Source organism: Nicotiana tomentosiformis, chromosome 7, assembly GCF_000390325.3.
Source record: "Nicotiana tomentosiformis chromosome 7, ASM39032v3, whole genome shotgun sequence".
In the NCBI taxonomy this organism is placed as follows: domain Eukaryota; kingdom Viridiplantae; phylum Streptophyta; class Magnoliopsida; order Solanales; family Solanaceae; genus Nicotiana; species Nicotiana tomentosiformis.
In genome coordinates this window covers 71462260-71534348 of record NC_090818.1, presented here as the reverse complement: position 1 = coordinate 71534348, position 72089 = coordinate 71462260, and the positions used below count along the sequence as shown (strand labels likewise).

Genomic DNA, 72089 nt, shown 5'->3' with positions numbered 1-72089 from the left:
CAGAAGATGAAAAGCTTGGAACAGAGCTTGAAAAACATATATGGCTTGAGTTGCCAAAAAAGTGTCTCCTATTCGGACTTGTGCATGTTTCCCAATGTTCAATTACCTGCTGATTTCAAAGTGCCGAAGTTCGAAAAGTATGATGGGCACGGAGACCCAATCGCCCATTTAATGAGATAATGCAATCAGCTGAAAGGGGCTGATGGAAAAGAAAAGCTTCTAATGGTTTACTTCGGAGAAAGCTTAACAGGAATCGCCTCAGAGTGGTACATGGATCAAGAAATCACCCATTGGCACATATAGGACGATTTGGCCCGAGATTTTTTCTGACAATTCCAGTATAATGTGGACATCGCTCCCGACAGAAACTTCTTATCCAATTTAAAGAAGAAAATCGCAGAAAGTTTCTGCGAGTATGCTGTCAAATGGAACGAGCAAGCCACCAGAGTAGAACCTCTGATGGACGAAGCAGAAATGGTTATAGTCTTCCTACAAGCCCAAGAGGAGGATTATTTCCAGAATATGATGTCCTCTATGGGCAAGCTATTTGCTGAGGCTATCACGATTGGGGAGATAGTAGAGAACAGTCCAAAAATGGGACGGATTTTGAGTCAGGTCGCTTTGAAAGTTACATCACAAGCCATCCAGAATGGTTCAGGGGGTTTGGATAATCGCAAAAAGAGAGAGGAGGGAGCCATGATGGCTTTGAGTTCAAGGAGTCTCATCAATCACTTAACCATTCTTATATTCCACCAAGAACCCCAATAACACTATTATCCATATCAATATGCAGCTTATGCCGTGGCACCGCCTCACTATGCGTTGATGAATGCCCAGCCCTACACACTCCCCCAGCACCACTACAACCAAACCCGAACTCCACCCCCAAGAAATAACCATCCCTACCAAGATCTATATAATCCTCGCCCACTACAAAATATACACCAACATAATCCATGCCCTCGTGAGCCTCCCAGGAGATACAATTTCACCCCTATTGATAAATCTTACTCCCGTCAGCTTCAGAAGTTAATCCAACTGGGTCTATTGCAACTGGTGCCTCCCAATTAGCAAAATCTAGATCCCCCTTCATATAGGGCCAGTACCAGGTGTACATACCATTCAGGAGTAGAAGGCCATAATATAGAAGACTATTGGACCCTCAAGAGGGGTGTCGAAGGCCTGATCAAAGAGAAAAGAATTATGCTGAGGGGCGAGGAGATCCCTAATGTGACCGACAATCCATTACCGGATCATAATAATGGGCCTGCCATTGGTATGATTTGTGATGAAAAAGAGTTTGACCCGACATTGAAGGCCATTGTTGACATCGCCAATTCAGAGGAAAGACCTAAAATGGCGGTGAAACCGACAAAAACCGAAAAGAAAGTTGCTCTTGTTCCTCAAGCTGTTAAAACAAAAACTGGGCCAGCACCTCCCAAGAATGTGGTTCTTTATGTTCTTAAGGCCCCGAGAAAAGAACAGCTTATCCTCAGCGCTCCTAAGAAATTCGATGAAAGGAAATTTATGTTGAATGTGCCAAGATTATATATACCAAAGGGGACATATGTGGCGCGGGGGCTGGTAATTTCACCAAGGCTGACTGAGCCTATGGTTATCAGTCCCGCACCGCAGAGTCCTATAATAGTTCCTACTACAGTCCCATGGAACTACAACAGAACCATGGTTACAAATAAAGGGAAGGAAATTATGGGGGAACTGAATGAGATGAATCAGTCTGGGAGGTACCATACCCCAGAAGAGCTAAAGAATTCCAAATAAAATAGGGATAAACAGATGTTATCCAAGAAGCCTGTAAGAAACGAGGAAGCGGAAGAGTTCTATAGAAAGATGAAAACTTCAGAATACTCAATAGTTAACCAACTCCGGAAGACTCCTTCCCAGGTATCACTCTTATCTTTGCTGCTGAGTTCGGATGAACACCAAAAATTGCTTCGCAAAACATTGAATAAAGCATACGTCCCGATTGATAATTCTGTCAAACAATTGGAAAGAATGGCCGAAAGATTTTTTGAGGTCAACAAGATTTCTTTTAGCCGCGATGATTTGCCCCCAGAGGGAGGCTGCCCAAAACAAAGCCCTCCACCTAGCTGTCAAATATGAGGGCTATTATGTGAAAAGAGTGATGTTAGATGGTGGGTCCAGGATAGATATTTGCACTCTTCAACACTCCAGAGAATGAAGATTGGAACAGAAAGAATTCCGGCTAACAACGTCTGCATACGAGCTTTTGACGGGGTTAAGAGAGACACAATAGGAGAAATTGATCCGCTTCTAACTATTGGCCCCGTGGATTTTAAGGTGACATTCCAAGTTTTGGACATGGAAACCTCGTACAATTTCCTCCTGGGTAGACCATGGATTCATGCCGTCAGAGTTGTTCCCACCACTCTTCACCAAATGGTCAAGTTTGAATATGATAATCAAGAGATTTTTGTCCATGGAGAAGATTAGCAAACCATCTACCGGGACCCTTCAGTCCCGTGTCTTGAAGCTAGGGAAGGCAGTGGGCATATTGTGTACCAAGCTTTCGAAATCGTGGTCGCTGACCAATTTGAAGAAGGGGCTCAATTACCTCAACCTTGCCTGTCTAATGCTTCAGTCATGGTCGCCACCCAAATGATTCGAAATGGGTATAAGCCCGGAAAGGAGCTTGGAGTATCTCTGTAGGGCATTACTTAGCCCATCTCCCCAATTGTCAATGAGAAGTGTTTTGGTTTGGGCTTCCGAGCTACATAGGCCGACAGAACATGGGCTAATAAGCGCAAAGAAAATGGGTGGGTCTTATCCCAGCCCATTCCACATCTCACCCAATCATTTGTCAAATCAAAGTATGTGGAGGAAGAAGAAGATGCCTTCACGGCTAAAGAAATCGATGATATCTGCGAAGCCTTGAAACAAATGCTATATAAATCCCACATGGTCTAGACAAGGGAATGAACGAGCCATTGCGAGCTAAAATATATGGGACCGGATTTCGAGCTCCAAAACTAGGAGGCTACCACATTCCCTGTCAGGCGGTAGTCCCGGTAGTTCAGTCTTGCCATCTCTTCTGCATTACGAGTTATTTTAGGGTGTAACTCGAATGTTTTACTTTATTGTCTTTTAGTTCTAATGTAAACCCTCATATATTTCATTTTAATGAAATGAAATCAATATTTCATCGTCCATAGATGTCTCTTTTCTTTTGTTCTGATTTTGCTATTTTTCTTATCTTTTTCTTTTCAGTTCTAATAGTGCGGACTTAAATAATATGACATGCTTGCGAACTTCATGCTCAGATTCTAAAATGATGTCTAACCTTGAAATAATGAATTAAGAGCCAGAATATGATAAATATGAGTCTTTTAGGGAAATAAATCGAGAATTGGAACAATTTGAAAATAAGCCTAAGCCAAACTTAAACGAAACAGTGCCAGTTAATTTGGGCAGTTCAAAAGAGATCCGAGAAACCATGATAAGCATTCACGCTGATGAAAGAACTAGAGATGCATTGATCCAACTTTTGTTTGAATTCAAAGACGTGTTTGCATGGTCTTATGATGATATGGTAGGACTGAGCGTTGTGAACAACCACTTGATGATCGAGGTATGCGAACAATTTAAAATTATGCATCATAATTCTACCCCTTATCAGTCCAAAGGTAATGGCGTCGTTGAAGCTGCAAATAAGAACATAAAGAAAATCTTTAGGAAAATGGTTCAGGGTTCTGGACAATGGCATGAAAAGTTGCCTTTTGCACTATTGGGATATCGCACATAAGTTGGAGCCACTCCTTACTTATTGGTTTATGGAACTAAATTCGTAATACCTGCAGAAGTTGAGATTCCCTCTCTTCAGATCATTGTTGAAGCCGAGATAGAGGATGATGAATGGGTCAGGACTCGGTTGAAACAATTGACAATGATTGATGAAAAGTGGATGGCCGCAGTCTGCCACGAGCAATTGTATCAACAAAGAATGGCATGTGTCTACAACAAGAAAGTGCAGCCTAGAAAAATTCGAAGTGGGGCAACTCGTTCTGAGACGTATTCTCCCGCATCATGAAGAAGCCAAAGGAAAATTTGCTCCAAATTGGAAAGGTCTGTACATTATAAGAAAAGTGTTGTCGAAGGGAGCGTTGTATTTGGTAGACATCGAAGGAAATGACCCCGAGACAGATGTCAATGCAGATGCGGTCAAAAGGTATTACGTTTGACCCATTTTTCACAGCTTTAACATGCTCCGATTGGGATAACAAAGGCTTTTTTTTCTCGCTATCCAAACACTATCAACCCTTTGCAAACTCGTGAGCCGATTCCCTTTCTTTGAATACCCTCTTTGGAACGTGGAGAAACAAAAGAAAAGAAAGACAAAAGAAAATAAAAAACAAAGTTCATTGAACTACGTTTGACTTGATTCCGAAAGGATACGTAGGCAGCCTCTCCATGGGGTTCAGTCATACCAAAAAAAAAATTCACATTCTCCCAAAAGTTAAAACTGGGACAGATGTTACAATGGTTCGGCGATGGTTTCTTCTGAAAGGTTCCAAAGTTGTAATACAATCCAAATCCCTTTTACCCAAATCCTTTTCAAGTCCTTCCGATCAATCGACAAAGATGTTCAAAATTGGAGGATACAGTTACTTGCATCTGATGCAACGAAAACGAGAGAAATAAAATGAGAGAGTCCTATTGGTGAAAACTCTCACGGGCACCATAAGGCGATGGTAAGTAGAGAAATTAAAAATGAGTGTCTTGTTAGTGAAAACTCGCAAAGAGCACGATAAGGCGATGGTGAGAAGAGAAATGAGAGAGCTCAGCTGGTGAAAACCCGCAAAGAGTGTCATTGATCGAAAAGAGGATCCTCACAGCCATTGGCATCGACACAGTCCTGGACAAGGTTTCTCGATTTCAAAGCAAAGGTTGTGATGAATTTCTGAGAGTCAGATGATTTACACATATCAGACATCCAGTCCAAAAGGCATGTCATGTTCATTGAAGTTCGTATGTACTCCGAGATAAGTCCTTCTTTATGTTCCCGGAAAGGGAAACCTGTTGTTTAAATTCATTTTCCATTCCATTGTTTCTTTTTCTCTTTGAATCCCTTTCGGTCTAACTTTGTTTCAAAAACTAAGGCAAAGATGGAAAGTCTGATTTAAAGGACTCTCATTTGAAACAAGCTAATGTGAAAAAAAGGCACCAAGCCTCGGCAAGGGCATCAAGTGGACACCGACTGGCCATAGCGGCCAATGCTTCGAAATCAAAAACTCTTGTAAGGAGGAAATCAAATTAAAGTGCCTACAAGTAGAAAAATAAAATTGAAACGGTTTAGTCCCACGTGGCTAACTGTCTTGGCAAGGTTTGAAAAGCCAAGGGTTCCCCAATTCTCTGAAATTAAAATTGGGAGAAAGAAATCTGAAGTGAAAGGCGTACAAAGGCAAAATAAAGTTGAAAAGGGTTAAGTCCCATGCGACCAACCGGCATGGCAAAGTTTTGGAAAAGCCAAAGGTTCTTCGGGGCTAGAAGTGCAATCGATATTCAAGAAACAACCAGTTGCAAGTGAAATTATCATCAAAGAAGCCGGCCAAGATCAAGTGACTGAAACACTCAAGGCCGCAAAACCAACCACTATTTCAAACTAACAAATTATTCTTTGTTTGAAAAACAGGAAACAGGTGCAATCCAAAGCAACCTTGAAAGAAGCAGGTGCAACCAAAAGAAACTGCGCGGAAACTAAAATAGCTCTGCAGTAGCAACAACTCCAAAAAGGGAAGTCATCTCAAAATCCTTTCCATCATTTTACTCATTCTCTTAATAAAAAGAAGAAAGAAAATAAAGAAAGTTCAAAATAATGGTAGTATAGGGTCTCCAATCCCTAGTTGCATTTTCCAGCATAGGGTCTCCACTCCCTAGTTGATGTTATTTTAGACATAGGGTCTCCACTCCCTAGTCTCATTTTCTAACATAGGGTCTCCACTCCCTAGTATCCTTTTCCAACATAGGGTCTCCACTCCATAGTCTCTTTATCTAACATAGGGTCTCCACTCCCTAGTTGATTTTATTTTAGACATAGGGTTTCTACTCCCTAGTCTTCTTTTCCAACATAGGGTCTCCACTCCCTAGTTGATTTTATTTTAGACATAATGTCACCACTCCCTAGTCTCCTTACCAGTATAGTGTACACCATTCCCTCATCGCATTTTCCCAACATAAGGTACACCAATCCTTAGTTGAGGCATTATTTAGACAATCAGGTACACCATTCCCAAAGAATCATGTTTTCCCACTGTATACCTATCCCGGCCTTTTATTTCTTTCAATAAGGAAGTAGTATAGAGTTTTGTTACAAATAACTCGCGAAATTTTCCTAGTAAAAACTGGGGCAGAAAACTTTCGTTCGTCTATTTGTTTTGGTGTCTTAGCAGGTTTTACCTCGGGGCACAGAGGTCGAGATGACCAAAAGAAGAAGTCTCAATCCAAAATAAAGAAAAAAATGAGAAAGGAAATAAATCCAAAATGCAGAAGCGGGTGAAAAGATGTGGACTGCTCAAGACATGACTGAATTCACGAGCATTGCATGTCCCTTCTTGGTCAAAAGAAGTCGTAGAAGAATGAGCTAGCACCTGCAGCTAGCAAGCATCAAGGTTCGTAATAGAGTTTGCATGAAGGACCACTCAAGACTCAAGATCAAGCTTCAAAAGACTTATAGATAGGAATCTTATAACTAATAGCTGATAGGCTTGTTTAGTTCTTTTAATTTTTATTTGGGTATAATACGGAGTCCAGCAAGCAGTAACAACAGCAACAACAGTGAAATCATAGCTTTTCGGTAGTCCCAACTACCAAAACTTCTAGAACTACACTAACTTGATTCCTTTATAGCCAAGGATATGTAGGCAACCTTTGAAGCAAGGTTCGTTCAAACGTTTCCAAAATACTTCTCATGGAGTATCTAACGGGCAAAAATTGCTCATGCTTGCTCACTTTATCTTTGCCTAAATATTCTTCATGTTCTCGAGCAAAGATGGGCTGATGTGAGCACGTAATTTTTGCCCTAATGCAAATTACTCCTAAAATAATCCAAAATAGCTTTTATTATTTTTATAGAAATTTAGAAACTTTTATTTATTAGAAAATGCTTTAAATCATAAAACATCGCCAAAAATATTATTTATATTTCATTTAGTGTAGTTTAGGATTTTAATTACATGTTAGAATTTCATCATGTGTTAAAAAGTATTGTTAAAATATAAAAATCACAAAATACATGTAATCTTTCTTAGTTTTCTTTTACATCTTAGGTTCAACTAATTAGTTAAATTGGGAATCCACAAATTAACTAGTTTAAGTAGATAATTCGAGTAAATGGTTGATTTTGGAATTTAAGTTCTAAGTGTTATGTTAGTTAAATAGTGGCTAAACATAAAAGATTAAAAAGAAGGATTTAAGGTTGTTATTTGTTCAAAAACCGAATTAGGCCGAACCTAGAGGCCTGATACACACAAATATCCGCCCTAGCCCAACCATACCCAACCCAGCCCCTCTTTGAATACCCAAACTATGTTCTTTTGTCATGCCTGATCCTGGACCTCGATTTTCCCATGATCTAACGACCTGGAACTAATCACCCCCCCTATAATTGTCCGAATCGGACCCCAGGACCCTAAGGACCCCTCCCATTCTCTCATCTCTCTCATTCTCTGCCGGCAGAACATCCCGCCTCTCGTCACTACACCCATCTCTGCCGGCGGAGCATCCCCAAATGACTCCAAATCATCACCCTATAGTCCAAAGACTATCATTAATCATAATCTGTCATTACTTTTGCCAAACCCCCCACCAAACCCTTCGAATTTCAGATTCGAAATTCCTGGAAAAATCCTAAATCTATTCCTTTTTTATTTCTACTCAATCTCAGCACATTTGAACTCAAAACCTACTTCAATTGGTTGCTCTTGATGAGAGCGATCGTTTGATGTTAGTCTTGGTTCATCTCACATCCACTGACCGGCCGAACCTCGCTGAAAATTACTTTTATTACTTCGTCTTTCTTTCAATAGATATACGCTCACCTCATTCTATCATATTTTTATTTTTGTTCGTTAAAAACAATTTGTTAGTTATTATGTAATTAATCGAAAATATTTCTGTTTGTTTAATTTAGTTTAAACCAGAATAGCTTACTGCATAATTAATTGTAGCTTTGCATCTAGGCTTGTTAATTACTTGTTTATATACTTAGAGTAGATAATTAATTGTATGATTAGCAGTTCAATTACATGATAATTAATCTAATTACATAAATTTAGATTAATTGATCCAGATTTGATTGGGAATTGAGGCAGGTTATTGTTTCAGTTTTTGCATGTTGTTTGAGTCTGTTTGCTCTTTTGGTGTGGTTCATTTGTAATTAACAGAAGTTTAAGGGGGTTAAAAGAATATGAAAATTAGGGAATCTTAAGTGGTTGTGTAGATAGAAGGGGTTAAAATGCAATAAAACAAGGGAATTTAGGTTAGATTTGGGATTAAAACGGGGAAATATAGAAGTGTAAAGGGGGCTGAAAAAATGAGAAGGAATATCTGAATGGACACCAATCCAATTCAGTTTTAAAAAGATGCTCTTTTGCTATGTTTGGGGGATTGACAGATTCTAAAAAAAAAAAGTTCTAATTTTTTTTTGCATAAAAACTCATTTTACACTCTCATTTGGGGGATATTTATCTCTGCATTTTCCTTCAAAAAGTTCACACATGGATATTCTGCACTTTTTTTCAGAGAAATTCCCTCATCATCTACATACACTAACACTTAGAGATAAGGGTCTGAATCTTTGAATCAAACTGTGAACTTTCTGCTGAGTTGTTTTAGTGCTTTCTAGGATCCTAAGCTATTTTTGAATTGAGAATAGAAGCTGACTTCTGCTATTTCTGCTGCTAATTTTGTTGAATTTATCCCGTGGTGGTTTTCTTAGCCTTTATTTGGCAAAATTTCAGTTCGTTTACAAGTTTAGGTACACATCTCATATCTGTATCTTGTTTTGACTTACAATAAAGTGTTGGCTATTTTCTAAAATTATTTGGCTGTGTTTGTTTGAATTCACTGCCTATTTTGCTTTGAATGTAAATAGAATGTTTAGTTTTGATATGGTAACTACTTGAAGCCTGTTATAGATTGACATATTAAGGACAGATTGTTTCAACAATGATTTTGTGACTATAATTATATTTGATTTCACAAGCTAGAATTCAACCTGTATATCTCATCATTAAATACATGCTGCCTATATTTGAGGTTTAATTGCTGAAATTTGGGTTTACCCTTTATGTTCTAATAAATTAAAGTTCAATGTATGATTCGAAGACCAATAATTCCAGATCTGGCCACAATGTGGTTTAATTTGTGATTTAAGACTTAAGTGAGTTTCTCTCTTTCACAAATGGTCTCGTAGAATCTGCACCCTTGTAAATTCGAATAGGTATAAGTTGAAAATGAGATTATGAAGATATGTTCAAAGGACTTTATTCTTAATTGGAGCATGAATATTGTTGTAATTAATTCCAGAGTCAAATGATGTATTCTGCAATTTTAATATAGATGTATTCGAACCCAAGGATGACTGTAATTTATTAAGAGGCTATTTGCATAATATGAGATTACTGTGTTAATTTTGTCATTTAAATTGTATCCTATTGGGATTATGATTTAAACATATGAGATCACTGTAATTGTTTAGTTTGTGAATGTATTGGGCCTAGAAAACCCGTAGGCTTACGTATATGGAGCCTTGTTAATTTGAGTTCATGAACTCTAATTCTGAAAATCAAGCCGTTAGGCCTCTTCAACATGAATTCCATGGGCCTAGATGTGGGCAGGCAAGACCGAATTGGTTTCACCCCTTCTCTCAAAATTCAATTGTTGTATAAATCAAGGCCTAGCCCACATAATTAACACACTATAATCAAAACAACTTCAGGGTATAAATGTCACTATTCCCAACAGACATATATAAAATGTTGGTTGTACGTTGCTACTATTGAAGCTATACTGTGTAAGACCATACACCTTTCATCAATAATGGTTCCATAATCCATAACCTTCATAAAATTTTCAAACCTTAGAAAAGTTGAATAACTCTCGAACATCATAGCTTGCTTTAGGCGTGAAGTAATAAATAATCGTCGTGACTATGGGTACGGTTCTCGTGGAATAGTCATGACACATAATTCCAAACTCAAGTGTGTATTTCACGCGATTTGACCCCAACTTTAAATAATTAAAATAAATATGTTGTAAATCACGGGTGCGTTTCACGTGGCGTAATTTGCGATGTGTATAAAAATAACAAGTGCACGACACCGCGACTTGTTTTAATAAACTCCATAATTGTTTACAATAATTAAAAGCGGTTAGAAGGTGAAAATGCACATAAATCTTAAAACATGTAATAAATCAGATAATTAGGCCAAGTATTAATTGTTTAGCGACCGTGCTAAAACCACGGAAGTCGGGAGTTTCTCACACCTTCTCCCGGGTTAACAGAATTCCTTATCCGGTCTTTTGTGTTCGCAGGCCATAAATAGAGCCAATTTCCTCGATTTGGGATTTTAAAATAAATCAGTGACTTGGGATACCATAATAATTATTCCAAGTGGAGTCTCTAAATAAAATAATTAATCTCATTTCAAATAATGTCACTTTAATTGAAAAAACTCCATATTCTTCGGAAAAATAAGGTCTGACAATTATTCAAGGCAACAAGGAGATTGACGACGATGTTACCCATTGCATTGGAGGGGGATGCATGAGATGGAGGCTTGCCTATGAGGTTTTGTGTGATAAGAGTGTGCCACTTGGACTTAAGGACAAGTTCTACAGTGTGATGGTTAGACCGGCTATGTTGTATGGGGCTGAGTGTTGGCCCGTCAAGAAGTCCCATGTCCATAAGATGAAAGTAGCTAAAATGAGGATATTGAGATGGATGTGTGGTCATACTAGGAAGGACATGATCAGGAATGAAGTTATTAGGGACAAGGTAGGAGTGACATCTGTGGAGGACAAGTTGCGGAAGTCGAGGCTGAGATGGTTCAAGCATGTGAAGAGGAGAGACATAGATGCTCCGATCAGGAGGTGTGAGAGGTTGTCCATTACAGGTCTGAGGAAGGAAAATGACAGGCCTAAGAAATATTGGGGAGAGGTTGTTAGACATGACATGTCATTGCTCGAGCTTACCGAGGGTATGACCCACGATAGAAAGGTGTGGAGGTCGAGGATTAGGGTTGTAGGTTGACAAATAGTAGTGCGTTCCTCCTAGGCTTACTAGTAGTACTAAGACTATTTTTGTATTATCTTATTCATGGTTCTTTACTATTACATGTTGTGTCATTCACGCGCCTTACCTTAATTTATTGTTGTTACTATTGTTTGCTACTTGTTTCTTTATCTCCAATGTTTCTTAAACCGATTGTCTATCGGAAATATTCTCTCTATCCTTATAAAGTAGGAGTAAGATTTGCGTACACACTACCCTCCCCAAACCTCATTTATGAGAATATACTAGGTTTGTTGTTATTGTTATAGTTAAAACTGGAGCAGAGCTGGGTTTTTGTATATGTATTGGTTCTAGGCCTCTTGAACGGGTAATGAGGTAAGGGGCTGTTAGGTGGTGAGTTAAAGGAAGGTGAATCTCACGAATAAAAATACTCCATCGGAGTTACTGCAGATTTTTTACTTCTTTGTGTGCAGTACTCCATCACGAGCTAGTACAGATATACAAATCAACCACATTGCAGACATTACCTTATTTATTTCTATTTAAAATGTATGCAGAAAGCCTGTTGATTTGATTGATTTGATAGATACATCAATACTAAACCTAATTTTCATATACCATGAACCTACCATCACTTAGTCCAGAATGAAGGATGGTCCAAGCTCCGTTATTCACAGGTAAAGTTAATAAATAGACACTGTTTGAACTTGTAATTAATACTAAATAGTCATACATTCAAAAGTTATTAAGAAATAATCAATTTTTTATTCCGAATTTTAAAAATAAAATTCCATGATAATATTCTGGATGGACTTAACTTTTTTAAGTTCGAAATCCATGACAGTATCATAAATTTAAATAATAAGGGTAACATTTTAAATTTTTCACTTGCTTAAGTTTGAAATCCATGATATTGTCATGGTATTTCTGCATTAATAGTGATTACTTTTCAATAAATTTTCTAATACCGGTTATTTTTAAAAATCTATCTGAAAAGTGGCTACCCTATATAAATTTTACACGCTTGATCCCCTTTGAACTATTATTTAAAAAAAATAGCATCATTTATTGTTCATTTCATAAAGAGCACTTTGTTTTTCATTATTAGAATATTACAAAAATTAAGCCCAACATTCATCCTCTTCATTCCATTTTTTAAAATCTGATGCATATGTGAATGCCACCTAAATTCAAGATGTATTGATTTATACGTCTTTTATACTTTGTACATCAAGTATCACTTTAATTCAAAATGTATTTTTATGTATATAATTTTTGTATATTTATTTTCGAAGTGCCATCTTATTTTAAGATGTATTTTTAATGTATATTCAAATATATTTTATATGTCAAATGCCATTTTAATTCAGGATGTATTATATATATATATATATATATATATATATATATATATATGTTTTTTGTATATTTATATGCCATCTTAATTAAATTTAAGATATATTTTTTTTATGTATATTTCACATGTCTAAGTGTCATCTTAATTGAAGATGTATTTTTATGTATAGTTTTTGTATATTTTATATGTGTTAATTCAATATATATTCTTTTTATGTACGTTTTGTATATATTAACGCATATTATTATCGAAGTAAGATCTTTATGTTAAGAAAGGAAGAAAGAAGGAAGAGAAAAATATAAGAAAGATAATTAAAAAAACTAATGGAACAAATTTAGAAAATATATTGGCTTCGTCAGAAAATAAAATTAAGAAGATGAAGAAAAATAAGGAAAGCTAATAGATAAAGAGAAAGAAATGCATGATTTTTGTACAAAGAATTATTGACTTTCCATTCAAATTGCTTATGTTTAGAGATTAATAATTAATATTCTTATTTTAATGGAACTGTGTGCTACAAATATAAATATTTTCTTGCCACAACTGTAATATTAAATTTCATACTACAAATTTATTATATTTCTTTTAAACTGTGACAGTTATGTAAACTTCCTATTCACTATTCACAAATATCCAGTTTGAAGGATGGCCAAGTTCCATTATGTACGTGTAAATCTGCAGGAATAGTAAGACCCACATGTTGGCGTGGGATGATCAAGTATGGCATGTCTCAAAGTTTATGCCAAATATTGTATTCCTGTTTCTAATAGGAATTGGATATTGAAAGTCTTGAAATGGATATGTTTACTTATTATTCTAGTTTTTTATAACTAGAAAAATTAGTAGGTTTGATATTTGAGGTTTATATATTTTATGGTCAACTGATCTTCATTAATTTATAGATAATCTTATCTATTTCAATTGAAAAAGTTAGAGTCATCCCAATTGACAACCTAGTGGTTAAAAACCATACAATATGATTTTCAGTGTCATGACTTTAAATCTGTTGTTTAGTTGGGGGTTCTTTTATTTCCCTATTAACTATGCAAAGAAGGTCATTCTATTCTGACGTATATGATGGTCGACCCATTTTGTGATATCGCAAAATATTTGGCATCATCCGTTACTAACATCATTCTATGTAGTTTTACAATTTTCAAAAATTTAAATTCAATTATCAAAATTTTAAATTTTGATATAATAATATTTCTCATGAAAGAAATGTAACAAATGTGAAATAATACTCGGTATATTGTTGTTGAAAAAAATGTAACAAGTTTTCTATTAAACTATCGTTTCAATCATTATTTTATTATTTTTACTAATAGTATTATGATGCACTACTCAAATTAACGTCTTTACAGCTATAAAAACATTAGATTACATCATATAAAATGGGAAGGATGGTATACTAAATTATATATTGGTGATTGATTTATGTTTTTACATGAATATAGTTTTTGTATGGGGTAAAAACATAAATGCGAAGTAAATGTCTACCACCTGGCAGCATTTAGTGAAGAATATTCTATAGTATTAATTGCACGGTGTGTTGCAGAGAATAAGGCATTTACTGCCTACCGTTACAAACTCTTCAATGGCCCTCATAATTGTCATTTAAGAGAGGATTGATCCTAAGACCTTGTTCCCTAGGTACAGTTATAAATAGTGGGCTCTACCATCATTGTAAGGGGACGAATTTTCTGACAAGCACACACAGTATTCTATCAAAAAGCTCAATAACATTTTACTTTCTTGCTTACTTATATTATTCTTGTTGCCTCCGGAAGCTTTCCATCCGGGACCAATATATCTATTGTTTTATCTCAATTTCAAGGCTAAGTCTTATATATTTGTCTTATTCATTTATCATTTTAGGATCAAATCGATTCACTTGTCTATAAATCACGCATAAATTCAACTGTACTATTTTACGGGTAAACAGTTTGACGCCCATCGTGGGGCTTAGACAGTTGTATAATTGAATTGATCCCGACATCTACTACTAACTTGTTTGATTCTTTGTTCTTAGCAAAAATCATTAAAAATGGCAGATAACGATGTCAACATCGCACACCACGTTGAGGCCTAAGGAAATCAGCCTCATCACGGAGATTCCATCAGTGATACCAGCAACGAGGTGGACGAGGCCATGCCAGTTCATATCGGGCAATATCCACGACGCGTTCGAGAGGAAACTCCTTACGATGCTGAAGACGAGCACGTCATTGAAACAGTAAGGATCCTGAGGGAGCAACAAAAGGTCATTATGGGCCATCTCACGCGGCAGGATCAGGTTATGACGGAATCAAGGCAGGCGTTGTCGGGTGCTTCCAAAAACACAAATGGACGAGGACCAATCCCTCCCGGGGTTCCTACAAATCAAACAACGCAGAGGGTCGATTACAACACCCCGAGGGGCGAAGTCGACATTGATGGGGTCGAGGGAACGATAACGGTTCCGACAACAATAATGAGAACGATCTCTTTAGACCGAACTCATGCATTTTATGAGGGAAATAAGTGCCCGAATGGATCGAATTCTAGGCGCACCACCAGTACTGAAAGGACCAGATTCAAAGAAGTACACCCAGCTACCGCTCAAACCGAATGCGACAGCAAAGTTGATCCCAAAGCGATTTAAAATTTTAGATGTGCCAAAGTATGATGGGACTTCAGATTCCCAGGAGCATATCACCACCTATACAATGGCGGTGAAGGGAAATGATTTGGCTCTGCACGAGATTGAGTTAGTTTTATTGAAGAAATTCGGGGAGACTCTCACGAAGAAGGCCCTGACGTGGTATTCACTCTTGCCCGAGCATTCCATAGATTCCTTCGAGATGCTCGCAGATTCTTTCATTAAGGCTCATGCCAGAGCTAGGAAGCTACATGCCCGAAAGGCCGACATATTCAGGATTGCACAAGGAGAGTTTGAATTGCTGCGGGAGTTCGTGAACATATTCCAGAAGGAAAGGATGTTGTTGTCGGCCGTACTAGACGAATGGGAAGTTAAAGCATTCACTAAAGGTCTGAATCGAGGAGTTCTGATGCTTCTCGAAAATTGATGGAAAGTCTGCTCGAGTTCCAGGCACCACTATGGGCAGATAATCACAACTGGTACGAATCAAAGATAAGAATCGGGGATGATCAACTCGGTTTCCCAACATTAATTAAGGGTTGAGACCGGGAGAAGAATAAAGAGAAGTCAAGAGATGATTTTGGCTCAGATCGACCGACTTCAAGGGGTCGGTTTTTACCCTATGAACGGGCCGGTCGGCGGATAAATTCGCCACCAATAGGAGAGCTGATCGCGGTCAGAACAAAATGTCATTGCAGGACATGGAGACATCGGGTTCTTGAGATTCCTCCTATCTCAGGCTTTCCAAGTACAACTTTAACGTCAGCGTAGTGGAGCTGGTGTCGGTTATGAGGAATATCAAAGAGGCACCGTTCCCGAAGCTAATGAGATCTGATCCCAGTCAAAGGAATCCTAATTTGTGGTACGAATATCATGGGACGCGAAAGAAGTGGCGAGGGCAGAAGAAAGGGTTTTCAATTTAAGGTTCCCGCTCCTGAAAATGGGGGACAACTTATGTAGGAACTTTCCAACAGACCGGTTGAACGGTCACCAGACAGGGTACTATCGGCATTTGCGCGAGGAGGTGGTGAAATTGCTAAATCATGGTCATCTCAAATAATTTTTAAGTGACCAGGCTAAAAACAACTACGGTCGCAATCATGATAATGCAGAACCTTCAAAAGTAGGAGAAGATCCCCCGCACCTCACGATCAATATGATTTTCGGGGGGAATGAGATTAACGGGTTTATATTCTCGGCGGCAAAAAAGACGAAGGTGTCAGTGACCCACAACAAGAGACTCTGGGAAGTCGCTTATAACGACATTACTTTCACGGAGGATGACGCAGATGGATTGTTGCTACCGCACAATGATGCGTTGGTAATCTCTTTAAATGTATTAGACTTTAAAATTAAACATGTTCTGGTGGATGATCCACTCCCAATCCACACTCAACAATGAGTGGAAGAGGTCGTTGGTAGAATAGTACCCAACTATGAGTCGGAGTCGATTTTCATAGGGAGCTAAGAATGAGAGTTTGAGTGTACACTTGATACGTATTGAAGAAATAGCTTAAATACACTTCCAAACAAGTTGGTGATGCAAATTACTTCTATGAACTACTCTATTAATAATTAACTAAGAAAATGAAACTAGAAATTGACTAACTATTTTTGGTTGTTTTCAAATAGGTAAAAAGCCTAGGGATGTAACCTTTGCCTAGGTGTTAGCCTAATGAGTTAATTAAGTTAACACTTGTTTTAGTGATTGAGGTGTATTATAGCTCTCAACTCTAAGTTACCCACTCAATGCCTCTCGGTCATAGAGTGATTTTTTCCAATTTGGCTTTCTCAAGCCCAAATGGGTATCAAACTAAATAGTTGATATGAGCTCAAGTCGGGTTTTTTCTATCTCTAGTTCAAACCCTTTGATTAGGCTAGTAAAATCCTTAACTAGTCCAATTTCTTGTTAGCCAAATTTTCCTAGACTAAGTCTCACTTTCGCAAGTAAAGACCAAGTCAAAAAGGCATGAATCAATGTTTGCAACCATTAATTCTAAAATTAAAGCATAAACAAGGCTAAATAACAAACATCAAACCATAAACAAGCTTTAAATTAAATACCCATAAGTTTTACACACTAGGATTGAGTCACAACACTAGTAAATATCTTGCTACTCATAGTAGAAAATGAGGAAAACAAAGAAGAAACACTAAATAAAGCCATAATATAAAATTAAAATAATAAACTATGATATTTTGTCCCAAAATGGTAAACTACAACGGTTACAGCTAAGAAAACATCAAAACTTGACCTAAAAAGTGATTCCAGTCTATTTTATAGTGGCCACAAGGAGAATTCTGCGATCCGCACTTTCTTCTGCGGACCGCACTTTTGGTCTGTTGGGCCCTTTCTTGCCTTGTGATACATAACACTCCTTGGATTTCTTTATTTGTGCCCAAATCTCTAACATTCATACAATTTGCACACTTTCATTAGTTTTGGGAGCATAAATTAACACTTTCAGATTAAAATAAAAGTAAAAAGGTACTAATAAGTGGTCAAAATCCACACTTATCAACTCCCCCAAACTTAAGTCTTTGCTTGTCCTTAAGAAAATACATTTATTCCCACATCCTCGGAGTGAAAGGTCATTTCGGCGAGTCAATGGTGAGCCATTCATACTCATTTGGGACCAACAATTACTCACACTACTCATGCATTATCAAGAATTGACTTTTCTCATCAAGGACTCTTGTTCTATCATGTAGGTCATGGTGGACTCCAAACTCTTCCTCCTCTATCTTCCATTTGCTAAGCTCACCTCAAATTTTAGCACTCAACCTTAAGATACATGAAAGGTTCACTCTTCTCTCTCAAGAGAATGTCACAAGTACGACTTCAAGTACTATAGGCTTGTCCCTCATGTAGATCACCACTAATATAAGCTCACTCGGTTCGAAATCAAGTAGGACTTCTTTCGGGTTGTAATGAAGGCTTTTGGATTAGGGAAGGATACCATATGGGTAAGTGGTTACACCTTTCCTTAAGCACTCCACATTTTTATTTCTTTATTCACAATCACCAATTCTTAGAGGCATTCTCTTTTTATTGGGGGATAGAGAGACTTGACATCACTCTTTCTTGTTCATTTCATTCTTTTTCTCACTTGATGCTCAAGTTAGGGATCATTACCTGTTTTTGAATCCATCAACCATTCCACTTATTCTCTTTTTTGCATTTTTCTTTTTGTTCCTTTTCTTTTCTTGCCTTCTCATTTCATAGAGATCATTTCTTTCATTTTTTGTGCCTTGATACCTCTTTCAAATTCCTCAACTCTCCCCCCAAACTTATGCGTTAAACCACTTATTTCACAAGAGTGTTAAGGAAGGTCCGGGTGCCAAGAGAGGATCACGACAAAACGAGTAAAGGCTTATAATATGGTTGTTAAATGAGAAAGGCGAGAGTTCCAAAGGGGGTTGACTAGGGGTAATGACATTGGTTGGCAGCAGAAAGATGAAACGAACCAAGGAAAGCCAACAATCATTTCCCAAACCAAGAAAAACTTAGGATTTCGCCTTGAAGCACATTCGGGGCAAGTTCTAGACCATTCATACGGATACTTGGACTAGCAACAAATCACCTCACCCCTCACACAACTAGACCGTAAAAGAGGATATAATTGAGAGCCTACAACAACCACAATCAAGTTAAAGATCACTATGGTCCAATAAGCCGCTCGATGATTACAAAAGTCAACTAAAGAGTCTCAAAGTCACTAACTAGAGTTAATTTCTTTCAAAAACCTTGTTTCAAGCCATAAGCACATAGTTAAGTGTGTTGTACCAAATGAAGCATGAATAACTCTTTTTAGAGAATGATTTGATTAGGAATTTTATTCATTACTACTACTATTATTATTACCTAAACACAAAAACAGATTCATTCCCTTAAGAAGGTTGTCACGCCATCCATCGTTGGGATGAGTCACCCGGTTCACACAAAAACTACCGTTGGAAATAACCGTGGCATTAAGAAAATCAAAGGCTTATTATCTACGAAAACATAAAAAGAAGTTACTAACAAAATAAGAACTAAACTAGAAAAATAAAGAAGTTAATGAACAATAACTACTAAATATAGATAAACTACAAATAAGAAAAGGACCAGTCTCAGCTGAACTCGGTTGTGTCCGATCAAGAAAATCTGGCCAAGGATCTTGAGGCGTCCAAGTCAGAGGTTGCCGAGGTCGATGATAGGGTGGCTCAACACAAGGATGATTCTGAGGCGACTGAGGACCAAGTGAGAAATATGGTGAAGCACGCGAATTGGAAATCCCGAAGGGAGCCCCTCGAGGAAGTCCATGCTCGGGATTTTGATTTATTGGCTGAAATCGAGAATGCCAAGATATATGAAGCCAAGGCCAGGAAGCTGGCTTATCCCGAAGAGGAAGACTTTGAGGGGTGTGAAGATTCAGGTGAGCCCGATGGTAGCAAAGACCCTGTAGGCGATGACGTGGCCCCCGATGAAGACTAGGCCATTTAGGATCTTTTTAGGCATTTTGCCTTTTGTTTTTTGTATCATCTTTTTGTTGAGGCCGTTCCGCCTTTGTAAAAGAATTGTATCGGGTCTATTCAGCTCTTGTAAAAAGAATTTTTGATATATATATATATATATAAGGATTTTTCCCTTTCATAGCTTTTTCGAACAAACTCCTTTGCGTCTTTTTCCATGTTGATCCAGTAATAACCGGCCTGATTATTTTTCGAACCAGCGATTCGGCGCCCGGATGATTTCCACAGGTACCTTCATGGATTTCCCTCAAAGCATACTCAGTATCACCCGGCCCTAGACATATTGCAAGTGGACCATTAGATGTTCTTCTAAATAAGGTTCCGTCTTTGGACAGGTTAAATCGGGTCGCCTTTGTACGTAGGGCCATCAACCTTTTTGGATTCGAGGGCAGTTTACCGAATCTGAGATATTCCATGTACTTATTCCTCTAGTCCCAAGTTAGGCTCGTCGAGTTGATCTCAGCGTGGCCTTCTTCCACCACCGATCTCATAAGTTGTACGACTTCTCCCGAGTTGAACTCGTCGTCTTCGACCGACGACCCTAAGTTAGCGAGCGCATGGGCATCACTGTTTTGATCCCGAGGTACGTGTTGCAAAGTCCATTCTTTGAACTGATGTAATGTCACCTGTAATTATTCCAAGTATCTTTGCAGTCGTTCCTCTCTGATCTCGAATGTTCCATTGACTTGGTTTACCACAAGGAGGGAGTCGCACTTGGCTTTGATCACCTCTGCCCCCAAGATCTTGGCTAGTTCAAGGCCTGCAATCATAGCCTCATATTCAGCCTCGTTGTTAGTCAATTTCACAGTCTTAGTAGATTGTTTAATTATATTACCTGTTGGTGGCTTTAGTACGATGCCAAGTCCGGACCCTTTTGCGTTTGAGGCATCGTCCGTGAAGAGGGTCCAAATTCTCGAGGAAGTTCCTGAGTTAACCAATAACACTCTTTTGACCTCGGGTATTAGGGCCGGTGTAAAGTTGGCCACAAAGTCTACCAAAATTTGAGACTTAATGGCGGTCCGAGGTTGATACTCAATATCGTACCCACTTATTTAAATGGACCATTTGGCCAATCGGCCCAAGAGTTCGGGCTTATGCATAACATTCCTCAATAGGTAAGTAGTTACGGTACATATGGGGTGACATTGAAAGTACGATTTTAGCTTCTGAAAGGCAATTAGCAAAGCGAGCGCCAGTTTTTCCAGGTGAGGGTACCTAGTTTCGGCCTCACCTAAGGTCCTACTAACATAGTAAATTGGAAATTGCGTACTTTGCTCTTCCCGAACTAGGACTCTACTTAATGCTATCTCCTTGACCGCAAAGTACAAGTACAGTTATTCGTCTGTCTTCGGTATGTGAAGTAGGGGCGGGCTCGATAAATACCTCTTGAGTTCCTCCAAAGCTCGTTGGAATTCCCGGGTCCACGAGAAGTTGTTCTTCTTCTTCAACAATGCGAAGAATCGGTGGCTCTTGTCAGACGACCTCGAAATAAATTGCCCCAGGGCGGCTATTCATCCGGTTAACCTTTGCACAACCTTTACGCTGTCCACAACCGTGATATCTTCAATGGCTTTGATTTTATCGGGATTGATCTCGATTCCCCAATTGGATACCATGAATCCGAGGAACTTACCTGACCCAACTCCAAACACACATTTTTCTGGGTTCAACTCCATATTGTACTGCTTTAGTAAGCTGAAGGTTTCTTGCAAATGTTTTAAATGGTCCTCTGCTCGTAGGGACTTAACTAACATATCATCAATGTAAACTTTCATTGATTTTCCTATTTGTTCCTCGAACATCCAATTTACTAGGCATTGGTAAGTAGCACCGGTATTTTTTAATCCAAACGATATTACGTTATAACAGTATGTGCCCTATTTAGTGATGAAGGAAGTTTTTTTCTAGACTATTCATACGGATACTTGGACTAGCAACAAATCACCTCACCCCTCACACAACTAGACCGTAAAAGAGGATATAATTGAGAGCCTACAACAACCACAATCAAGTTAAAGATCACTATGGTCCAATAAGCCGCTCGATGATTACAAAAGTCAACTAAAGAGTCTCAAAGTCACTAACTAGAGTTAATTTCTTTCAAAAACCTTGTTTCAAGCCATAAGCACATAGTTAAGTGTGTTGTACCAAATGAAGCATGAATAACTCTTTTTAGAGAATGATTTGATTAGGAATTTTATTCATTACTACTACTATTATTATTACCTAAACACAAAAACAGATTCATTCCCTTAAGAAGGTTGTCACGCCATCCATCGTTGGGATGAGTCACCCGGTTCACACAAAAACTACCGTTGGAAATAACCGTGGCATTAAGAAAATCAAAGGCTTATTATCTACGAAAACATAAAAAGAAGCTACTAGCAAAATAAGAACTAAACTAGAAAAATAAAGAAGCTAATGAACAATAACTACTAAATATAGATAAACTACAAATAAGAAAAGGACCAGTCTCAGCTGAACTCGGTTGTGTCCGATCAAGAAAATCTGGCCAAGGATCTTGAGGCGTCCAAGTCAGAGGTTGCCGAGGTCGATGATAGGGTGGCTCAACACAAGGATGATTCTGAGGCGACTGAGGACCAAGCGAGAAATATGGTGAAGCACGCGAATTGGAAATCCCGAAGGGAGCCCCTCGAGGAAGTCCATGCTCGGGATTTTGATTTATTGGCTGAAATCGAGAATGCCAAGATATATGAAGCCAAGGCCAGGAAGCTGGCTTATCCCGAAGAGGAAGACTTTGAGGGGTGTGAAGATTCAGGTGAGCCCGATGGTAGCAAAGACCCTGTAGGCGATGACGTGGCCCCCGATGAAGACTAGGCCATTTAGGATCTTTTTAGGCATTTTGCCTTTTGTTTTTTGTATCATCTTTTTGTTGAGGCCGTTCCGCCTTTGTAAAAGAATTGTATCGGGTCTATTCAGCTCTTGTAAAAAGAATTTTTGATATATATATATATATATATATATATATATATAAGGATTTTTCCCTTTCATAGCTTTTTCGAACAAACTCCTTTGCGTCTTTTTCCATGTTGATCCAGTAATAACCGGCCTGATTATTTTTCGAACCAGCGATTCGGCGCCCGGATGATTTCCACAGGTACCTTCATGGATTTCCCTCAAAGCATACTCAGTATCACCCGGCCCTAGACATATTGCAAGTGGACCATTAGATGTTCTTCTAAATAAGGTTCCGTCTTTGGACAGGTTAAATCGGGTCGCCTTTGTACGTAGGGCCATCAACCTTTTTGGATTCGAGGGCAGTTTACCGGATCTGAGATATTCCATGTACTTATTCCTCTAGTCCCAAGTTAGGCTCGTCGAGTTGATCTCAGCGTGGCCTTCTTCCACCACCGATCTCATAAGTTGTACGACTTCTCCCGAGTTGAACTCGTCGTCTTCGACCGACGACCCTAAGTTAGCGAGCGCATGGGCATCACTGTTTTGATCCCGAGGTACGTGTTGCAAAGTCCATTCTTTGAACTGATGTAATGTCACCTGTAATTATTCCAAGTATCTTTGCAGTCGTTCCTCTCTGATCTCGAATGTTCCATTGACTTGGTTTACCACAAGGAGGGAGTCGCACTTGGCTTTGATCACCTCTGCTCCCAAGATCTTGGCTAGTTCAAGGCCTGCAATCATAGCCTCATATTCAGCCTCGTTGTTAGTCAATTTCACAGTCTTAGTAGATTGTTTAATTATATTACCTGTTGGTGGCTTTAGTACGATGCCAAGTCTGGACCCTTTTGCGTTTGAGGCATCGTCCGTGAAGAGGGTCCAAATTCTCGAGGAAGTTCCTGAGTTAACCAATAACACTCTTTTGACCTCGGGTATTAGGGCCGGTGTAAAGTTGGCCACAAAGTCTACCAAAATTTGAGACTTAATGGCGGTCCGAGGTTGATACTCAATATCGTACCCACTTATTTAAATGGACCATTTGGCCAATCGGCCCAAGAGTTCGGGCTTATGCATAACATTCCTCAATAGGTAAGTAGTTACGATACATATGGGGTGACATTGAAAGTACGATTTTAGCTTCTGAAAGGCAATTAGCAAAGCGAGCGCCAGTTTTTCCAGGTGAGGGTACCTAGTTTCGGCCTCACCTAAGGTCCTACTAACATAGTAAATTGGAAATTGCGTACTTTGCTCTTCCCGAACTAGGACTCTACTTAATGCTATCTCCTTGACCGCAAAGTACAAGTACAGTTGTTCGTCTGTCTTCGGTATGTGAAGTAGGGGCGGGCTCGATAAATACCTCTTGAGTTCCTCCAAAGCTCGTTGGAATTCCCGGGTCCACGAGAAGTTGTTCTTCTTCTTCAACAATGCGAAGAATCGGTGGCTCTTGTCAGACGACCTCGAAATAAATTGCCCCAGGGCGGCTATTCATCCGGTTAACCTTTGCACAACCTTTACGCTGTCCACAACCGTGATATCTTCAATGGCTTTGATTTTATCGGGATTGATCTCGATTCCCTAATTGGATACCATGAATCCGAGGAACTTACCTGACCCAACTCCAAACACACATTTTTCTGGGTTCAACTCCATATTGTACTGCTTTAGTACGCTGAAGGTTTCTTGCAAATGTTTTAAATGGTCCTCTGCTCGCAGGGACTTAACTAACATATCATCAATGTAAACTTTCATTGATTTTCCTATTTGTTCCTCGAACATCCAATTTACTAGGCATTGGTAAGTAGCACCGGTATTTTTTAATCCAAACGATATTACGTTATAACAGTATGTGCCCTATTTAGTGATGAAGGAAGTTTTTTTCTGATCACCCGAGTCCATCCGTATTTGGTTGTACCCGGAATAGGTGTCAAGAAAACTGAGGATCTCGTGGCCAGCAATGGCATCGATCATACGGTCTATGTTGGGCAAAGGAAAAGAGTCTTTCGGGCATGCCTTATTCAAATCTTTGTATTCTATACACATTCTTAGTTTATTCCTCTTTTTAGGGACTACCACTATGTTTGCTAATCAATCCGGGTATTTAACCTCCCGAATAAACCCTATTTTAAGAAGTTTAGATACATCATCCTTGATGAAAGCATGCTTGATCTCGGACTGGGTCTCCTGTTCTGTTTAACATGGTGAATGTTTGGGTCCAGGCTTAGTTTGTGAGTAGTTATCTCCGACGGGATTCCTGTCATATTGAGGTGGGACCAAGCGAAACAATCTTCGTTAGTTATAAGAAATTGAATGAGTTTTTCCCTAAGCTCGGAGCTTAGCCCCGTGCCCAGGTATACCTTTCGATCGGGCAAGCGTTCTCTCAATATGACTTGTTCTAACTCCTCGACCATCGATTTAGTGGCGTCGGAATCATCGGGGGCTATAAAAGATCTGGAAACCCCATAATCATCATCCTCGACTTCCTTTGGTTTGTCCAAATCTATAGAAGATGGTATCAGTGACTTCTATTTGGCCCCGTTATTTACCATCTGGTTTGGGCCCTTAGATGTTGAAATTGTAGATGTCGGTATCACCTCCTCGACCGCGATCATTTCTTTCGCAACCGGCTATTTTCCGTAGACTTTTTTGACTCCATCATGTGTTGGGAATTTTAGTGCCTGATGTATTGTCGAGGGTACCGCCCTCATATTGTGGATCCATGGCCTCCCGAATAAAGCGTTATACCTCATGTCCCCTTTGATCACATAAAATTTAGTCACCTGGATGGTCCCGACGGTGTTTACAAGTAACATTATTTCACCCTTAGTAGTCTTACATGCCATGTTGAATCCGTTCAGAACTCAAACTACAAGCACGATTTGGTCTTGTAGACCGAGCTGCTTCATGACCCATGATCGAATGATGTTGGCTGAGCTACATGGATCAATTAACACACGTTTAGCCCAAATTTTAGTTACGAGTACAAATATTACCAGTGCATCATTGTGGGGTTGCATGATCCCTTCCGCATCCTTGTCGTTGAAAGATAAAGTTCCCTCCGGTATGTAGTCTCGAGTTCGTTTCTCCCTAGTGATAGATACTTTGGTGCGTTTCAACATCAGCCCCTGTGGAATATCAACCCCTCCGATGATCATGTTAATGACATGTTGAGGTTCTTCTTGTTCTGCCTTTTTGTTAGAATCCATGTTCCTGAAATGATTCATGGCTCGGTAGCTCAAGAACTCCCGAAGGTGCCCATTGTTGAATTGACGGGCCACTTTCTCTCTCAACTGTCGATAATTTTCCGTTCTGTGACTGTGAATGCCATGATATTTGCACATCTGGTTAGGATCCCTTTGGGTTGGATCAGACTGTAGAGGTTGAGTCCATTTGGTATCTTTGATGCACCAGATAGTTGATATAATGATGGAAACATCGACATTGAAGTCATATTCTGATAGCCTCGGTGTGTCTTTGGACCTATCGAAGCCATTTTTGGTTATAAGTCCCCGACTGCTTTGACCTCGCTCATTTCTCCTTTCATTTCTCATGGAGTTTCCCGGACCCGCTGCTTCTAAGATCTCCGTTATATGGCTGATACTGATCCATGTTTGGCATCGGTTCACGATCGACATCTCTCTTGACTTTGTCGAGGGTTCTGACAGGATAGACAAACCTCGAAGGGGCCCCGAGTTGATCATCTTCGACTCTGATTTTCGATTGATACCGGTTATGCACATCGGCCCATGTAACATCCGGGTATTCTATTGAGTTTTGCTTCAGCTGCTGTGAAACCACCGAGCTTTGAATATTAAGTCCCTGAGTGAAAGCTTGAACAACCCAATCATCAGGGACCGACGACAGATCCATTCGTTCCATTTGAAAACGACACACGAACTCTCTAAGAATCTCGTTATCCTTCTGTTTTACTTTGAAAAGGTCTGATTTCCTAGACTCGACCTTGATGGCACCTGCGTGTGCTTTTACAAAAGAATCTGCAAGCATAGCAAATGAGTCAATAGAATTAGGAGGTAAATTGTGATACCATATCATAGCTCACTTCGACAGGGTCTCCCCTAATATTTTCAACAGAACAGACTCGATCTCATCGTCCTCCAAGTCGTTCCCTTTGATAGCATATGTATAAGAGGTTACATGCTCATTTGGGTCGGTCGTTCTATTATACTTGGGTATTTCGGGCATACGAAACTTCTTGGGGATCGGCTTCGGAGCCGCGCTCGGTGGAAAAGGTTTATGAACGAACTTTCTGGAATCCAGGCCCTTCAATATCGGAGGTGCTCCTGGGATTTGGTCTACCCTGGAATTGTAGGTTTCCACCTTTTTGTCATTAGCCACGATCTTCTTCTCCCCTGATTCTATCTGTTTTGTCAGCTCCTCGAGTGTTTTTATGATCTCGGGCTCAACCCTACTCGGTGGACGGCTTTAGTTCTGTAACTGAGCTATCACCGCCTGTTGAGACTACAACATTTCGAAGATCACTCGTAGACTGATCTCGTCTCCTTCAGCATTTTGCGTGTTTCGAGTTGCCGATCGGGCTCCACCATGAACGCTATTTTCGAGGTCGGTAGGCAAGTTTATATCGATAGCCACATGCAAATTAGCGTCAATCGGATCTACGATCGGAATTCCAACGAGATCAGGAGGTGGTATCTCGTTACTAGGCGCTATGTTGTTATTTTCACCTTGGTGACCGGACTCGTTGTCAACATGAATAACTACTGATTGAGAGTTTGACATTTTTGTATTTTAGCCTGGAACCAAAGACACTTCAAAGAGTTTGACATTCTTGAATGAATTATCAGACCCCCTTTATATAGTAAATGAGTCCTATTCTAGGTACATTTTTATAAAAGGTAAAAATCTCTTGATTTGCTGATTACCGGTTTCTTGCTGATACGTACCGAGATTCTCGCCGTAATATCTGTCTGGTTCGCAGATATTTCGGTCTTCTATTATTTATCCTCGAGCTCGTTCGAGGCTAAGGTCGACACCAGACTCAATTTTCCTCGAAGGCAGGTTTTTCGATCTCGGGTGCTAGCTCGGTGAGACTCGAGGTCGGTCTTCAGTCCGTGGTCGTCATGTTTCAAACCTAATCTATGAAATCAAAATCGAGCTCGACTTCGACCGTAACGTAAATACTAAATTCTTTCATGCAGCAACAACGCAAAGAAGGAAGAAAGGATAGTTAGCATCAAAGACATTGCACTAGACCCTTGATCAAAATAAAGATTTTGACATAGTCCGAAGTTATCTTACTAACCTATATACAATAGAAAATTCAAAATTTATTCAAATAATGTTAAGATTTAGGGTTTGGATTATAGAGTTCTTTTGTCGTGAATTTTGGAAGTACTCTTAGCGAGAGAGTTCGCAGAGAGTGAGCTGGTACTCATGAATTGTATACATTCAATAGGAATTGGAATGTAAAACTTTATTCAAGTAATTTTAATTAGGACACATTATCCTTGAGGTTTCACTCCAGTCTCCCACAGCAAACTGCAGCACCAAGGCGACCTCTCCTAAGTCGAAAAGGCCTCCTTAAAGCAACGAAATAAAGCATACCTCAAAATCGCCCATCGTAACCTTCTTGACCTTGATAAGAAAAATCAGTTTTCCATCCTCCGACTCCTTGATAAGAGGAGTGAATGGCAAGGAAATAGAGTTTGGAAAAGTCAAAATCTGAGACGATGGTGATGATAAGAAGAAGAAGAAGAGGAAAGTATCAAAAGAGAAAGAATTAAAAAGAGTGAAGAGGCTGGAAAAGGTAAAGAGGGAGAATCGGAAGGTAGCAGAGAGGGAATTATGGAAGGCAGCAGCAAAGAGGGCAATGGGAGTGGAAGCGTATGATAACCCTTCAAAACCGAAGCAGAGTATGAAGAAGGAGACGAGGAGGAAAGAGAAAAGTAGGGAGAAATGGAAAGAAAGAGTTGAGACCAGGGAGAAGTTTAAGGAAGAGCGACATCAGAAGAGAAGGAATAATATTGCTGCCAAAGTCAAGGTGAAGAAGCTGAGAAAGATTGCTAAAACTAAACTGGTCATGTTGCACTCTTTATTTACATTTTCTTAGTATTTTATTTCATTGTTAAAATTTGAATGTGGTTTCTTATAGTCGTTATTCCACCTTTTATTGACAGTGAGGTCACACGTTAGTGCCACTTTCCATTGATTTACTAGAGCTTTAATCTGGTTTTTATTTGGTTTATTACTTAAGCTTATAATTGTAATAACAACCGTATATTTTATTATTATGCTTACAAGAAAATGTATTCATCTTTTCCCCATTAATCATTTCACATGGTAAGAATGCTTGATATATGTTCTTTCAGAGAAATTATTTGACGGATATATATTATTTGTATAAATTAGGGAAGGTAGAACTCAACTTCACACTAAGAAATAAAGACATGATTTTGTTAATGAAAAGCAATGGATGAAGGTAATTGCTGGGGAAGTAATAACATGATAATAGCAATAGAAGGATTGCAAAATATTATGCAATTACTAACATATTGATTTATAAGGGCAACCATTTGTTGTTTCTCATATTTAGGCAATCAATACACAAACTGAGAACTTGAAAAACTTGTATCAAAGACCAACTAGTGAGGTACTCGTTGGCTTTAGTTAATAATAAGAGGGAAACTACAACAGAATTAAAATAATCCAGCTGAATCAAAACCAAAGTTATGGTTATGAAGATTATTTGAAGCAACCATGATTTGAGCTGGCTTGATATCATAGTTGTCAAATATCCTGTTACCATTAACACCAAAATAAAAAGAAGAGTTAGCAGTAATCTCAACCATAAACTTACTTTCTTGATTTGTCACATTATTTTTTAAAACCTCCATGGATTCCTTTAATTGTTCAAGTTCATGCAAACCAAGTTGACTTATAGGAGCTTCCCACCAATATTGACTTTGACTAGTTTTTCTCATTTGATCAAGTGATTCTCCTCTTTTCTTCTCAATTTAAAGCTCAGCAAGAATCTGAGTTAATTGCAAATTGAGCTCACGAACACTAGCATTTCAATCAGCCTCAACAAGATGAAGTGATGAATTAGAAATTGGATTATGATTTCTTGACAGGAATCTATCGATAATGGACTCAACATTAGAGTGACCAAAAGAAAAAACTTTTCTTGCAGGAGAAAAAACTATGATAGCTATTTCAACACCACAAAGTGTGCATAGTTCGCTAGCTTTCTTGAAAAGTCCAGAACGACATTTTGAGAAGGTAACTTGGAGATGATTTTTCACCTCTATTTTGGCAATTTTGATCTTTTGACGACCAATGCTAGGTTTCTTTGCCATGGCCGAAACTAAAGAATATTAGAGATAATTCTTGTGGTTTTTGAGTTAACATTCAAAGTAAAAAATATGGACTATTAAAGGTGCTTTGGAGTACTCTCACACTTGCTGTCTTTAAAATGATTTTACTATTGTTTCTATGTAATGTATTGATTTGGGAGTTAGAAAATCTTATCCTTTTAATGGATTGATAATATGATACTCAATGCACCCTAGTTGGCATTATTAAAATAATAAAGTATATATATTACTTGTGAAAGTCAATTTTTTTTTTCTGAGTTATCCCTTTATAAGTAATGACTTAATTGTTTGTTACAATTGTCAACCCTTCTATCTATTGATTGGTTTTTATGCAGCTAGCTAGAAGGGATAAATGATAATTAATTAAGAGAGTAAGATTATTTTAAGAATAAATGATGGTGAGTGAGAAAAGGAAATATTTGCCAATATTAGAGATACTATACGTAATTATTTTTTTTGAGTTGTAACCTAAAGACAATCATATTTTGCATTTACTTTTGAGTTGTAACCTAAGGAGAAGCCAATTATGATAATAGTTGGATAATAATAGTGTCTTAGCTTGAGAAATCAGGTGGTGATAATTAAGTTTAGATATTTGATGAGTTATGAATCATAAAAGTTAAATAACATATATAGATTATAAGATATGAAGAAATTGCAAAACTTGTGACGGAATATGGGAATTTTCATGAAATAAATTGCTGTAGTGGATCATACGGTTACAAATAATAAGTTTACATAAGAATTTAATAAAGGAAAATATGGCATATTTCTTAAGAAGGATGGTTCTATCTCTAGATTTTCCAAAAGAAGAGACAGAAAATTTTCTAGAATAGCAAGTCGGGATTCAATAATCATAAAATGTATCTTCACTACCATTAAGAAGAACAAATATGCAAAGTAATATATTGTTAGCAGAATGAGCTTATTAAAATCTAAAAGATTGGAAGGATGAATGAGGTTTTTTACCGTACTTTTTAATTTTCTTAATGATTTTGTTCTAATTTATAGGTAAGGACTATAGATACCAGCTCTAGCATGAATACATTTTTATCAAAAGTTTAACTTGATTTCAAGACAGATAATGATATAGTACGATAATTTTCGTATATTTTATCTTATTTACTGTAAAGTTTAATTTATGTCGCAGTAACTGAAGTACCCGGGGAGTTTTTATATGACATCTTTCCACCTTAAAGTCTTAAAACCCTTCTGTTATTGTATTTACCCTCTTTTTAGTTTGTAAGGATATGTCTTCCCCGATGATCAAAGACGGAGCTAGATGATTAACTACAAGTTCGGATGAATCCAATAACTTTTGATTAAATATTATATTTATAATAAATTTTTTAGTAAATATGTATTAATATTTAATTACGAATCCAGTAACAAAAATGAGTTGTGGGTTCGATGAAAAAATCAGAACCCATAAATTTTAAATCTTGACTCCGCCTCTGCCGATAATCAATGTCTTTATTTTATTTTTACAAGAATCACTTAAAAGTAATTTGTTTCCTTTCTGTATATAAGATCAAGAGAAATGCCAAAACCTACTATAGACTGTGATGGTGCCCAACGTCATCGTTAGGCAAGCCAACAGTGAACTATCACGTTAATTATTTATTTTATTATTTCCGAAATCATAAATTTTATTAAGTAAACAAATTTACACCTTTAAAATCACGGGTACATACATAATTAGTAATGTATAAAAATAAAAGGTGATAATAATATGCAAATCCGTAACCATCAACTAGAATATCCCAAAACCCGATGTCACAAGTGGATAAGCATTTACTGAGTATAATAATAATACATCATTTGTGTCTGGAATGCAAATAAGATAGGTAAAGTTTATAGTGCGATGGAGACTCCGTGGGCTGCGATACGTAACCTGGAATGCAGCTCACCATAAAGTCTCCTCAGCAGCTGCGCCTACGCGCCAATATGTCCGCCAGATGAACCTGTCAGATCCTACACATTTAGTATAGAACTGCAACATGAGTACGTAAATCAACGCATACCCAGTAAGTATCTAGTCTAATTCCGGAGAAGTAGTGATAAGGGGTCGACATCGACACTTACTATTGGTCCAATAAATCAATATGATAATTCATAAACAGATATCAAGCACAATAGTAGCAGTGAGGTACAACATGTAACTAACATGATCTTTCAAAATTTCTTTTTACGATATAAATTTAACAATCTCGTATCCTATCTCTCAACAACTCGAAAAATATCAAGTTCCAATATCAAACGGATAAGGAATACCATATAAAATGCCAGACATAAGTGGAAGGATAATCGTGAATATTCGAATTGCTAGCGATATAACGCACGATTATGCTGAGATCGTACGACCCGATCCAGAGTAGTGTGTACACTGCCGAGGGTCGACCGGCACGAACTAGAGATGCATCTCATTATACTGCTGAGACGTTCGGCTCGCTCCACAAGAAAGGAAGGAACTTATCGAATTACGAGACACATGCTTATAATACAGTACATGAGCATAAAGTGGATATACCATTTACCGTTTATCAGATATTTTTCCAACAACTCAAGGTGATAAAGTTCGGCCTAATATATATTCCTAAATCAATTTCAATTATAAATTCACTTAATTAAGCTAGCAAAAATGAGTTCAAATAATCCAAATATTATATGATAAAGTCTTAAGTCTACCCGGACATAAACATACTTTAGCTACATACGGACTCTCGTCACCTCGTGCGTACGTAGCACCCACAATAAGTAGCACGTAATAATTACATCACCTAGGGGGTAGTTTTTCCCTTACAAGGTTAGACAAAAGACGTATCTCGCTCCGAAGTTCCATAACCGGCTGCAATTCCTTTCTAACTCTTTAATTCAAAGCCAAACGATCCGAAACTAGTCATACAATGTGCAATTCAATCAAAATATACTCCAAATGCGTATAATTTAATAATTTATAATAATTTTCAACTCCGCTCGAAAAGTCAACAAAGTCAACCCTCGTGCCCACGTACCCGGATTTCGAAAATTCTTGAAGATAATCATTACCCATAATATCACGAACTCAAATATATAATTTATTTCTAATTCCATGTCCAATTTCGTGGCAAAAATCTAAAAATACCAAATTTTAGGTTTTCTTCAAAATCCCTCAATTTCTATAAAATTTCATGTTTAAATCTCTGTAGAATCCATGTAATTAACTAATATTATGTGGGAATTACCTACCTTGCCGTAGATGACGAAAATATCCCCTCGAACCAAATCCCGTATAAGTATCAAGTCTGCCCAGGCCCGCTCTTCTTCACATTCGCGACCACCTGATCGCGTTTGCGATGCCCAGCTTCCCCTGCCCTTCGCATTCCCGCTTTGCCCCTCCTCGTATTTGCGAAGGCCTTCTGCCTCGCAGCCACCCAACCTTCTTCGCGTTCGCGACCTTCGTGTCGCGTTCGCGTAGGTTTCCTCTGCTCTTCTCCGCATTCGCGACCTCTGTGTTGTGTTCGCGATGAGCAAATCCCAATAGCCTAAAAATCCTTCTTCGCGAACGCATGAGACCCTTAGCGTTCGCGATGAACAAAACCAGACACCAGCACCAGTAGTTGCAAAACAAGAAAATATTGTTTGAAACCACTCCAAATCACACTCGAGGCCCCCGGGACCCCATCCAATCACACCAACTAGTCCCAAAACATAACACGAACCTGCTCGAGGCATCAAATCATACCAAACAACATCAAAACTATGAATCAACGATCGAAACCTTCCTCTCAACGTTTAAACATTCAAACTTCGACGAACGCATCTGATTCGTACTTAAACATTTCGAAATGATGCTAAACTTTACACACAAATCATAAATCACAATACGAACCTATTCTAAGGCTCTGAATCCCAAACAGACATCGATAACATCAAAATCAACTTCAAACAAAACTTATGAAATTCTAAAACTTTCAAAATGCCGACTTTCCAAATTGAGCGCTGAAATCCTCCAGGACTACCCGATACTCAACCCGAACATATGCCCAAGTTTGAAATCATCATACGGACCTATCGGAACCTTCAAATTCGGATTTCGAGGTCGTTTACTCAAAAGTCAAACTTTAGTCAACTCTTCTAACTTAAAGCATCCGAATTGAGAATTTTCCGTCTGAAACAACTCCGAACTTCCCGAAATTCAATTCTGACCACACGTACAAGTCACAAAACATGAAGTGAAGCTACTCTCGACCGCAAACCACCGAACGATGCACTAGAGCATAAAACGACCGGTCGGGTCATTACATTCTCCCCACTTAAACATACGTTCGTCCTTGAACGTGCCAAGAATCATCCTAGAGTTGTCCAAAATCCCTATTTAACACCTCGTGTGCCTACCCGTGCCACCACGACCCATGTGAGCAAATTAGCTCGAGCCAGATTGAAGATCCTTCCTATAACCTTAGCTAACAAGCCTTAGAACCAAATTCCAACATCCGAAATTCTCCACGAGACCCTATTCTAACATAGGAACACCGCATCAATCACTATACACTGGACCTAAACTTAATCATGCACTTATGCTGAAATCACACCTTGCACCACATAATTCATTTGCACATAATAACATTTTCCGACCACAATAGCTATAATTTCACGAATTTGATGACCGTAATACACCTCATAACACATATAAGTCATGTTCCAACTCTCGCAATACTGCCACGACGAAAGAGATGTGCAGAAACTCATAACCACCTGTCAAATCAATAAATCATGGAGTCTCTCCACCTGTCAAGTATCATTACCTCATTTTGAACTGAATAACGATATTTTCTCTTTAATATAATCCGATCGCACTGATCTCAGGTCAAATAACCTTGTCTCACCCAGTACAAGTTGCTCGGGCAATAAGCCACCTCATATACTATCTAAAATCTCATACAGTGCCATCAAAACGCCAACAAGATATAACTCGAATGTGACCCATAGGGAAGAACGAACTCAGGCAAACAACCATCCAGCCCGCGTAACGAATAAAACAGCCAAACCGATGTTATGGCTCCATCTTAGAGATAAGAAACAAGACACACAAAATAAGTATAAGGAACCATACTTAACATCTCACCGTTGTGGCGTGCAACCCGATCCAAATATGACATTGTTGCGGCGTGCAACTCGATCCAAACAAGACATTGTTGTGGCGCGCAACTCGATCCAAATATGACATCATTGCAACACGCAACCCAATCGACACAACATACATGTGGCAGCATGCCACATGATCCAAACAATATACCCGTGGCGGCGTGCCACCCGATCCAAACAATATACCCATGGCGGCGTGCCACCTAATCCAAACCAATATACCTATGGCGGCGCGCCACCCGATCTACACATAACAATCAATAAGGAACCACCCATCACGCCGAAATGCTTATACTTAGGAAATGCCCGAATGTTGACCACAAGCACTACAAGTGTATGAATATAACCCTGGGGAGATGACTAGTGCCAAGCGCTACCAAAAACTCAAGCACGACTAAGGTGCAATGCCTAATTTAGCTACGGGCTTCCAAATACTTTTTCGGACACGCTCCTAAGTCCAAAATCACCATATGGAGCTATTGGAATAATTAAAACTCTATTTCTGGGTCGTTTACACATAAATCGACATCCAGACACTATTTTAACTTATGCTTTAAACCTTGGAACTAAGTACATGAAGATATGCAAGAGTGCATAATGGATTGGTCTTTAGGAAAACCTCTTTCGATTATTCTCCTAACTAGGTCTAATCAATGATTCAACTAGCCTCTTTCGATTACTTAGAAGAATCTATGAACTCAACCAAAAATATAATGCAAAGATATCACAAGTTATGTCTCTCTCGATTACATGAAAAAAGTGAATATAGATGCAACATTTAATTCATCTGAAAATGATTCAATACATAAAACTAGAGTTATAATCTACAAACAATCATAAATACACCAAATCCATCAAACCCTAAATGGAACTACTCCATAGATATGGAGAAATTCATCAAAAATAAAATTAAAGTATAGGAAAACATAAATTCAATCCAAACTAGTGTCTTGAGTGAGGAAGGAATGATGAAATCCTTGTGCTTGTGTTCTTCCAACTCCTCCTTAGGTCCGAAGTATGTCTAAAAGTCTAAAAAATAGCGTTTTCCCATGTATTTATACCAAATAGGGTCGGCCCCAGACGAAATCACCCTTTCCTAGCCGAAATAGGACTTTCACTCTGTAAAACTTGTACAGGCGCGCAGCATGGGGCGACACGCCATGCGGGGAATTAGTGGGGAAATCCAGAGAGCTCAACAATTCACCAGGCAACAAAAACACATTGTTGCGGTGCACCACGCGCCGCAGCAGTGCAAATTTCTCAGAGTGTTGCTTTTTGCGTGATTTTTGACGTCTAGACTTGGTCCTTGACCCCTGATCATGATACCGGCTTAATCTTTTGGGCTTTTACTCATACGTCAAAGCTCCAAATAGATCGAATTAGCTCCACAAAATATAAATAGCTCGAAATCACATCTATAAAGCATAAAATACATAATAATGCAAAACACCACTAATTAAAGCTCAACACAAGTAAAGTACAGTGAATTAGAGTGAAATAAGCGACTAAAACACCATATTATAGCCTACCATCAACACCCCACACTTAAACCATTGCTCGTCCTCGAGCAATCAAACTACACTTCATATAGGCATGACCTTTTTCAACAACTCTCATAACTCATCATACCAAGAATATTTAAAACAGGTTTGACTCAAAAGCACCACGCATTTTCCATAACCACTCACTTACTCTAACACAGATATCAACGGCATTACCTTTCCTTCACGAATCAAGTGCCATCACACAGTAATAGAGAGTAGTTCCACACACAATAAAATTTAAGAACAATTAGGAACTCAAGATAGAAAGAATTCACTCACTCTCAGAAACAACATTCACGTGCCACAACAGACGTACCATAGGTTTGCCCGTAATGTACTACTCTACTAATTGAGCTCATTCAGGCAAGGATCAAGTAGGACTTTATTTGGTTGTAATGTAGGTTGCGAGATGGGTAGGATACATTTGGATATAAGAGTGACTACACCTCCCTAAGCACTTTAATACATACACTTAATCGTTCAATACCCCACACTTATGTCAAACCATAACTCCACCTTCACATCAATACACATTAACTCCCTACTTCTTTAAGCACAAATACATAAGAGTCACCAATATCAAGGAATATTTTGCATAACAATACAACTATTTTTTCATTTCTTTTTCAATTCAAGTGGCTCTTACTTTTTCAAAGCAGTGCACCTTTCTCTTTATTTCAATAGTTCCACTCAACATCCAAACCAATACCCCACACTTCAACTTTTACAAAGTTCATGACAAATTCAAGTGCTCACGAGAGGTAAAAGGTTCAAATAGATGGTCAATTTAAACAAATGGGTCAGGCTTGAAATGTGGTTGCCAAAGAAATATGATTAAATGTTCAACGGGGTTAACAAAGATACACAACAATTAGGCGGGTAAAAGCATGCATCTGGCTCAACAAAGAAATGCCTATATCACTTCCAAGACTGAATAAAACTACTATTTTGCTTTGCAAACACACGGGGCAAGTTCTAGGCATCAAATGCAATGCACAGAATACAAAAAAACTCACACATACATGGCACATAACTCACTCAGGATTGGACTATCAACACACTCTAGTCAAAGCAATTAAGCAAAGTTAAGATCATACAATTTAAGGTACTTATACAAGAGTAAAAAACTGAGCCTAAACGTCACAACTAAAGCACTCACTATTCTCAAGGTATAATAAAGTCATGACATATTGCCTTCAATTCAAATCACAGCACAAGGTTTCCTTCTCCTAAAATAAAAACTAACTATACCCGATTCAAACAAACCTCTTGGAAAAAAAACAACGGTACAAAGAAACATCAAGGGAGAATTATTACACTACCTACAAACGAAAATCTTTTTGTCTTTTTTCTTTCGATTTTAATCCCTCAAGAAACCCATCGATGGTATCCATCATCGGGAAAAATCGAAAATTTGAAAACATTTCTCATTTGTTTTCTATCTCTACTAACTACAACTAACAAAAAAATTAATATACATACATACAAATGTCCCCCACCCCACATTTAAGTTGTGGCATGTCCCCATGACACACAATTAAAAAGCATAAGGTAAAGAAAACTTCCCTGAATATCTAGTCGGGGTCTGAGTCAAAGTCGGGCTCCATGCAGACAGCTTCTTCTCAGCCTTTTCAGGGAACACCCCACACTTATCTTTCTCGCTCACTACAGTCTTCTCTTTCGAGCCCTTTACTTTCCACTCAATACTTGGAGCTGGTTTTCCTTTTTGCACCCTCTTTTATACATCCATCTTGAAAGTCACAGTCTCCTCGCCCACTCTAAGTATGAGTTTCATCTTATGTATATCTAATATCGCCCTGTCCGTTGCTAAGAATGGTCTTCCTAGGATGAGGGGGGCCTGCTTGTTTTTCTCCATATTAACCATTATAAAATCCACAGGAACTATGAACTTATCCACCCGAACTAACTCATCTTCCACTATCCCCTCGGGTATTAAAGTCGTTTGGTCTGCCAGCTACAATGATATTAGTGCAGACCTTATCTCTCCAATCTCCTTCTCCAGTTTCCTATAAATATATTGAGGCATTAAATTAATTGAGGCACTAGAATCACATAAAGACTTATCAAAATTAATAGTCTTAAAGAGCAAGGTATAGTAAAACTCCCTGGATCTCCACACTTTTGTGGGAGTTTATTTTGCAATATCATGTTGCAATGCTCTGTGAGCTTGACCACATAGGTCTCCTCTATTTTCCTCTTCTTCGTAAGGATCTCTTTCAAGAATTTAGCATAAGAAGGCATTTGTGAGAACACTTCTGTGAATGGTAAGTTTACATGAACCTGTTTCAGCACATCTAGAAATCTCTCAAACTGCTTGACCGGCTTTTCTCTACATAGCTTTTGAGGAAAAGGTAGCGCAGGCATATGCTTGCTCTCCTCATGTTCCTCCCTTCTCGATTTTTTTCCCTTCTTTTTCTCAGCTTTCTGCGGGCCTTTCTTCTTCTTGTCATCATCACTTTTCAGCTGCTCCCCCCTTTCTTTTTCAAGTATCACATCTTTTTGGATCGAGGTGGGGACTTTCAGCACTTGTGCACTTTTCAAGGTTACAACATTCACTGTTTCTTTAGAATTTCTTTCAGTATCAGCAGGGAGAGTGCATGGAACCCTCTAAAATAATATTGTTTCAATTTGTCCCACTTACTTCTCTAAATTTTGAATTGTTGCCCTTTGTACTTCAAATCTTTCATCAATTTTCACAATGAAGGCCTTTATGAAATCTTCTAGACTAGGTCGATTGGGCTGTTAAAGCTGAAACTGCTGCCATGGCTGATTCATAAAACCAGGAGCTCATTATCCCTGAAATCTGGGGTTGTTTTATTGCCATGCATTTGCTACCCCTAGGTGAACTCCATGAAAAACTGGGGTGCTTCTGACCCATTACATTAAAATTATAATTTCCCACAGCATTCACTTCCTTAGTTGAGGCTTGACACTCATGAGTAGGGTATCCTTTTCCACATATATCACATGCTACATGAGGCTCACTTTGTATCGTGGTTAAGGTCTACTTCCGGATTTCATTAGCCATAGTATCAAGTTATGCCTTCACAGATGTATTAGCATCAACTTGGTGAACACCAGTTGATCTTCTTCTTTCAGCACTCCCCGAGGGCCACTGATTAGCATATTCAGATAACTCATCAAGAATTGTAACTATCTCCTCTGGAGTCTTCTTCATCAAAGGGCCTCCAACTGCATTTCTCAATATTCTACGCGAGTCCGGTGTCAATCCATTCCAAAAGTCCTGGAGTTGCATCCAGAGTTCAATTCCACTATGTTGACACTTTCTAACAATCTCCTTAAACCTCTCCCATGCTTAAAAAACAGTTTCAGTCTCTTTCTAACAAAAGTTATGGATTTCTCTTCTAAACTTGACCATTTTAGATGAGGAGAAATATTTATCAAGAAATTTTCTGGTCATCTCCTCCCATGTTCTGATCAATCCCGTGGGCAAGCTTTGAAGCCACTTCTTTGTATCATCTTTAAGTGAAAAGGGGAATGCCATTAAGTACAATGCATCTTGTGACACCCCATTATATTAAAAAGTGTTCATAATCTCCTCGAAATTCATTAGATGTGTGTTTGGATCTTCGCTCATCTTTTCTATGAAGACACAATAGTTCTGAATGGTTTGAAGCAACCCTCACTTCAACTCAAAATTGTTAGCTGCAATTTGAGGTGGTCTAACACTTGATAAGCCTTGATTGTACATCGGTCTAGCATAATCTCCCAGCGATCTCTCAAGAATGGGAGCTATATTCCCGAACTGGTTTGCAGCTAAGGGTTGATTTTGAGCAATTTTCCGACCCCTCTCTTCTTCATAGATAATCTATGCATCTCTAATAGCTGCTTCCTCAGCATCCCGTGCAACTTTTTCTCATTGTTGGGTTGCTTCCCTTGCAGCCAAATATACATTATCATCACCATTTCCATCCATAAGTTCTTTGGTTGAGGATTGCCCAACCTTTTCTTAAACTTATGCCTTTAACCACTTATTTCACAAGAGTGTTAAGGAAGGTCCGGGTGCCAAGAGAGAATCACGACAAAACGGGTAAAGGCTTATAACATGATTATCAAATGAGAAAGGCGAGAGTTCCAAAGGGGGTTGACTAGGGGTAATGACATTGGTTGGCAGTAGAGAGCTGAAACAGACCAAGGAAAGCCAACAATCATTTCCCAAACCAAGAAAAACTTAGGATTTCACTTTAAAGCACATTCGAGGCAAGTTCTAGACCATTCATACGGATACTTGGACTAGCAACAAATCACCTCACCTCTCAAACAACTAGACCGTAAAAGAGGATATAATTGAGAGCCTACAACAACCACAATCAAGTTAAAGATCACTATGGTCCAATAAGCCGCTCGATGATTACAAAAGTCAACTAAAGAGTCTCAAAGTCACTAACTAGAGTTAATTTCTTTCAAAAACCTTGTTTCAAGCCATTAGCACGTAGTTAAGTGTGTTGTACCAAATGAAGCATGAATAACTCTTTTTCGAGAATGATTTGATTAGGAATTTTATTCATTACTACTACTATTATTATTACCTAAACACAAAAATAGATTCATTCCCTTAAGAAGGTTGTCACGCCATCCATCGTTGGGATGAGTCACCCGGTTCACACAAAAACTACCGTTGGAAATAACCGTGGCATTAAGAAAATCAAAGGCTTATTATCTACGAAAACATAAAAAGAAGCTACTAACAAAACAAGTACTAAACTAGAAAAATAAAAAAGCTAATGAACAATAACTACTAAAGATAGATAAACTACAAATAAGAAAAGGACCAGTCTTAGCTGAACTCAGTTGTGTCCGATCAAGAAAATCTGGCCAAGGATCTTGAGGCATCCAAGTCAGAGGTTGCCGAGGTCGATGATAGGGTGGCTCAACACAAGGATGATTCCGAGGCAACTCAGGACCAAGCGAGAAATATGGTGAAGCACGCGAAGTGGAAATCCCGAAGGGAGCCCCTCGAGGGAGTCCATGCTCGGGATTTTGATTTATTGGCTGAAATCGAGAATGCCAAGATATATGAAGCCAAGGCCAAGAAGCTGGCTTATCCCGAAGAGGAAGACTTCGAGGGGTATGAAGATTCAGGTGAGTCCGATGGTGGCGAAGACCCTGTAGGCGATGACATGGCCCTCGATGAAGACTAGGCCATTTAGGATCTTTTTAGGCATTTTGCCTTTTGTTTTTTGTATCATCTTTTTGTTGAGGCCGTTCCTCCTTTGTAAAAGAATTGTATCGTGTCTATTCAGCTCTTGTAAAAAGAATTTTTGATATATATATATAAGGCTTTTTCCCTTTCATAGCTTTTGAATTTTTCCTTTGCTTTTTTATCTGTATTCGCAAAGATCGAAATGCCTTAGCATGAAATAGTTAGATTATGTTCAAAGGATCGAACAAACCTTGCCTTTAAAATTATTTTGTTTTAAGGCATCGTGGGGATTCGATTTTACCGAAAACTTTTTCCCAAAGTAGTTTAGGTTTATAGTTTGCCAAAGGTAGCCTTTAGAACCGGTTATGAAGATTTTTTGAAGGCCTTGTTTTTGTTACAAGTCTCGAGCATCTCCGAACCTTTTTTAATATAATCAGAGTCTTTTTGAATTCGGGCAATGCCAAATAAGCTTTGCGCCCTCGGGTTTTATTATCTTGGCACGGTCATAGCCCTTTAATTCGGGGAATGCCAAATAAGCTTATGCCCCCGAGGTCTGATGGCTCGGACCATCCGAGTTTGTTTTCGGGCGGCAGTCCCCGAGTGAGCATGATTGTTCGAACGCGGATTAAGGTGGCTCTTGGGCTCAATACCTTTAGGGAATGATATGCAGGAAATTCTTCGAGAAATGTAAGAAAAAGTTTAAAGGATAAGAGGTGTATGCGCAAGGAAGAGACTTCTTTTCGTTTTTGTGCATAATAGTTGCACATGTATACTGGCTTTGTGCCAGGGTCCGAGCAGTCTATGTGAGCACGGTTTATTTGACCGTTTGGCCCTTACAATGAATTCTATCGATCTAGACCCTTCAATCTTGAAATCTCTTTCCATGCTAAAGTCGATATCTGAGGGTAATGCCCCCCCAGTATTCGGGGTTGATCGAAGAAATGGCTTGAATGCTATTGTGATTATCATCGGCTTGTAGCCGGTCTTCAACTTTAAGTTAGCACGATTTACTGGTTGCCACGTTAAAAACCTTGCCGGAAAACCCATTTGGGAGAAAACTGGTTCAAGGGAAAAAGAGTGCAATGCGTGCTTTCAGACCTAAAATCCCGTATCATCCCTTGTTGGTTACCTGGTTAGTTTAAAATGTAAATAAAGAAAGAATGGGGTCGTACCTTAGCAGTAATATCGCTTCAAGTAAGTTATATTTTAGTTGTTCGGTAGTTGCTCGTTGTTCATTGTTCCGAGTTTGTAGGATTCTTTTCCGGTGATCTCGATAATTTGTTACAGTCCTTCCCAGTTTGGCCCCAATTTTCCTTTTTTCGGGCTTCGGGTGCTTAGTGTGACCTTCCTTAGTACCAAGTCCCCGATATTCAAATGTCTAAGGTTGGCCCTTCGATTGTAATACCTTTGAATCCGCATTTTTGGGAGGCCAATCGGACAAGGGTGGCTTCACGCCTTTCATCTAATAGCTCTAGGCTTGTACTCATAGCCTCGTCGTTTGATTCCTTCGTTGCATATCGTAGTCTGATACTTGGTTCTCCTACTTCGACCGAGATCAGATCTTCGGTGCCATAAACTAAAGAGAACGGGGTAGCCCCGGTACTGGACTTCGAGGACATACGGTATGCCCATAGGACTTCGGGTAGTATTTCCTTCCATATTTCTTTGGCATCAGTTAACCTCTTTCTAAGGTTTTGGAGTATGGTTTTATTGGTAGATTTGTCTTGTCCATTCCTACTTGGGTGGTAGGGTGTTGATTAGATCCTTTTGATCTTGTGGTCTTCAAGGAATTTGGTTACTTTGCTTCCGATGAATTGTTTCCAATTGTCACATACAATCTCGGCCGGTATTCTGAATCAGAATATTATGTCATCCCAAATGAAATCGATGACTTCCTTCTCCCTGACATTCTCGTATGCTTGGGATTCCACCCACTTAGAAAAATAGTCCGCCATAAACAATATAAATTGAGCCCTACCGGGTGCCCATGGAAGGGGGCCAACGATGCCCATTCCCCACTTCATGAATGGCTATAGTGACAAAACCGAATGCAGCAGCTCCCCGGATCGATGATCACCGGAGCGTGTCTTTGGCATTCATCATATTTTCGAACAAACTCCTTTGCGTCTTTTTCCATGTTGATCCAGTAATAACTGGCCTGATTATTTTCCGAACCAGCGATTTGGCGCCTGGATGATTTCCACAGGTACCTTCGTGGATTTCCCTCAAAGCATACTCAGTATCACCCGACCCTAGACATATTGCAAGTGGACCATCAGATGTTCTTCTAAGCAAGGTTCTGTCTTTGGACAGCCTAAATCGGGTCGCCTTTGTACGTAGGGCCATCGACTTTTGTGGATCCGAGGGCAGTTTACCGGATCTGAGATATTCCACGTACTTATTCCTCTAGTCCCAAGTTAAGATCGTCGAGTTAATCTCGGCGTGGCCTTCTTCCACCACCGATCTCATAAGTTGTACGACATCTCCCGAGTTGAACTCGTCGTCTTCGACCGACGACCCTAAGTTAGCGAGCGCATGGGCATCACTGTTTTGATCCCGAGGTACGTGTTGCAAAGTCCATTCTTTGAACCGATGTAATGTCACCTGTAATTATTCCAAGTATCTTTGCATTCGTTCCTCTCTGATCTCGAATGTTCCATTGACTTGGTTTACCACAAGGAGGGAGTCGCACTTGGCTTCGATCACCTCTGCCCCCAAGATCTTGGCTAGTTCAAGGCCTGCAATCATATCCTCATATTCGACCTCGTTGTTAGTCAATTTCACAGTCTTAGTAGATTGTTTAATTATATTACCTGTTGGTGGCTTTAGTACGATGCCAAGTCCGGACCCTTTTGCGTTTGAGGCACCGTCCGTGAAGAGGGTCCAAATTCTCGAGGAAGTTCCTGAGTTAACCAATAACTCTCTTTCGACCTCGGGTATTAGGGCCGATGTAAAGTCGGCCACAAAGTCTGCCAAAATTTGAGACTTAATGGCTGTCCGAGGTTGATACTTAATATCGTACCCACTTATCTCTATGGACCATTTGGCCAATCGGCCTGAGAGTTCGGGCTTATGCATAGCATTCCTCAATAGGTAAGTAGTTACGATACATATGGGGTGACATTGAAAGTACGATTTTAGCTTCCTAGAGGCGCTTAGCAAAGCGAGCGCCAGTTTTTCCAGGTGAGGGTACCTAGTTTCGGCCTCACCTAAGGTCCTACTAACATAGTAAATTGGAAATTGCGTACTTTGCTCTTCCCGAACTAGGACTCTACTTAACGCTATCTCCTTGACCGCAAAGTACAAGTACAATTGTTCGTCTGTCTTTGGTATGTGAAGTAGGGGCGGGCTCGATAAATACCTCTTGAGTTCCTCCAAAGCTCGTTGGAATTCCGGGGTCCACGAGAAGTTGTTGTTCTTCTCCAACAATGCGAAGAATCAGTGGCTCTTGTTAGACGACCTCAAAATAAATTGCCCCAGGGCGTCTATTTGTCCGGTTAACCTTTGCACAGCCTTTACGCTGTCCACAACCGTGATATCTTCAATGGCTTTGATTTTATCAGGATTGATCTCGATTCCCCAATTCGATACCATGAATCCGAGGAACTTACCTGACCCAACTCCAAACGCACATTTTTCTGGGTTCAGCTTCATATTGTACTGTTTCAGTACGCTGAAGGTTTCTTGCAAATGTTTTAAATGGTCCTCTGCTCGTAGGGACTTAACTAACATATCATCAATGTAAACTTCCATTGATTTTCCTATTTGTTCCTCGAAAATCCAATTTACTAGGCGTTGGTAAGTAGCACCGATATTTTTTAATCCAAACGACATTACGCTATAACAGTATTTGCCCTATTCAGTGATGAAGGAAGTTTTTTCCTGATCACCCGAGTCCATCCGTATTTGGTTGTACCCGGAATAGGTGTCGAGAAAATTGAGGATCTCGTGGCCGGCCGTGGCATCGATCATACGGTCTATGTTGGGCAAAGGAAAAGAGTCTTTCGGGCATGCCTTATTTAAATCTTTGTATTCTACACGCATTCTTAGTTTATTCCTATTTTTAGGGACTACCACTATGTTTGCTAATCAATCCGGGTATTTAACCTCCCGAATAGACCCTATTTGAAGAAGTTTAGATACATCATCCTTGATGAAAGCATGCTTGATCTCGGACTGGGTCTCCTCTTCTGTTTAACAGGGTGAAAGTTTGGGTCCAGGCTTAGCTTGTGAGTGGTTATCTCCGGCGGGATTCCTGTCATATTGAGGTGGGACCAAGCGAAACAATCTTCGTTAGTTATAAGAAATTGAATGAGTTTTTCCCTCAGCTCAGAGTTTAGCCCCGTTCCCAGGTATACCTTTCGATCGGGCAAGCTTTCTCTCAATATGACTTGTTCCAACTCCTCGACCATCGATTTAGTGGCGTCAGAATCATCGGGGGCTATAAAAGATCTGGAAACCCCATAATCATCATCCTCGACTTCCTTTTGTTTGTCCGAATCTGTAGAAGATGGTATCAGTGACTTCTATTTGGCCCCGTTATTTACCATCTGGTTTGGGCCCTTAGATGTTGAAATTGTAGATGTCGGTATCACCTCCTCGATTGTGGCCGTGGCCTTTGGGTCGGCCATGCTCATGCGGTGCCGACGTCAATGAGGAATGCTACCTGGTTGATCCTGCCAGTAGTCATATGCTTGTCTCAAAGATTAAGCCATGCATGTGTAATGTCATGGGCGGCTTTCCAGCCATGCCCCATGATCCCTTGGACGCGCCCCGTGGCGTCCTGGCCAGCCTCCCAACGCCCGTCGCCACGGTCGGCCCCGTGGTCTCGGCAGCTCCAAGTGACAAGCGCGCATGTGCCTCTGTCGCCCCACCGATAGCCATCGCCAGCGCCCAGCCACAGGCAAAAGCCAACAGCGCCGCGCGCGCAGACAATGCCGCGCGCGCAGACCCTGATGCTAAAGACAAAGTTGCTGCCAACGGACTTGCTGCTGCTTTGTAGAAGACTAAGTCCTTTTCATTGTAAATATAGAGTAGTTTTGCTGCATTTTCTTTAAGTGTGATTTTCCAGCTTTCATAGGTCTAGTCATGTAACTTTGGTTTATTTTTTTAAGCATTATTAAGGGGGACCAAGCAATCAAAACTTTCAAGCAAGCAAACAATTCTCTGTACTGGTGTCTCTCCCCCCCGACACCGTCTTGTTTTCTGTAATAGCTTTCATTCAATGCAATCAAGCTTTCTTTCATTCTCAATTCTCTTTTCTGCTCTCTTTCAATTGCTCATGACATTGGTTTTCCCGTACGGCACTGACAATCTAGTCTAGCGTACGGAGGGGACCTCAGTTGGCGGACAGCAACCGTACTGACATCGGTTGCCTAGCCTTACGTCGCCCTTCCAAGGAACTTCAGGAAGGCGCCGCGTAACAGTTGGTATCAGAGCCTAGGCTCGACATCGGACGAGGGATCACATTGCAATTACCACCATTTCTGACCATGGTGAATTATGGGGATCGCATCGCGACCCTTGAGGGAACGGTTGACGCATTACGGCCCATCGTGGAAATGGTGCCCGATCTAAAAACCAGCCTAGTGCAAAGGTTGGACGACCTGGACCGCAGACTCATCCAGGCCGAAGTTGACATAGAAAACATCAGCCGCGACTCTGAAGGAGACCGGCAAACAGCAGCCACAGAGGCAGCTGAAATTTTTGGTAAATTTGAGGTCCTCCAGCAGGAGCGTGCCGAGGATTTAGCCAACAGGGAACAAGAGGCAGACAGGGTGACTGCCATGCAACAAACCATTGACAACTTGACAGGCCAGCTCAATGTTGTCAATGCTGCTTTACAAGGCCTACTTCGAGGAGGCGGAAACCAATTTGGGGGTGGTGTGAACCTCGCCCCCATGGCACAAAAGCTGAAAATTCCTGAGCCAAAGCCATACAGTGGAGCTCGGAATGCCAAAGAAGTGGAAAATTTCATTTTCGACATCGAGCAATACTTCGATGCCGTGGGAAGCCTGGAAGAAGCTAAGAAGGTAGCAACTGCTGCCATGTATCTTCAGGGTGATGCCAAACTCTGGTGGCGGGTGAAGTACGAAGCCATCAAGGCAGGTGAAGATGCCCTCGACACATGGGCGGAACTGAAGGCAGCCATACGCCTACAGTTCTTCCCCGAAAATGTTGAGTACAATGCCAGGAGAAAGTTGCGGGAGCTCCGCCAGACCAAATCAGTGCGAGATTACGTGCGGGAATTCTCCGCGCTCATGCTGAACATCCGTGACATGGGGGACAAAGACAAACTCTTCACCTTCCTGGAAGGGTTGAAACCTTATGCCCGGATGGAGTTGCAGAGACAAAGGGTAGACACGTTGCCTAAGGCAATCCAAGCAGCAGAGTGCCTTGGGGATTACCAAGTGGAAGCCCGGAAGGATAGGCCTCAACAGCCTGTCCGAGGAGGATACAAAGGGGGCCAACCAAACACTAGTGGCCCTAGCAGAAGTGGAGGAGACCGGAGTGCACCCAAATCCAAGACTCCCTCTTCCGGCAGTACTAGTGCTGCATCTAACAACAATGATCGGGGGAGGAAGCCCCCCTCAGGATGTCGCCATTGCGGCGGACCACATTGGAATAATGAATGTCCACATGCACAGATGAATGCCCATCAAGCTTTTGAGGATGGGACGGATGACGACGCCGATGATGCGGACCAGACCGAGCCAGTAGGTGCATTCAATGCAATTGTTGGCTCCATTTCTGAGCCCTTAGCGGGTACCAGTGCCGGTATCCGCAAGAAGAAGGACCCCTGTCCAATTGCCAGGAAAGGAAATAAGAAGGCGAATTTGAGGACTCCTCCTCATCAAGAGAGGACCCTAATGTTCGTTGACATGAAGGTAAATGGCAAGCCCATTCGGGCAATGATAGACACAGGTGCCACCCACAACTACTTAGCCTCGACTCAGGTGGAGCGTCTTGGACTAGTCGTAGGAAAGGGCAAAGGTCGTGTGAAGGCTATCAACTCACCACCTCAACCAGTGGGTGGAATAGCCAAAGAAGTACCAGTGAAGCTTGGCCCTTATGAAGGAAAGTTCAACCTGCGCGTAGTGATCATAGATGACTTTGAGTTAATCGTGGGGTTGGAATTCCTGAGACAGACCAATACCATGCCCGCACCGTATGCAGACATGCTACTGATGATGGGGGCAAATGGGGCCAAGCCCTGCATTATTCCGTGCATTCCCATGAAGATGGCAGCCGAGAACATCTCGGCCTTGCAGTTGAAGAAGGGGGTAAAAAGACATGAACCCACGTTCCTGGCTACCCTCTGCATGGAAGATATAGAACGCTCCTCGGGTCCCATTCCTGCACCCGTGAAGGAGTTACTTCTGGAATTTGAAGACATCATGCCACAAGACATGCCAAAGCATCTTCCGCCTAGGCGAACTGTGGACCATGAGATTGAGTTGGTGCCGGGTGCGAAGCCACCTGCCCGGGCGCCATACAGAATGTCACAACCCGAACTCGCCGAGCTTCGGAGACAATTGACGGAAATGCTAGACACAGGGATCATTGTGCCCTCTAAGTCCCCATACGGGTCCCCTGTGCTATTCCAAAAGAAACATGATGGTAGTTTGCGACTCTGCGTGGATTACCGGGCTCTAAACAAAATCACCGTGAAAAACAAGTACCCTATTCCGCTAATGGCAGACTTGTTTGATAGACTGGGTGGTGCGACGGTATTCACCAAAATAGACCTGAGGACAGGTTATTGGCAAGTTCGGATTGCCGATGGTGATGAGCACAAGACGACCTGTGTGACAAGATATGGGTCGTACGACTTCCTGGTTATGCCCTTTGGCTTGACTAACGCGCCAGCCACATTTTGCACCTTGATGAACCAAGTCTTCCGAGAATACATTGATGAATTCGTCGTGGTTTATTTGGATGACATTGTGGTATATAGCCAGACACTAGAAGAACACCTGGAGCATTTGCGGAAGGTCCTAGCCCGATTGCGGGAGCACGAACTATATGCGAAGCTATCCAAGTGCTCCTTTGCTCAGAAACAAATTGACTTCCTCGGACATGTCATCGAGGAAGGGAGGATCAAGATGGACCAGCAGAAGATTCAGGCCATTACAGAATGGCCGCCTCCTAAGGATATACATGCCTTGAGGTCGTTCCTTGGCCTATGCAACTTCTATCGGCGGTTTGTGAAAAGTTACTCCCTCATTGCAGTGCCGCTGACAGAACTTCTCAAGAAGGCCACCCCGTGGGATTGGGGCCCCAAGCGGGCAAAGGCCTTCGACGCATTGAAGATGGCTATGTCCAGTAGCCCAGTCTTGGCCCTCCCTGACTTGGCCAAGCCATTCGAAGTGCAAACGGATGCCTCCGACTATGCACTTGGTGGAGTATTGCTACAAGAAGGGCATCCCGTAGCGTACGAGAGCCGGAAACTGAAGGATGCAGAGCGACGCTATGCCGCCCATGAGAAAGAATTATTGGCTGTCGTTCATTGCTTACGCCTTTGGAGGCATTATCTACTGGGAGCCCCATTCGTGGTCAAGACAGACAACACAGCCGTTAGCCATTTCATGACCCAGCCAAAGCTGAATGGACGACAGGCTAGGTGGCAGGAACTCCTAGCGGAATTTCACTTCAACCTGGAGTACCGAAGTGGAAAGACCAATCATGTTGCTGATGCACTCAGTCGGAGAGCTGATCTAGCATCGATGTGTGTACTCGCCGCCCTAAAGGGAAGCGAAGTAACCACCACCATAAAAGACCAGATACAGGATCTACTCATCAAGGATCCTGCTGCACAGTATTTGGTTGATTTGGTAGGACAGGGCAAGACTCGCCAGTTCTACACCGAAGATGGGTTCCTGAAGGTGAAAGGGAACCGACTTTATGTTCCTAAAGGAGGAGATCTGCGACGGACTCTTCTTGCAGAATGCCACGATACTTTGTGGGCCGGTCATCCCGGCGAGGAACGCACTATGGCATTGCTTCGCCGTGCATATTATTGGCCTCAAATGGTCGATGACGTCGCTCAGTATGTGAAGACTTGTCTAGTATGCCAGAAAGATAAGTCAGACCGCTTGACGCAGGCAGGGCTCTTGGAACCACTAGCTGTACCAAAAAGACCTTGGGAAAGCGTTTCCCTGGACTTCATCACCGGATTGCCCAAGGTCGGAGATCTCACAACTATCTTGGTTGTGGTGGATCGGTTTTCCAAGTATGCTACCTTTATAGCAGCCCCACAATATATATCAGCAGAAGATACAGCTCGACTATTCTTCTCTCATGTCGTCAAGTATTGGGGCTTACCTAAAGACATTGTTAGTGATCGCGACTCACGCTTCACTAGCAATTTTTGGACCCAACTCTTTAAGTGCCTCGGGTCAAAATTGAGTCATAGCTCAAGTTTTCATCCGCAATCTGATGGCCAGACGGAGCGATTCAATGGCATGCTAGAGGAATATCTCCGGCACTTTGTGACCGGATCGCAGAAGAATTGGGTGAAGCTTCTGGATGCTGCTCAACTGTGTTTCAATTCACAAAAGAGCTCAAGTACCAACAAAAGCGCTTTTGAAATTGTTACCGGACAGCAACCGCTACTCCCACACACAGTGAACGCACCAAACATGTCAAAATCTCCTCGGGCTGCCAGCTTCTCAAAAGAATGGAAGCAAAATTTGGAGATAGTGCGGAGCTATCTTGTCAAAGCCCAAAAGCGGATGAAGAGGCATGCTGATCAGAATCGCCGCTTTGTGGAATACCAGGTGGGAGACAAAGTGATGGTCAAAATCCCAAAGCGGTACTTGTTTGCAGGGGTCCATGACCCTCGCCTATTGCAAAAATATATTGGACCCTTGTCCATTGAAAGGCGCATTGGGAAAGTTGCATACCGGGTGGATACCCCAGCTTGGTGGAAAATCCATCCTGTTTTCCATGTCAGTCTCCTGAAACCTTTTCGGGAAGATATGGAGGATCCTTCACGAAGCCAACTCACAATACCAAGTATTCGAGGCCCCAATTCAACCGGAAAAAGGCGTGCTGAAGCTATTCTTGATGATCGAGTGATTCACGCCTCAAGAAAAGATCACCAGGAGTTCTTGGTGAAATGGCAGGGATGTGATGCAGAGGAGAATACTTGGGAGAGGGGAACAAACCTCAAAGCCTACAAGAGCCTGATTGATGATTACCTTGCAAGGAAGGCGCCGAGGACGTCGCCAACTCAGGTGGGGGAGAATGTCATGGGCGGCTTTCCAGCCATGCCCCATGATCCCTTGGACGCGCCCCGTGGCGTCCTGGCCAGCCTCCCAACGCCCGTCGCCACGGTCGGCCCCGTGGTCTCGGCAGCTCCAAGTGACAAGCGCGCATGTGCCTCTGTCGCCCCACCGATAGCCATCGCCAGCGCCCAGCCACAGGCAAAAGCCAACAGCGCCGCGCGCGCAGACAATGCCGCGCGCGCAGACCCTGATGCTAAAGACAAAGTTGCTGCCAACGGACTTGCTGCTGCTTTGTAGAAGACTAAGTCCTTTTCATTGTAAATATAGAGTAGTTTTGCTGCATTTTCTTTAAGTGTGATTTTCCAGCTTTCATAGGTCTAGTCATGTAACTTTGGTTTATTTTTTTTAAGCATTATTAAGGGGGACCAAGCAATCAAAACTTTCAAGCAAGCAAACAATTCTCTGTACTGGTGTCTCTCCCCCGACACCGTCTTGTTTTCTGTAATAGCTTTCATTCAATGCAATCAAGCTTTCTTTCATTCTCAATTCTCTTTTCTGCTCTCTTTCAATTGCTCATGACATTGGTTTTCCCGTACGGCACTGACAATCTAGTCTAGCATACGGAGGGGACCTCAGTTGGCGGACAGCAACCGTACTAACATCGGTTGCCTAGCCTTACGTCGCCCTTCCAAGGAACTTCAGGAAGGCGCCGCGTGACATACCTCATGTCCCCTTTGATCACATAAAATTTAGTCTCCTGGATGGTCCCGGCGGTGTGTACAAGTAACATTATTTCACCCTTAGTATTCTTACATGCCATGTTGAATCCGTTCAGAACTCAAACTACAAGCACGATTTGGTCTTGTAGACCGAGCTGCTCCATGACCCATGATCGAATGATGTTGGTTGAGCTACATGGATCAATTAACACACGTTTAACCTGAATTTTATTTACGAGTACAAATATTACCAGTGCATCATTGTGGGGCTGCATGATCCCTTCCGCATCCTTGTCGTTGAAAGATAAAGTTCCCTCCGGTATGTAGCCTCGAGTTCGTTTCTCCCTATTGAAGGATACTTTGGTGCGTTTCAATATCGGCTCCTGTGGGATATCAACCCCTCCGATGATCATGTTAATGACATGTTGAGGTTCTTTTTGTTCTGCCTGTTTGTTAGAATCCATGTTCCTGAAATGATTCTTGGCTCGGCAGCTCAAGAACTCCCGAAAGTGCCCATTGTTGAATAGACGGGCCACTTTCTCTCTCACCTGTCGACAATTTTCCGTTCTGTGACCGTGAATGCCATGATATTTGCACATCTGGTTAGGATCCCTCTGGGTTGGATCATACTGTAGAGGTCGAATCCATTTGGTATCTTTGATGCACCCGATAGTTGATATAATGATGGAAACATCGATATTGAAGTTATATTCTAATAGCCTCGGTGCGTCTTTGGACCTGTCGAAGCCATTTTTGGTCATAAGTCCCCGACTGCTTTGACCTCGCTCATTTCTCCTTTCATTTCTCATGGAGTTGCCCGGACCCGTTGCTTCTAAGATCTCCGTTATATGGCTGATACTGATTCATGTTTGGCATCGGTTCGCGATCGACATCTCTCTTGACTTTGTCGAGGGTTCTGACAGGATAGACAAACCTCGAAGGGGCCCCGAGTTGATCATCTTCGACTCTGATTTTCGATTGATACCGGTTATGCACGTCGGCCCATGTAACATCCGGGTATTCTATTAAGTTTTGCTTCAGCTTTTGTGAAACCACCGAGCTTTGAATATTAAGTCCCTGAGTGAAAGCTTGAACAACCCAATCATCAGGGACCGACGACAGATCCATTCGTTCCATTTGAAAACGAGACACGAACTCTCTAAGCATCTCGTTATCCTTCTGTTTGACTTTGAAAAGGTCTGATTTCTTAGTTTTGACCTTGATGGCACCTGCGTGTACTTTTACGAAAGAATCTACAAGCATAGCAAATGAGTCAATAGAATTAGGAGGTAAATTGTGATACCATATCATAGCTCACTTCGACGGGGTCTCCCCTAATGTTTTCAACAGAACAGACTCGATCTCATCGTCCTCCAGGTCGTTCCCTTTGATAGCATGTGTATAAGAGGTTACATGCTCATTTGGGTCGGTCGTTCTATTATACTTGGGTATTTCGGGCATACGAAACTTCTTGGGGATCGGCTTCGGAGCCGCGCTCGGTGGAAAAGGTTTATGCACGAACTTTCTGGAATCCAGGCCCTTCAATATCGGAGGTGCTTCTGGGATTTGGTCTACCCTGGAATTGTAGGTTTCCACCTTTTTGTCGTTAGCCACGATCTTCTTCTCCCCTGATTCTATCTGTTTTGTCAGCTCCTCGAGCATTTTTATGATCTCGGGCTCAACCCTACTCGGTGGACGGCTTTAGTTCTATAACTGAGCTATCACCGCCTATTGAGACTATAACATTTCAAAGATCACTCGTAGACTGATCCCGTCTCCTTCAGCATTTTGGGTGTTTCGAGTTGCCGATCAGGCTCCACCATGAACGCTATTTTCGAGGTCAGTAGGCAAGTTTATATCGATAGCCACATGCGAATTAGCGTCAATCGGATCTGCGATCGGAATTCCAACGGGATCAGGAGGTGGTATCTCGTTACTAGGCACTATGTTGTTATTTTCACCTTGGTGACCGGACTCATTGTCAACATGAATAACTGCTGATTGAGAGTTTGACATTTTTGTATTTTAGCCTGGAACCAAAGACACTTCAAAGAGTTTGACATTCTTGAATGAATTATCAGACCCCCTTTGTATAGTAAATGAGTCCTATTCTAGGTACATTTCTATAAAAGGTAAAAATCTCTTGATTTGCTGATTACCGATTTCTTGCTGATACGTGCCGAGATTCTCGACGTAATATCCGTCTGGTTCGCGGATATTTCGGTCTTCTATTATTTATCCTCGAGCTCGTTCGAAGCAAAGGTCGACACCAGACTCAATTTTCCTCGAAGGCAGGTTTTCCGACCTCGGGTGCTAGCTCGGTGAGACTCGAGGCCGGTCTTCAGTCCGTGGTCATCATGTTTCAAACCTAATCTACGAAATCGAAATCGAGCTCGACTTCGACCGTATACCATCTGGTTTGGGCCCTTAGATGTTGAAATTGTAGATGTCGGTATCACCTCCTCGATCGCGAACATTTCCTTCGCAACCGGCTATATCCGTAGACTTTTTTGACTCCATCATGTGTTGGGAATTTTAGTGCCTGATGTATTGTCGAGGGTATCGCCCTCATGTTGTGGATCCATGGCCTCCCAAATAAAATGTTATACCTCATGTCGCCTTTGATCACATAAAATTTAGTCTCCTGGATGGTCCCGGCGGTGTTTACAAGTAACATTATTTCACCCTTAGTAGTCTTACATGCCATGTTGAATCCGTTCAGAACTCAAACTACAAGCACGATTTGGTCTTGTAGACCGAGCTGCTCCATGACCCATGATCGAATGATGTTGGCTGAGCTACATGGATCAATTAACACATATTTAACCCGAATTTTATTTACGAGTACAATTATTACCAGTGCATCATTTTGGGGCTGCATGATCCCTTCCGCATCCTTGTCGTTGAAAGATAAAGTTCCCTCCGTTATGTAGCCTCGAGTTCGTTTCTCCCTATTGATGGATACTTTGGTGCGTTTCAACATTGGCTCCTCTGGGATATCAACCCCTCCGATGATCATGTTAATGACATGTTGAGGTTCTTTTTGTTCTGCCTGTTTGTTAGAATCCATGTTCCTGAAATGATTCTTGGCTCGGTAGCTCAAGAACTCCCAAAAGTGCCCATTGTTGAATAGACGGGCCACTTTCTCTCTCAACTGTCGACAATTTTCTGTTCTGTGACCGTGAATGCCATGATATTTGCACATCTGGTTAGGATCCCTTTGGGTTGGATCATACTGTAGAGGTCGAATCCATTTGGTATCTTTGATGCACCCGATAGTTGATATAATGATGGAAACATCGACATTGAAGTTATATTCTAATAGCCTCGGTGCGTCTTTGGACCTGTCGAAGCCATTTTTGGTTATAAGTCCTCGACTGCTTTGACCTCGCTCATTTCTCCTTTCATTTCTCATGGAGTTGCCCGGACCCGTTACTTCTAAGATCTCCGTTATATGGCTGATACTGATTCATGTTTGGCATCGGTTCGCGATCGACATCTCTCTTGACTCTATCGAGGGTTCTGACAGGATAGACAAACCTCGAAGGGGCCCCGAGTTGATCATCTTCGACTCTGATTTTCGATTGATACCGGTTATGCACGTCGGCCCATGTAACATCCGGGTATTCTATTAAGTTTTGCTTCAGCTTTTGTGAAACCACTGAGCTTCGAATATTAAGTCCCTGAGTGAAAGCTTGAACAACCCAATCATCAGGGACTGACGACAGATCCATTCGTTCCATTTGAAAACGAGACACGAACTCTCTAAGTATCTCGTTATCCTTCTGTTTGACTTTGAAAAGGTCTGATTTCTTAGTCTCGACCTTGATGGCACCTGCGTATACTTTTACGAAAGAATCTACAAGCATAGCAAATGAGTCAATAGAATTAGGAGGTAAATTGTGATACCATATCATAGCTCACTTCGACAGGGTCTCCCCTAATGTTTTCAACAGAACAGACTCGATCTCATCGTCCTCCAGGTCGTTCCCTTTGATAGCATATGTATAAGAGGTTACATGCGCGTTTGGGTCGGTCGTTCTATTATACTTGGGTATTTTGGGCATACGGAACTTCTTGGGGATCGTCTTCGGAGCCACGCTCGGTGGAAAAGGTTTATGCACGAACTTTCTGGAATCCAGGCACTTCAATATCGGAGGTGCTCCTGGGATTTGGTCTACCCTGGAATTGTAGGTTTTCACCTTTTTGTCGTTAGCCACGATCTTCTTCTCCCTTGATTCTATTTGTTTTGTCAGCTCTTCGAGCATTTTTATGATCTCGGGGTTAGCCCCCGATTCGTGTTCGTTCGACTTTTCTATGACTGGTTCATCCCTGCAGGTGACTTCCTGGGGAGGATCGGGCTCAACCCTACTCGGTGGACGGCTTTAGTTATGTAACTGAGTTATCACCGCCTGTTGAGCCTGCAACATTTCAAAGATCACTCGTAGACTGATCCCGTCTCCTTTAGTGTTTTGCGTGTTTTGAGTTGCCGATCGGGCTCCACCACGAACGCTATTTTCGGGGTCAGTAGGCAAGTTTATATCGATAGCCACATGCGAATTAGCATCAATCGGATCTGCGATCGGAATTCCAACGGGATCAGGAGGTGGTATCTCGTTACTAGGCGCTATGTTGTTATTTTCACCTTGGTGACCGGACTCGTTGTCAACATAAATAACTACTGATTGAGAGTTTGACATTTTTGTATTTTAGCCTGGAACCAAAGACACTTCAAAGAGTTTGACATTCTTGAATGAATTATCAGACCCCCTTTATATAGTAAATGAGTCCTATTCTAGGTACATATCTATAAAAGGTAAAAATCTCTTGATTTGCTGATTACCGGTTTCTTGCTGATACGTGCCGAGATTCTCTTCGTAATATCCGTCTGGTTCGCAGATATTTCGGTCTTCTATTATTTATCCTCGAGCTCATTCGAAGCAAAGGTCGACACCAGACTCAATTTTCCTCGAAGGCAGGTTTTCCGACCTCGGGTGCTAGCTCGGTGAGACTCGAGGCCGGTCTTCAGTCCGTGATCGTCATGTTTCAAACCTAATCTACGAAATAGAAATCGATCTCGACTTCGACCGTATACAAGACGTAAATACTAAATTCTTTCATGCAGCAACAACGCAAAGAAGGAAGAAAGGATAGTTAGCATCAAAGACATTGCACTAGACCCTTGATCAAAATAAAGATTTTGACATAGTTCGAAGTTATCTTACTAACCTATATACAATAGAAAATTCAAAATTTATTCAAATAATGTTAAGATTTAGGGTTTGGATTACAGAGTTCTTTTGTCGTGAATTTTGGAAGTACTCTTAGCGAGAGAGTTCGTAGAGAGTGAGCTGGTACTCATGAATTCTATACATTCAATAGGAATTGGAATGTAAAACTTCATTCAAGTAATTTTCATTAGGACACATTGTCCTTGAGTTTTTACTCCTGTCTCCCACAGCAAACTGCAGCACCAAGGCAGACAATGAGTTTTCACTCCTGTCTCCCACAGCAAACTGCAGCACCAAGGCAACCTATCCAAAGTCGAAAAGGCCTCCTTAAAGCAACAAAATAAAGCATACCTCAAAATCGCCCGTCGCAACCTTCTCGACCTTGATAAGAAAAATCAGTTCTCCATCCTCTGACTCCTCATTCACTCCCTTCAGAAACTGCAAAAAACCAATATCCCTAATAGTATTAATGGTAACCCTAATCCCTCGTGTGTTACTCGTGAACAATTGATGCAAAGGCTACGCAAAAGTATCGAACTGCTCTTTGGTAACAACCGAGGTACTGGCAAGAACAACAAACCTAATAGCCATAGAGTTGAAAAAATTGCAAAATCGAAGAAGAGAAAGAGGAGTGAATGGCAAGGAAATAGAGTTTGGAAAAGTCAAAATCTGAGACGATGGTGAAAGAATTAAAAAGAGTGAAGAGGCCGGAAAAGGTAAAGAGGGAGAATCGGAAAGTAGCAAAGAGGGAATTATGGAAGGCAGCAGCAAAGAGGGCAATGGGAGTGGAAGTGTATGATAACACTTCACAACCGAAGCAGAGTATGAAGAAGGAGACGAGGAGGAAAGAGAAAAGTAGGGAGAAATGGAAAGAAAGAGTTGAGACCAGGGAGAAGTTTATGGAAGAGCGCGACATCAGAAGAGAAGGAATAATATTGCTTCCAAAGTCAAGGTGAAGAAGCTGAGAAATATTGCTAAAACTAAATTGGTCATGTTGCACTCTTTATTTTACATTTTCTTAGTATTTTGTTTCATTGTTAAAATTTGAATGTGGTTTCTTATAGTCTTTATTTCACCTTTTATTGACAGTGAGGTCACACGTTAGTGCCACTTTCCATTGATTTACTAAAGCTTTAATCTGGTTTTTATTTGGTTTATTACTTAAGCTTATAATTGTAATAACAACCGTATATTTTATTATTCTGCTTACAAGAAAATGTATTCATCTTTTCCCCATTAATCATTTTACATGGTAAGAATGCTTGATATATGTTCTTTCAGAGAAATTATTTGACGAATATATATTATTTGTATAAATTAGGGAAGGTAGAACTCAACTTCACACTAAGAAATAAAGATATGATTTTGTTAATGAAAAGCAATGGATGAAGGTAATTGCTGGGGAAGTAATAACATGATAATAGCAATAGAAAGATTGTAAAATATTACGCAATTACTAACATATTGATTTATAAGGGCAACCATTTGTTGTTGCTCATATATAAGCAATCAATACACAAACTGAGAACTTAAAAAACTTGTATCAAAGACCAACTAGTGAGGTACTCGTTGGCTTTAGTTAATAATAAGAGGGAAACTAGAACAGAATTAAAATAATCCAACTGAATCAAAACCAAAGTTATGGTTATGAAGATTATTTGAAGCAACCATGATTTGAGCTGGCTTGATATCATAGTTGTCAAATATCCCATTACCATTAACACCAAAATAAAAAGAAGAGTTAGCAGTAATCTCAACCATAAATTTGCTTGCTTGATTTGTCACATTATTTTTTAAAACCTCCATGGATTCCTTTAATTGTTCAAGTTCATGCAAACCAAGTTGACTTATAGGAGCTTCCTACCAATATTGACTTTGACTAGTTTTCCTCATTTGATTAAGTGATTCTCCTCTTTTTTTCTCAATTTCAAGCTCAGCAAGAATCTGAGTTAATTGCAAATTGAGCTCACGAACACTAGCATTGCGATGAGCCTCAACAAGATGAAGTGATGAATTAGAAATTGGATTATGATTTCTTGACATGAATCTATCGATAATGGACTCAATATTAGGGTGACCAAAAGAAAAAACTTTTCTTGCAGGAGAAAAAACTATGATAGCTATTTCAACACCACAAAGTGTGCATAGTTCGCTAGCTTTCTTGAAAAGTCCAGAACGACGTTTTGAGAAGGTAACTTGGAGATGAGTTTTCACCTCTATTTTGGCAATTTTGATCTTTTGACGACCAATGCTAGGTTTCTTTGCCATGGCTGAAACTAAAGAATATTAGAGATAATTCTTGTGGTTTTTGAGTTAACATTCAAAGTAAAAAATATGGACTATTTAAAGGTGCTTTGGAGTACTCTCACACTTGCTGTCTTTAAAATGATTTTACTATTGTTTCTATGTAATGTGTTAATTTGGGAGTTAGAAAATCTTATCCTTTTAATGGATTGATAATATGATACTCAATGCACCCTAGTTGGCATTATTAAAATAATAAGGTATATATATTACTTGTGAAAGTCAATTTTTTTCTGAGTTATCCCTTTATAAGTAATGACTTGATTGTTTGTTACAATTGTCAACCCTTCTATCTATTGATTGATTTTTATGCAGCTAGCTAGAAGGGATAAATGATAATTAATTAAGAGAGTAAGATTATTTTAAGAATAAATGATGGTGAGTGAGAAAAGGAGATATTTGCCAATATTAGAGATACTATACGTAATTGTTTTTTTTGAGTTGTAACCTAAAGACAATCATGTTTTGCATTTACTTTTGAGTTGTAACCTAAGGAGAAGCCAATTATGATAATAGTTACATAATAATAGTGTCTTAGCTTGAGAAATCAGGTGGTGATAATTAAGTTTAGATATTGATGAGTTATGAATCATAAAAGTTAAATAACATATATAGATTATAAGATATGAAGAAATTGCAAAAATTGTGTCGGAATTTGAGAATTTTTGTGAAATAAATTGCTGTAGTGGATCATACAGTTACAAATAATAAAGTTACATAAGAATTAAATAAAGGAAAATATGGCATATTTCTTAAGAAGGATGGTTCTATCTTTAGATTTTCCAGAAGAAGAGACAGAAAATTTTCTAGAATAGCAAATCGGGATTCAATAATCATAAAATGTATCTTCACTACCATTAAGAGGAACAAATATGCAAAGTAATATATTGTTAGAAGAATGAGCTTATTAAAATCTAAAAGACTGGAAGAATGAATGAGGTTTTTTACAGTACTTTTTAATTTTTTTAATGATTTTGTGCTAATTTATAGGTAAGGACTATAGATGCGAGCTCTAGCATGAATACATTTTTATCAAAAGTTTAACTTGATTTCAAGACAGATAATGATATAGTACGATAATTTTCATATATTTTATCTTATCTACTATAAAGTTTAATTTATGTCGCAGTAACTGAATTTACCCGGGGAGTTTTTATATGACATCTTTCCACCTTAAAGTCTTAAAACCCTTCTGTTATTGCATTTACCCTCTTTTTAGTTTGTAAGGATATGTCTTCCCCGATGATCAAAGACGGAGCTAGATGATTAACTACAAGTTCGGATGAATCCAATAACTTTTGATTAAATATTATATTTATGTTAAATTTTTTAGTAAATATGTATTAATAAATAATTACGAATCCAGTAACTAAAATGAGTTGTGGGTTCGATGACAAAATCAGAACCCATAAATTTCAAATCTTGACTCCGCCTCTGCCGATAATCAATGTCTTTATTGTATTTTTACAAGAATCACTTAAAAGTAATTTGTTTCCTTTCTGTATATAAGATCAAGAGAAACGCCAAAACCTACTATAGACTGTGATGGCGCCCAACGTCGTCGTTAGGCATGCCAACGGTGAACTATCACATTAATTATTCATTTTATTACTTCCGAAATCATAAATTTTATTAAGTAAAGAAATTTACACCTTTAAAATCACGGGTACATACATAATTAGTAATGCATAAAAATAAAAGGTAATAATAATATGCAAATCCGTAAGCATCAACTAGAATATTCCAAAATCCGGTGTCACAAGTGGATAAGTATTTACTGAGTACAAAATAATACATCATTTGTGTCTGGAATGCAAATAAGACAGGTAAAGTTAATAGTGCGATGGAGACTCCATGGCTGCGATACGTAACCTGGAATGCAACTCACCATAAAGTCTCCTCAACAGCTGCGCCTACGCGCCAATATGTCTGCCAGATGAACCTGTCAGATCCTATACATTTAGTATAGAAGTGCAACATGAGTACGTAAATCAATGCATACCTAGTAAGTATCTAGTCTAACCCCGGAGAAGTAGTGACAAGGGGTCGACATCAACACTTATAGTGGTCCAATAAATCAATATGATAATTCATAAACAGATATCAAGCACAATAGTAGCAGTGAGGTACAACATGTAACTAACATGATCTTTCAAAATTTCTTTTTACGATATAAATTTATCAATCTCGTATCCTATCTCTCAATAACTCGGAAAATATCAAGTTCCAATATCAAACGGATAAGGAATACCATATAAAATGCCAGGCATAAGTGGAAGGATAATCGTGAATATTCGAATTGCTAGCGATATAACGCACGATTATGCTGAGATCGTACGACCCAATCCAGAGTGGTGTGTACACTGCCGAGGGTCGACCGGCACGAACTAGAGATGCATCTCATTATACTGCTGAGACTTTCGGCCCGCTCCACAAGAAAGGAAGGAACTTATCGAATTACGAGATACATGCTTACAATACAGTATATGAGCATAAAGTTGATATACCATTTACCGTTTATCGGATATTTTTCCAACAACTCAAGGTGATAAGGTTCGGCCTAATATATATTCCTAAATCAATTTCAATTATAAATTCACTTAATTAAGCTAGCAAAAATGAGTTTAAATAATCCAAATATTACATGATAAAGTCTTAAGTCTACCCGGACATAAACATACTTTAGCTACATACGGACTCTCGTCACCTCGTGCGTACGTAGCACCCACAATAAGTAGCACATAATAATTACATCACATAGGGGGTAGTTTTTTCCTCACAATGTTAGACAAAAGACGTATCTCACTCCGAAGTTCCATAACCGGCTGCAATGCCTCTCTAACTCTTTAATTCAAAGCCAAACGATCCGAAACTAGACGTACAATGTGCAATTAAATCAAAATATACTCCAAATGCGTATAATTTAATAATTTATAATAATTTCCAACTCCGCTCGAAAAGTCAACAAAGTCAACCCTCATGCGCACGTACCAGAATTTCGAAAATTCTTAAAGATAATCATTACCCATAATATCACGAACTCAAATATATAATTTATTTCTAATTCCATGTCCAATTTCGTGGCAAAAATCTAAAAATACCAAATTTTAGGTTTTTTTCAAAATCCCACAATTTCTACAAAATTTCATGTTTAAATCCTTGTAGAATCTATGTAATTAACTAACATTATGTGGGAATTACCTACCTTGCCGTAGATGACGAAAATATACCCTCGAACCAAATCCCGTATAAGTATCAAGTCTGCCCAGGCCCGCTCTTCTTCACATTCGCGACCACCTGATCGCATTTGCGATGCCCAGCTTCCCTTGCCCTTCGCATTCCCGCTTTGCCCCTCGCATTTGCAAAGGCCTTCTGCCTCGCAGCCACCCAACCTTCTTCGCGTTCGTGACCTTTGTGTCGCGTTCGCGTAGGTTGCCTCTGCTCTTCTCCGCATTCGCGACCTCTGTGTCGTGTTCGCGATGAGCAAATCCCAATAGCACAAAAAATTTTCTTCGCGAATGCATGAGACCCTTAGCGTTCGCGAAGAACAAAATCAGACACCAGCACCAGTAGTTGCAAAACAAGAAAATATGGTCTGAAACCACTCCAAATCACACCCGAGGCCCCCGGGACCCCATCCAATCACACCATCCAGTCCCAAAACATAACACGAACCTGCTCGAGGCCTCAAATCATACCAAACAACATCAAAACTACGAATCAACGATCGAAACCTTCCTCTCAATGTTCAAACATTCAAACTTCGACAAACGCATCTGATTCGTAGTTAAACATTCCGGAATGACACTAAACTTTACGCACGAGTCATAAATCACAATACGAACCTATTCTAAGGCTCTGAATCCTAAACAGACATCGATAACATCAAAATCAACTTCAAACCAAACTTAAGAAATTCTAAAACTTTCAAAATGCCGACTTTTCAAATTGAGCGATGAAATCCTCCCGAACTACCCGATACTCAACCCGAACATATGCCCAAGTTTGAAATCATCATACGGACCTATCGGAACCTTCAAATCCCGATTTCGAGGTCGTTTACTCAAAAGTCAAACTTTACTCAACTCTTCTAACTTAAAGCATCCGAATTGAGAATTTTCCGTCCGAATCAACTTCGAACTTCCCAAAATTCAATTCTGACCACACGTACAAGTCACAAAACATGAAGTGAATCTACTCTCGACCGCAAACCACCAAATGATGCACTAGAGCTCAAAACGACCGGTCGGGTCGTTACATTCTCCCCACTTAAACATACGTCCGTCCTTGAACGTGCCAAGAATCATCCCAGAGTTTTCCAAAATCCCTATTTAACACCTCGTGCGCCTACCCGTGCCACCATGACCCATGTGAGCAAATTAGATCGAGCCAGATTGAAGATCCTTCCTATAACCTTAGCTAACAAGCCTTAGAACCAAATCCCAACATCCGGAATTCTCCACGAGACCCTATTCTAACATACGAACACCGCATCAATAACTATACACTGGACCTAAACATAATCATGCACCTATGCTGAAATCACACCTTGCACCACATAAGTCGTTTGCACATAATAACATCTTCCGACCACAATCGCTACAATTTCACAAATCTGATGCCTGTAATACACCTCATAACACATATAAGTCATGTTCCAACTCTCGCAATACTGCCACGACGAAAGAAATGTGCAGAAACGCATAACCACCTGTCAAATCAATAAATCATGGAGTCTCTCCACCTGTCAAGTATCATTACCTCATTTTGAACTGAATAACAAAATTTTCTCTTTAATATAATCTGATCGCACTGATCTCAGGTCAAATAACCTTGTCTCACCCAGTACAAGTTGCTCAGGCAATAAGCCACCTCATACACTGTCTAAAATCTCATACAGTGCCATTAAAACGCCAATAAGCTATAACTCGAATGTGACCTATAGGGAAGAACGAACTCAGGCAAACAACCATCCAGCCCGCGTAACGAATAAAACGGCCAAACCGATGTTATGGCTCCATCTTAGAGATAAGAAACAAGACACACAAAATAAGTATAAGGAACCGTACTTAATATCTCACTGTTGCGGTGTGCAACCCGATCCAAATATGACATTGTTGCGGCGTGCAACTCGATCCAAACAAGACATTGTTGTGGCGCGCAACCCGATCCAAATATGACATCATTGCAACACACAACCCGATCGACACAACATACATGTGGCAGCATGCTACATGATCCAAACAATATACCCGTGGCGGAGTGCCACACGATCCAAACAATATACCCATGACGGCGTGCCACCTGATCCAAACCAATATACCTATGGCGGTGTGCCACCCGATCTACACATAACAATCAATAAGGAACCACCCATCACACCGAAATGCTTATACTTAGAAAATGCCCGAATGTTGACCACAAGCACTCCAGGTGTATTAATATAACCCTGGGGAGACGACTAGTGCCATGCGCTACCAAAAACTCAAGCACGACTAAGGTGCAATGCCTAATTTAGCTACGGCCTCCAAATACTTTTTCGGACACGCTCCTAAGTCCAAAATCACCATATGGAGCTATTGGAATAATTAAAACTCTTTTTCGGGGTCGTTTACACATAAATTGATATCCAGACACTATTTTAACTTAAGCTTTAAACTTTGGAACTAAGCACATGAAGATATGCAAGAGTGCATAATGGATTGGTCTTTAGGAAAACCTCTTTCGATTATTCTCCTAACTAGGTCTAATCAATGATTCAACTAGCCTCTTTCGATTACTTAGAAGAATCTATGAACTCAACCAAAAATATAATGTAAAGATATCACAAGTTATGTCTCTCTCGATTACATGAAAAAAGTGAATATAGATGCAACATTTAATTCATCTGAAAATGATTCTATACATAAAACTAGAGTTATAATCTACAAACAATCATCAATACACCAAATCCATCAAACCCTAAATGGAACTACTCCATAGATATAGAGAAATTCATCACAAATAAAATTAAAGTATAGGAAAACATAAATTCAATCCAAACTAGGGTCTTGAGTGAGGAAGGAATGATGAAATCCTTGTGCTTGTGTTCTTCCAACTCCTCCTTAGGTCCGAAGTATGTCTAAAAGTCTAGAAAATAGCATTTTTCCATGTATTTATACCAAATAGGGTCGGCCCCAGATGAAATCACCCTTTCCTAGCCGAAATAGGACTTTCATTCTGTAAAACTTGCACAGGCGCGCCGCATGGGGCGACGCGCTATGCGGGGAATTAGTGGTTAAATCCAGAGAGATCAACAATTCACCAGGAAACAAAAATACATTGTTGCGGCGCACCACGCGCCGCAGCAGTGCAAATTTCTCAGAGTGTTGCTTTTTGCGTGATTTTTGACGTCTAGACTTGGTCCTTGACCCCTAATCATGATACCGGCTTAATCTTTTGGGCTTTTACTCATACGTCAAAGCTCCAAATAGATCAAATTAGCTCCACAAAATCTAAATAGCTCGAAATCACATCTATAAGGCATAAAATACATAATAATGCAAAACACCACTAATTAAAGCTCAACACAAGTAAAGTACAGTGAATTAGAGTGAAATAAGCGACTAAAACACCATATTATAGCCTACCATCAACACCCCACACTTAAACCATTGCTCGTCCTCGAGCAATCAAACTACACTTCATATAGGCATGACCTTTTTCAACAACTCTCATAACTCATCATACCAAGAATATTTAAAACAGGTTTGACTCAAAAGCACCACGCATTTTCCATAACCACTCACTTACTCTAACACAGATATCAATGGCATTACCTTTCCTTCACGAATCAAGTGCCATCACACAGTAATAGAGAGCAGTTCCACACACAATAAAATTTAAGAACAATTAGGAACTCAAGATAGAAAGAATTCACTCACTCTCAGAAACAACATTCACGTGCCACAACAGACGTACCATAGGTTTGCCCGTAATGTACTACTCTACTAATTGAGCTCATTCAGGCATGGATCAAGTAGGACTTTATTTGGTTGTAATGTAGGTTGCGAGATGGGTAGGATACATTTGGATATAAGAGTGACTACACCTCCCTAAGCACTTTAATACATACACTTAATCGTTCAATACCCCACACTTATGTCAAACCATAACTCCACCTTCACATCAATACACATTAACTCCCTACTTCTTTAAGCACAAATACATAAGAGTCACCAATATCAAGGAATATTTTGCATAACAATACAACTATTTTTTCATTTCTTTTTCAATTCAAGTGGCTCTTACTTTTTCAAAGCAGTGCACCTTTCTCTTTATTTCAATAGTTCCACTCAACATCCAAACCAATACCCCACACTTCAACTTTTACAAAGTTCATGACAAATTCAAGTGCTCACGAGAGGTAAAAGGTTCAAATAGATGGTCAATTTAAACAAATGGGTCAGGCTTGAAATGTGGTTGCCAAAGAAACATGATTAAATGTTCAACGGGGTTAACAAAGATACACAACAATTAGGCGGGTAAAAGCATGCATCTGGCTCAACAAAGAAATGCCTATATCACTTCCAAGACTGAATAAAACTACTATTTTGCTTTGCAAACACACGGGGCAAGTTCTAGGCATCAAATGCAATGCACAGAATACAAAAAAACTCACACATACATGGCACATAACTCACTCAGGATTGGACTATCAACACACTCTAGTCAAAGCAATTAAGCAAAGTTAAGATCATACAATTTAAGGTACTTATACAAGAGTAAAAAACTGAGCCTAAACGTCACAACTAAAGTACTCACTATTCTCAAGGTATAATAAAGTCATGACATATTGCCTTCAATTCAAATCACAGCACAAGGTTTCCTTCTCCTAAAATAAAAACTAATTACACCCGATTCAAACAAACCTCTTGGAAAAAAAACAACGGTACAAAGAAACATCAAGGGAGAATTATTACACTACCTACAAACGAAAATCTTTTTGTCTTTTTTCTTTCGATTTTAATCCCTCAAGAAACCCATCGATGGTATCCATCATCGGGAAAAATCGAAAATTTTAAAACATTTCTCATTTTTTTTCTATCTATTCTAACTACAACTAACAAAAAAACTAATATACATACATACAAATGTCCCCACCCCACATTTAAGTTGTGGCATGTCCCCATGACACACAATTAAAAAGCATAAGGTAAAGAAAACTTCCCTGAATATCTAGTCGGGGTCTGAGTCAAAGTTAGGCTCCATGCACACATCCATGCGGACAACTTCTTCTCAGCCTTTTCAGGGAACACCCCACACTTATCTTTCTCGCTGACTGCAGTCTTCTCTTTCGAGCCCTTTACTTTCCACTCAACACTTGGAGCTGGTTTTCCTTTTTCCACCCCCGTTTATACATCCATCTTGAAAGTCACAGTCTCCTCACCCACTCTAAGCATGAGTTTCCTCTCATGTATATATAATATCACCCTGTCCGTCGCTAAGAATGGTCTTCCTAGGATGAGGGGTGCCTGCTTGTTTTTCTCCATATTAACAACTATAAAATCCACAGGAACTATGAACTTATCCACCCGAACTAACTGTCACGACCCAACTGGAGGGTCATGACTAGAACCCGGGCCATACTTGCCGAGCACTAACGTACATTTTATCTAACCTTCCTTATTATCTTTAAGGGCCAACAAGATCAATATAAATAGTAAACATGGATCATGAACATCCAACAATGAAAGATAATGTCATGAACATACATAACATGGGACGACAAGACTGTCAAGAAACTATATATTAGGTACGAGCTACCATGCTGCCATGAAAGACTATACAACAAAAATCAGCCGACAAGGCATTCTAAACTATACATAAGTCGACACTTGTCTATGAGCCTCTAAAGGAACATAAGTGCTGCAACATTGCCGGAACAGGGCCCCGACATACCCATAATGTCTATAACAAAAATGCATACCAAGACCACGGCAAATTCGGAGAAGGGATCTCGCCAATAACCGCTGAACTGGACAGCCTACTGTGGTGGGGGAGCTGCGTCTACTTGTCTATCAGGACCTGCAGCACGACATGCAGCGTCCACAAATAAAAAGAATGTCAGTACGAATAAAGTACTGAGTATGTGAGGCAGGAAAGCATAAGTAAGAACAATAATGTAAACAGGGATAGAGAATATACAACCTGTGACATTTGGGTACCTCTGAGGGCTACTGACATGAAATACATGATACATACATATATATATACATAAACTTTTAAAACATACGTCTTTGTGGGCATCACCATCATCATATCGTACCCGACCGTAATAGGCTCGGTAAAACGTACCCGGCCATCATAAGGCTCGGTAGAATCGTACCCGGCCACGTGGAGCTCGGTAAAACCCAACTGATCAGTGGTTGCACAATAGGTGCCATACCCGGCCGACTATAGCGCGGCTCGGTAGAGTAAAATAGATATATATATATATATATATATATATATATATATATATATATATATGGATCGGTAGAGTAAAATAGATACATATATATGATGCATGCTGGACTCATTGGAATCACATTTTGAACCTTTCGGAGTGACGTAAGGTCGGTATCCTTCGTACACGTTATTAGGATTAACTCTTCATCAAGAATTTTATAAGAATTAGGAACTACCAACAACATTGATAATATAAGAATAAGAGAAGTAACTCAATATCAATCGTTTCATAAGAAGGGCAGCAATGTAAGTACTGCTAGCTTCTAAGAGTAGAGTATCTTTGGGAGCTCGTTCATTAAATTATGTACAATCAGAGTCATGCAAAAGAATGAAGGGGATAGCCTCACATACCTTGTATATACTTCCCAACATCAAGCTATGCAAATGTCATGACTCCTTAGTCTACAATAAGACAAATGACACTATCATTATCGTTTAAGCGTCGTAACTATTATGTATCGACCGCAACCTATTTTACGATGAAACGGACAGCACCTCCCCTATTTATATGACTTCCCACAAGTCAATACAATCACCAAACAGCCCAAACAACATCATTAATAATCATATTGAGCCTCCAAAACAGTCCACCAACCAACAACATTACTACCAAGCCTTTCGATATATATTTCACAAGTTCTAGCTTCAACGACTTAGCCACAACTTGGATAATCTTAAATATATATAGAGTAAGAGGTTCCTTACCTTTAAACAGAAAGAAAAACTCCAATTTGACCTTAATTTTCCACGAAATATCCCTCCAATTCTGCCACAAGAACAAGGAAGCGAAACTAGCAATTAATTCGGGTTTTTCGGCACTAGAATTACTTTAGAAGACTTGAAATCACCTAGGGTTGATATTAAAAACTTTAAGGTGTATTTACAGAACATAAAACACTTAAAACAACCTCCCACACGAGCTGGAACAACACAAAAATCAGCAACAATAAGAAGAACAAGAAACTTACTAGCGCCACGGGATTCCCGACATTTGATTTGTGTTGTTTGCCCTTTGTTTGGGTCTTGGATCATGAGAGAACCTTGAGAGACTGTTTTTAGGGTTCTAAGTTCTGAATATACTGAAAAATAATGACTTAAAACGGGGTTTAGGTATCATATATATATCCATATGTCTTAAACCGCCTATGTGGGCCTCATAGAGAGCTGTTTGGCGCACTCTCGCGAAAACGCGAATATCTCTCTATTCCGAGATCATATCGATGAACGGTTTAATGTGTTGGAAACTAGACTCATAGATATTCAATTTTATAGGTATATCACCCCATAATTCCAAGTACAATGGGACAAAAATGTAGTAACATTTGACCTAAAGTTTAAGTAAAATTATAAACGTAAGTTGCGACAATTTTTATCGACTTTTGTTTCATAACTCGCTTGACTTCAAGACTTATGATACGGATATTATATGATTCAAATACATTGAAACATGACCTCTTGGGACAATTAATCACCTCTAGTGTTACCCGAAAATACGGGTTACAACATCCTTGATTCGTTTAACTTCAAATACTTGTTAACCACTCTTATACACCCTTGTATCGTTTAAGACCAATAGGATTAACTTCTTATTATCTCAAAGATAATCTCTTCTTCGATTTACGTCGACTAACTTACGACGTGATCTAAGGTACGCGAATGTGGGTTGTAACACCCTCTCCCCCTTAGGAACATTCGTCCTCGAATGTAAGGGTTTATGGGGTGTCTAACTCATCGTGGATTCCGACGGAGATTTCCGGCTGAGTTTCCCCTCTAAAATGGACACTAGAACTTGCAAGCAGTTAAACCCAACCTATGGCCTTACAAGACTATACAAAGCATTATGGATATGTACATTATCTGCATATCACCATTTTGTATTAAAAAAAAGAGTATTCACAAGCTATTGCTTACCTCATAGAGCCGTTTCACCTTATAATGCGTCCTTCTTTCCCCCGGCATCCTCGTTATCTTCACTCTGGAATAGGTAAGGGTATTTAGACTTCATCTCCTCTTCTGCTTCCCATGTCATTTCTTCTATATTCTTGTTCCTCCATAATACTTTCACGGAAGCTACATCCTTTGTTCTCAGCTTGCGGACTTGTCGATCTAATATAGCCACTGGCACTTCATCATATGATAGATCCTTTGTAACTTGTACATCTTTGATAGGGACGACCCGAGAAGGGTCTCCAATACATTTCCTCAACATAG

The 72089-nt window shown here is 40.1% G+C and overlaps 2 protein-coding genes, 1 non-coding gene and 2 pseudogenes across 3 annotated transcripts; 2 read left to right on the top strand and 3 right to left on the bottom strand.

Annotated features, from left to right (window-relative positions):
• Positions 1-15160: 15160 nt before the first annotated feature.
• On the top strand, positions 15161-22623 carry LOC138895779 (uncharacterized). The gene is made up of 3 exons (XM_070180508.1): positions 15161-15659; positions 19371-19688; positions 22247-22623. The coding sequence occupies exons 1-3, from the start codon at positions 15161-15163 to the stop codon at positions 22621-22623; spliced, it is 1194 nt and encodes a 397-aa protein (XP_070036609.1).
• Positions 22624-25559: 2936 nt separating this feature from the next.
• LOC138895778 (uncharacterized) lies at positions 25560-26333 on the bottom strand. Its single transcript, XM_070180507.1, has one exon. It carries the CDS (start codon positions 26331-26333, stop codon positions 25560-25562), a length of 774 nt encoding a protein of 257 aa, XP_070036608.1.
• A 3039-nt stretch (positions 26334-29372) lies between these two features.
• LOC104109942 (agamous-like MADS-box protein AGL62) lies at positions 29373-30032 on the bottom strand (annotated as a pseudogene).
• A 9976-nt stretch (positions 30033-40008) lies between these two features.
• Positions 40009-40115, top strand: LOC117276361 (small nucleolar RNA R71). The gene has a single exon (XR_004506629.1). It is a non-coding gene; the product is annotated as a small nucleolar RNA R71 (small nucleolar RNA).
• Positions 40116-59693: 19578 nt separating this feature from the next.
• LOC104088791 (agamous-like MADS-box protein AGL62) lies at positions 59694-60353 on the bottom strand (annotated as a pseudogene).
• Between the last annotated feature and the right edge of the window lie 11736 nt (positions 60354-72089).

Bases quoted from the DNA above. Each gene is read 5' to 3' on its own strand.
- LOC138895779 (XM_070180508.1), top strand. From the start codon at position 15,161: ATGGATCGAATTCTAGGCGCACCACCAGTACTGAAAGGACCAGATTCA. The intron at 15,660-19,370 runs GTCTGAATCGAG...ACTACAAATAAG, and splicing joins AGTTAAAGCATTCACTAAAG to AAAAGGACCAGTCTCAGCTG. The intron at 19,689-22,246 runs GTGAGCCCGATG...ACTACAAATAAG, and splicing joins TGAGGGGTGTGAAGATTCAG to AAAAGGACCAGTCTCAGCTG.
- LOC138895778 (XM_070180507.1), bottom strand. From the start codon at position 26,333: ATGTCGATCGTGAACCGATGCCAAACATGGATCAGTATCAGCCATATA.